The 59,717-nt window shown below is 39.4% G+C and overlaps 1 protein-coding gene across 1 annotated transcript; it reads right to left on the bottom strand.

Annotated features, from left to right (window-relative positions):
• Positions 1-14,619: 14,619 nt before the first annotated feature.
• USP12 (ubiquitin specific peptidase 12) lies at positions 14,620-50,575 on the bottom strand. Its single transcript, XM_072404708.1, has 9 exons — positions 50,376-50,575; positions 29,762-29,842; positions 28,312-28,525; positions 21,574-21,803; positions 18,742-18,818; positions 17,816-17,899; positions 16,916-17,113; positions 15,893-15,971; positions 14,620-15,616 (listed from the first exon to the last, which is right to left on the bottom strand). Exons 1-9 carry the CDS (start codon positions 50,421-50,423, stop codon positions 15,515-15,517), a joined length of 1,113 nt encoding a protein of 370 aa, XP_072260809.1. The 5' UTR covers positions 50,424-50,575; the 3' UTR covers positions 14,620-15,514.
• Positions 50,576-59,717: the final 9,142 nt, after the last annotated feature.

Raw genomic sequence — 59,717 nt, 5'->3', positions numbered from 1 at the left:
CCCCCCCAGTTTTGGGGAAGAAAAAGTGCGTCTTATACTGCAAAAAATACGGTATATAGATTATAGATTTATATATAGATTCAAGCTTCACCAATTCTGGTTTACATGAACGTGCTGCAAAATATTACTACCCTAGGAAGATCTCTGGGCCTTCTTCTACCATTCCCCAGACTTTTCAACCCAACATGGTTTGTGCACTCCCTGAAAGTAAAAAAGAGTAAAAGTAAAAGTGCTAAACATTGACCAATTCTTTTTTGATTTACATTACCTGAGGATTATTGAACTGTAAATAATAATGAGCACCATGCCTCTCGCCAGTCTCTGCTCCTCCCCCTCTGACTTGTTTCATCCCACTAGGAGCCAAGTCATGGATGTTTGTCTATTCTTTTATAGATGGGGAAGAATGTTGGAGAAGAGTAATCTTAGGAGTGTCATGTCAAGAAAATAAAAAAAAAGAATAAATTGAGTGCATTGAATGATTTACATTGGGAGTTTTATTTTTTTTAACTCTCCGCCCTATGACCAAATAATCTCTCCACTTGGCAGGACCATCATACTTTTATGGTAATAGTTTCATCTCTTGAGATATCGGAATGTTTTGCTCATCACTCTGGTTTCCACTGACCAGACGAAGCAAACAGAGACATTTCTAAACTATGATCAGATCTGGGAAAAGTTGAATAATGCCAAGCGCTGTGTTCATTTATGAGAAAGACACAAACCTGTCATTGGTTACTTGAGCATCCAGGAATAAAAAAGAAAATTACAGTTTCACCAAACACCTTTTATTATAATAAATCATTATGAGCTGTTAGTAGAACAAAGCCTGAGGACAAGAAGACTGACTGTCAGGATGAGAAGTTATTAAGAAGATTTAGGATGTGCCAAGTATTGTTATAGCACACACACATACCATAGCCAATCTTTACAATCTGTGTTTGCTTCTCACTTGCAATATTCTAGTATGACTAAACCCGTGTAGGTAAATTTATTAACAAAACCACAGGCAATAGAGTACTGAGGCTGCAGAGAGAATTCACAATATTGTGTAAGATAATTCCTACTCTTGTCTTGACTTCTAATCTACAGATTGGTGGTTTCAAAAGCATATATACAATCTTCAGAAGTACATTCTGGCTTTATTTTTCATAGTTAAAGCCATGCAATATAGTCAAATAAACAAACATTTAAAAAAACATATACAGATATCTAGGGCAGCATGTTCTCTTAAAGTGTATACAAACCCAATGATACAAATATAATATATTGCCTGGTCACACATTAATATTTCATTGGACTACATTTAGCTTTAACTATGGTTTGGTTTCAACAACTTTTTACAATGTCAAAACATTTATTTCCATCCAGAGTTGCATTCATTTTTTCCCCAAATCCTGTATTGATGATGGAAGAGTCAGATAGTGCTTAAAGTCTTCCCAATCCCAAGGATTCTCAATGAATTTGGGTCTGGCCTCTGATACATGTATAAAAATGATGTCTCATTCTTTCACTATTTTAGCCCAATGAATCCTGGCATTGTCATTTTGGAATATGGCTTCAACATCAGAAAAGAAAAAAAATCCAATGATGGAAAAACCGTTTTTTTCAGTATATTCAGATGGTCAGCTGATCTCACTTTTTGGGCGCATAATGTTGCTGAAGCATCCCTAGATCATCACTGATTTTGGCTAGGCAGAATATTTTACAGCTTACCTGACCTAGAAGTGGTCTCTGTTATTTTACTATTTCCAAGCTTTTTTACTTGTTTTGTACCTGGTGATCATGTCAGTAACACTTCCTGACAACACTCTTTGTACTGTATCTATGGAGGAGCAGTGTTGTCACATTGCAACAGAAAGTGTTAAAATAGGGGTCTAGCCTGAAATACAGCCTGATGGTAGGGCTTAGTAATAAAACATATAAATATATTTTAAGGATGAAGTTTAAAGACAATAAATAGGAAAAATATAAAAGGAAAAAAGTAAGAAAAAAGTGTCCTTCAAAATGCTAAATACTGGGTTGACTTCAACTTCAATATTTTGTTATAATAACCTGGGTGTACAATTCATATCAGAATTATCAGAATAAAGTCAGAACTAACTCTGCATACTTATTCCTGGCCAGAGATTTATGAAAGTTGTCAGTTATGAAACTGAATCAGTATGACAACAAAGGAACTACCGTATTCAGGAGAGATCAGCCATGGCAGTTGTCATACGTTCTCACTACTGGCAGCGACTCCATTATTAAATGTCTCGATATTAATGGAAAAGGGTCGAAATTATAGTATTTGCCTGACAATTCAGAGACAGCATTTCCATGGTACAATCAGGTTTCCTACATTTTGACTGCCAAAATAAAAATCATTTAGTTAGTTCAGAAGTTGTCTTTTCCCCGGTTAGTGTACCACAAAACGAAGTTCTGGATTATTTCTAGAACAGGGCAGGCATGAGTTGTGTTTATATATCTGTACACTATGACGAATCTAGTAAATGGCTTGGTGTGAATGATAATCCATATTCCCTGCTGTAACACATTATTGAGAATACATGCCAAGCTCCACATTCGGGAAGGTTAAATCATATTTCATGCAGAAGAAATGCGTCAAGGTCACAGAGTCCTTAAGTTTGATAAAATTGTTGGCCCATCTAATTAGGTGAATGCACAACATAAACTGCAGTAAAACAAATACATGTATGATAAAAAGAAGAATTTGGTTCCTTATGGAGGCAATAAAAGGGCTCTTGCGGTAAATAAATGTGACAAATTTTGCCCAAAGATCAAAATGTAAAGTTATAGGGATCGTTGGTGGAAGTCCCTGCTAGATTTGTGTTGTAGCAGGGACATAATGACAGGTAATAGATCCAATTTGGGTTGGTGAAGTTATTATTAGAGAGTATTTATAAAGCTCCAACATATTATGCAGCGCTGTGGATTAAATAGGGGCTGCAAATGACAAATACAAACAATGAAACAGGAAGATGTTGCTGTTGACCACTCACTGCTCCAGTCTGGCACAGCTGATGTCAGAAGTTCCTTCATATACTCCCTTTATATTTGTAATAGTCTGTCTGTTATCTTCTCATTTACATTAAAGTCAGCACTGCAGATTATTAAAAAAAAAATATTGAACATATACAGATATCTATGGCAGCGTGTTATCATAAAGTGTATCCAAACCTAATAATACAAATATAATATATTGCCTGGTCACACATTATTAAATTTCATTGGACCGTCTTTTGCTTTGATTACCATTATATTATATCATTGCTTATACTGTACTGTATTATCTGCCTCTGTTGATATATATGCTTCCATTTTCAAAATGCTATTATAACACTGATACACCTATATCATATGTGTTTGTCATTTCAGACCATATGCACTATTTGTGTAACACTTCGTGGATGCACCCACTACCCCTGAGGAAGCCAAATAGAGTGAAACGCGTTGGGTACAAAAAATCTTGACTACAAACCTATTGTATGGTTGTATGTATGTACATTATGCTAGATGATGACTGTATAGCCCCCTTCTGGGCCCAAATTACAATGTGTACTCCTCATAACAAGCTGTTATTGTGACCTATGTGAGGTAAACACTTTGTATTATTATGAGATTTATCATCTAATACGATAGGTCTATTTGCCAAAAAAAACCCTCCTTCTCTTTATTTTACCCCATACAATTACCCAGGGTTGGCATGGTAAGTCCTTCAGGACCTATTATCTTTATCACCAGAAACCCTATTTTGTACTACAGCAAATGGTTTTGTTTCATCCACCTTACACATTTATTTCCATCCAAACCTTGTATTGATGATGGAAGAGTAAGATGCTGCGCAAAGTTTTCCCAATCCCAAAGATTCTCAATGAGTTAGGGTCTGAACTCTAACCTGCAACTTACACTTCCCTCTCCTCCTGTGTAGTGTCCCATAGTTCTTTTTTATTTGCTTTGTATTGTATAGCTCTTCTTAGCTGAGGACATTACAGGGGCTGCAAAGGTGGAAGAATCTGAGGTCTCTGCCAATCTCTATAGCCTTGTATAGACGTCAGATGGACATCAGATGATTGTCAAGGGAAATAACCTTTCGTGATAGTTTCCAATGACAGACGAATGAACGAGGGGAGAATGAGCGGCATTCTCCTCCATAGAACCACTGAAAGTTTTACCCGAGGAGAGCAACACCATTCATCTTGGGTGACTTTTATCTGATGTGTGTACAAAGCTTTAGACAATGTTTGGGGCTCAAAGTTGTTATAATGTTTTACATGTTTGCTTTTCCTTAATTCTGTTTCACTCTTATGACAATCATCCATGCACCAGCTCATAGACCCCTGTACATAACTGCAATCATTGTTTCAGTAATCATTTCCAGTGGTAATAGAAGAACTGCAGTACAAATATCTTTGTTGTGTTCTATGAAGAGCTGGAAGGCTCCCTGCTGCGTCCTCCCCAAATGATTGCATACAATGTTTATAACACAGTCTTATATGAGTCAGAAAAAAAAATTAAAGCTTGCACAATTTTACCATTGATTGATGTGCCACCTGTCTACAAGCCTATAAAATATTTTGTAAGGGCTGAAAACTTTTGTTTCTGATATTTCAGTTAAGCAATCACATAGTTTTGAGAGAGCACAATATAAACATTCGCTCCTGGTTCCCTGTGTTAGCGCAGAGCTGGGGAAGCCTAGAGCCTTAATCCCGGATGTTTAGTCTCTTCAGCATTAACATTCCATATAAGATCATAACAATATTACTGACCCGGTTTAATTGCCTCTTTAGCTCACTGCTCATGACTTTGTTTTACGATTATCTCCTTTAAAGTGCGCAGAGCTCCTCATTGTTTCGCAGTGGATTATTATGGTGACTGCTCCCTGCTGGCACTGTGAGCTGTTATTCTTTCCATTTCCACCAAGATCATTTCATTAAAGGCAAATTCCAAGCTGTGAACATTCTTCCAAGAGATCACTTATTACTTTATCATGAGCTTTCTGATCTCATTGCTTAATAATGCCTCATATATCATTATTTCTCCATAGACAGCACCATTCTGTATAAAGTTTCCAAATTTCATTTTCATAGTATATATAAATGTGGCTGGAGCCTGGTTCAGCTCCCTGAAGTGTCACCAACTTCTACCCCTAAAGTTGCACTTTGAAAATTTATAATTAGGCAAGAAAAGAACAGGCGCTGTTCCTTCTGTAATACGTATTCTTGCCTGCTGATCACTGCCCATCTGTCAAAATTCACCTTCACAGCATCTGTTGCCAGGTATCCTGGCTTCCCTTGCGGGCACTGGGACTAAAAGAACTCCTAAATGGGGGATTACATTATCCAGGACCAGCCAATCCAGTTGACTAAAAATTGGGATGCAGAAAAAAAGAAAAGAAATGATGGTGGCCATGAAAGAATGGGGACAGGTGTGTATCCCCAGGGTTTGGTCCCGCTGTACTACAAGAACTTCTAACAACTTTTTTTAGTAGCTAAAATTTAAAAAGTAACCTTTGCTTTCCAAAAAAACATTTCTTTACAAATTTGGAACTAATACCCTATTTATCCCCTCCTAGAACTGCTGTAATATAAAAAACAAAAAAATGTTAAAATCCATTAATTACCTAAAATACTTTAAATCAAGTAGTACTAGTAAAACAAACACAAACTGATATCTACTCATTACATTCACAGTGCAGTTTCATACGCACTTTGGATGGACATTGGAAGATTTCACTGGAAATAATCCTTCATGATTCATCCCAGTGAGAGATGAATGGGCTGTGTATACAATGACATACTGTTTTAAATAAAAGGGGAGGGAGGACAGCGAATGGTCCCCACAGTGCTCTACTTTATAGAAATGCATACCAAATGGTCCCAATGGTCTACTCAATAATCTAGTGTGGCAGATTGATGAACACTGTATATCATATTTTCACCTGAGCACAGCCATTTGTATGGGGCCACTATTATCGTCAGAAGTTAGGGTTTTTTTTTCAAGATGGATTCAGTTAAACTGCATTTAGCCACCACCTAAACAACTAGAAATAAATGGTTATTGTACAGAGCACCCACCAGGCATCGATGACCCTTAAAGCTGAACTTCCGCCATACCTTCCATCTTGCCGTTGTTCAGACTTATGCTGATTTCACTGCAAACAGCAGCTTCTTACATTGTGCATCAGAACCTGCAGCAAGTCAGATAGCTCAAATAATTTCCTGGCTGATTGGCATCCAGCCTGGTCATTACTCTGCATACCTAGTCCTTTTTATTTATTGAATTGCAGCCCATTAGATCATTACAGCTCAGCATCATTTGTGGGCATTACCTAAAGCAGTCTGTACCAGGTAGGGTGAGGTGATGCTTTCACAGTCACGTACAACTTGTTGGCTTTGGTTCACTAAGACTAAAATACCTCACTTGTGTTGGAGCAAAGATGATCTAACGCATAGTCTAAAGTATATTTAGCCAAAACATTTCTTTTTTTGGTTGAGAAGGGAAAACCATTGCCAGTTTTATGCCATTATTTATTTCATTTTACTTCCTGTCCTGTAGACTCAAACAGAAGTGAGAGGATATTGATCGAATGTGAAATCTCAGGTGTCATAAGAGCAAGTGTCCTTACTGGAAAATTTCCCCTCCATTACGGCTGGATTAATATTTTGTCTTGGTGACATTGTGATTATCACAATAAAAGGGACACGGATCACAATAAAAACCTTACAGGGATATCAATTCTTCTCCACCCCACCCACATTTTTTTAAAAAAGTTTTGCATTTAGAAAAACTTGGTTGTGGGGTAAGGTTAGTCCTTCAAGTCATACTCCTAAACAGGCGAGATGTGAACGCTACCTTAAAATGGAGTTGGGGGGAGTTAAGTACCACAAACTGGTGCAATTTAGTACCAATGCAAAGTTGTTTTAACAATTGCTTTAGGCCAATAAAAATCAGTCATCTGAGTTTTCAATTGCATTGCTTGGAGTAGAGTAGGGAGATGATTGCTAAAGGAGTAAACATAATTGAAGGTTTGGGGTGATCACAAGAAATTGTTGAAGGGCAGCATGGTGGCTCAGAGGTAAGTGCTCTGGCCTTTGCAGCGCTGGGTCCCAGGATCGAATCTCAGCCAGGACACTATCTGCATGGAGTTTGCAGGTTCTCCCCATGTTTGCGTGGATTTGTCCGGGTACCTCCCACATCCCCAAAACATGCAGTTAGGTTAACTGGCTTCCCTCCAAAATTGACCATAGACTGTATCAAAGATATATGACTTTGTAGAGACATTAGATTGTGAGCCCCTTTGAGGGACAGCTAGTGACATGACTTTGTACAGCACTGTGTAATATGATGGTGCTATATAAATACTGTGTAATAATAAAAGTATTATAAACCTTGGAGCATTTACAGGTTGTAAATGGATGGTGTGGTTATAGAATTATGGGAATTTAATTTGAGTGGAACCAATCTCTCCAAATAGCTTTAAATGCATCAATCCACATCTATGTAGATACACTTAAGATGATTCTAAGAGATTGGAATGAATAGAAATGAGTTTATGTCCCTTTTATAAATAAGAGCTCAGTATATTGACCTTTTCCAGCTTCATCCAATTTTTCTCTCCATGCACTTGAATTAGAAACCATTTTTTCTGGAGCAGTTTCCTAATAGCAATACCCATGGATGACACTTGCAATGCGTTGGCACAGCCCATAGTCTTCACGAGAGGTGCATGTCTATATGGAGGTTGCACTTCCTCCTAAACCACCTGAAATGCTTAATCTGATGAATGGGTGAATCTTTCTTAATACCCAGCGTTTAGTGGAATATTTAACTTTTTGCTCCTTCTAATTTACTAAGCCAAGCCTTTTCATTTTAGATTGTGGGAATATTTTGTTTTTACCAGTAATCTTTTTGTTGCTAATTTACTACTGTGCCCTTACCTTTTTCATGTACTAACCCACCAACCATTCTTCATGTCTAACCCATTACCCTTGACTACTGACTTTAGCTAGATCCCAAACTACATTACCGCTCTAAGCCCGTTTACTGCCACAAATGTGCTTGCAGCGGCAGGCTTTGACCCCCAAAGCCTGTTCCTGGTTGTGACACTGGGCCTGATTTATTAAAGCTCTCCAAGGCTGGAGAGGAAACACTTTCAGCAGCAAAGCTGGGTGATCCATCAAATCTGGAATGGATTTCCGAAAAGAATGCTTTCAATCTTGTATCAGATTTATTCCAGGTTTGTTGGATCAGCCAGATTCACTGATGAAAGTATATCCTCTCCAGCCTTGGAGAGCTTTAATAAATCAGGCCCACTGTGTGAGGTTCCTCCTAAAAGTTGGTAGAAAGTTCCTGAAAAGTACTCTAATAGAAAGATCAGCAGACATAATTTTAATTAAAGATTTAGGTTGGTAAAGATTGAAAATTATTTCTGGAATCCTATTAACATGTCAGATCTTTACAAGAGTGGATTTACACGTTTATAGTGATCTACCATCTTTCTGTAGTATATTCTGTTGTGGGCATATTGATAAATTAATTGTTGCAGTAACTCTCAGACAAGACAGACAGAATACATCAATACAGATTACAGATATAACTCAAGAGAGACAGAATACAGTGTTGCTTACACTTTTATTTCTTTAGATCAGGAAATCATGACACATCAGGTTATTTCAAGCAAGCCCTTTAATACACCCGCCAAACATCTATAAATCTGTATCAAAAGTGCAACGTTTTATAATTTATAGGTTGTTTAATACATCTAGTATGTTAACAAATAACATACATTATTTAATAAAATTCTGGTTTCCAATATACAAAATAATGAACTGCTGTTCAAATCAACAATTATATAGTTACACGGCAATCAGTTTCACTATTTACAACTGACAAATTCCCCGTTTTGACTACCCCTAAAAAATATTTATATAATGCTTCATATGTTGGTCATTTTGGTTGGTTAATATAATTTATTAATTTTTTTTCTTTTTTTTTAATAAGTTGCTAAATTCTGACATTTCAAGAATTGTATTATTTTCAGCTGCACTAGAAGTAGAAATTATCTTATTCAGAACCATCACCTCATATTCATACTAAAAAAAATACACATTTAGGAAATGGGTTTAAATGTTAAGTAAAAAAAAAAAAAAAATCCTATGGACACTATTTCACACACTTAGCAAAAATAAATGTGTACTTTCACTGTTGACTATACACCATGTACAATAACAAACCTTGGCTTTTTCTTCTCCTAAAATGTTTTAAATAAAACTACACAACAAATAATGTCAGTTACCATGACAGAGAAGGGATAAGATGAACATAATTGGTTCACATTGCCATCGTAAGGCAACTGCATTGCATGATGGAACAGATGAGAAAACCTAGTATACAGAAATTGATTTTACGCATGAAAAAATGACTTTTACAAACTTTCTGCTGTGTGAAATGTTATGGAAATCTTTCTGTACATGATAGCAAAAAAATAGCACTGCACTTGGCAAAGTTCATGCTCTGCAGATTTTAAACTCAGCAGATTTTAAGCTCAGCAATGGGCATATCGGGCTTCTGCAGACATACCACCGCATACACTTAAAAATAAATGAATGTCCAAAGAAAACAACTGTCATAGGGAATTTTTTTTTTTTTATATTTATATAGCGCCGACATATTAAGCAGTGCTTTACAAAGTCATATCAATAACTGTCCCTCAAAGGGGCTTAATCTAAGGTCCCTACTATAGTCATATATCATTAACGTAGTCAAAGGACATTTTTTTTTTTAGGGAAAGCCAATTACCCTAACTGCATGTTTTTTTGGGATGTAGGAGGAAACTAGAGTACCAAGAGAAACCAGTGCACAGGAAGAACATACAAGCTCCATGCAGATAAGTGTCCTAGGATTCGATCCTGGGACCTAGCGCTGCAAAGGCCAAAGTGCTAACCGCTGAGCCACCATGCCTTTTAAGTGGCCCTTCTGACACCCACATTCCAGGCTTAGAACCTTCACTTTCAGTTGTATCCACATAAAAATATTTAAAGCTCCCATTTCCCACCTTTCCAAAGGAAGACCAACAAATCACAGACTTCTAATTACCAGAGTGCTGCTTAAAAATAAACATTTTGAGAACGCCAGCAGAAAAGCCAAGGTTATACAAACTTCCACACATGTATAGATTATATGACTACTTCTACTTGAAAGATTGTCTCAGCCTCAAAGGGGCTGCAAACCAGCAGGTCGATGCTGTATTGTTAAAGGGGGCCAAACACGACATAAAATCTATGTGAATTATTGGACCAGAAATCTAGAAGGCTTCTTCCTGAGCCAATAATGTAAGTGGTCAATGGTTATAAAGCATGAGATTAGCAGCAGTGATCTATACTTACTATTCAGTCAGAATAACTAAAGCAAACTGGCTTGACTGTATATTACAATAGGAAAGCTTACTTTAGTAAGTATGGCCTTTTAGTTTTCAACAGGCCAGATCAAAAAGTATTTACAAAACAATCATTAAAAGCTATGAGCGGAATAAGAACTGCAGTGAACGGTCTGAGTGGAAGGGTAAGATGTGATTTTGTAATATTCCTTCATCTTATATACATCTGAAATTGATGACCTCCCCGATAATACAAATTCCCTGGATGTTCAATTGGTTTAATGGACTTATTATAGAATATTTAGTCACTGCCTTAGAATGAGTCTGCAGATAAACTCTCTGACTCTGATCTGCATGCTTGTTCCAGGTCAGTGTCTAATTGTGAAACAGAAACATGCAAGAAACCAACATTATTAGAAGGTCAGCCTCTATATTTCTGTCCATTAGGTTTTATTATTTATTTGCCTTTGCTCTTTCCTTGTTTTGCTACATTTTAACATTATAGACTTATAAATGTCAAATGACTTCTGGGTGGATGCGGGTACATAGATCTCAGGGTTTTGGACCGGTAAGTGGTATACACCAGACTAAGAGCCTAGCAGTTGAACATTTTGCGATCAGGCAGGTTCATTATTGCAGAAGGAAAAAGCAATGTACCTTCTGCAATAAATCACACGTACCTGCCTTCTTTTAACAAAATGTTGAGCTGCACGTGATCAGGACCAGGAAAAAGGAAAAGGATGGCAGGCCACACTGTGGTGCAGGAACAGGTGAATGTATTAAAAGAATTGTGATCAGAGGCAGGTAAGGTTATTTTATTTCAGCATTGCAACAAACCGGTTCTTTGTTGGGAAAGGGACAAGCCAAAAAAAAGGGTTTAGTTTTTTGCTTTATTATTTACTTTATATAGTGAACATGACTTTCTAGCAGAATACACCACAGCCAGACATGACAGCCTGCTATTGGATACAAGGTACAGGTTGACAATCAAAAATCCAGCAACCTCTGGATCTGAGGACTGTCGGATTTTTTTTAAATTTGGGTAATTTTTTTTTTTTTTTTTTTACTTACCTCCACACACAGGCCAGCCGTCTTCTCGCATCACCACGGACATCTGGCACAGTTCCAGGGAGCAGGCAGCAGGGACGTCTCAACATGTATTTAGTGTAGCAAGCAAGAACTAACAGCTGTTTCTGCAGAACAGCGCCATCAAAACATCAGTGGCCAAACAGTGTACTACAGTCCCTGTATTGAAAATGCAATCCGAAATTCATGCCTGGAAACTGAAGGATCCGGATTATTGATGGCCAGATTTTCGATTGTCAACCTGTACCTCCACTGTTATTTGATTTCTTTTCCTAGTTTTGCTTCCAAGTATCAGACTGGCTGCACAAAATATGACTCTGGTCTCTAATAGGCCATAGAAATCCCCAGTACAGAAGACTTTGCAATGGAAAGGGCACATTAAAAAAATCTGACAATACCTGCATGCTGCACTGCAAAAAAAGTAAATAAATCAGCTTTGCTTGACAGCTTGCAGTGGCTGTTCACGGAGTTACATAATGTTGCTGTATTTAATGGATGGCAACATATATGAATTTTAGGATAAAATTCTCATGATAACAAGCAGTAACAACAAGACTGTTATCAAGCATGAGGTGAGTCCTTCATATCAACCAGTAGGGAACTATAGATAAAATACAGGATTAAAGATTTTTAAAAATTGAGATCTTTCTAAAATATTTAAATGTTCGCCTTGCATTGAAAAGTCTTTGAACTCAGAATGCTGCTGGAATCCAAACTCATAACACGCTGTAACAAAGAATAGGAATTAGTTTATCTGGGCATTGAGTGATTGAGGTTTTGATGATTGCAAATATTTGCTGATTGGAAGTAATTTTTTATTGATCTCTTCCAAAGTAAACCAACCACTGATCTGACAATGTCACCCAGCATGCAGAAGGCATGCCAATAAAATTCCGTAAATTAATTCTACGCTGTATTTTATTATTTATAGTATTTGTTAGAGCCAGCACACATCACAAGGGCAGTAGATATGTATTTCCCCTGTCCTTCTATCAGGTTTCCAGGGATTGGGGTGAGCTGGTGCACTACAACAGTCTCCAGATGTATCAATCGGGTAGGCTGTATACATCTCAAGGGTAAAGTTTCATTTCTGGCTGTAGTGTATCATTATCGTAAAAAAAAAAAAAAAAAAAGACAACCCTACAAACCTTCAAAATAAAGGCTGACAAATTTCTGAAGAGCATAACATGTATTCAAAAATAATGTACACCAGACTCACCTCTTCCCCTTCCACTTATACCCACTACCAGTTCTCTCTTAAAGTTTTATCACACTATGATTAACAAAAAAGGATCTAAGTGGTATATCAAAGCTCCATAGATGCCTATTCATCCACTTTTCAGGCAACTTACATTCAGACACAGCTAGACAATATACAGAGATTTAACAAATCGCTGATCCCCAAAAAGAAAAATACAATAAAACGTCAAAGTTCTGGATTCTACATTGTGCAGTCATTCTTATTACTATATTATTTCCTATTACCAAAGGAAAAAAAAGGAAAAAATCTGGACATTCTTTATAAGCTATTCTTTACAATTTAAGGAAATATTGGTAGGAAAATAACAGATAAAGGTGCCTGGCAGTCACAAACTTTAGATGATGTTTGCAGCATGCGTCAGACTTGTGTACACGGAGATAACAGGCAGGAGGTTCACACAATGCTGCAACACAACAACACCGCAAACACCCATCTTATCCTACCACCAGTGTCTGAAGATTGAGTACTCAGGATGTCATTAGTACAATTTTAAACTTTCTGCTATGCAGTGCACGTTTATCAGATAATAGTAATGGCCATCTGATATTTTAAAAACCTGTGCCAAGTCCAGCAGTAAATATTAGTACCCAAGTCACGTCTCTTTTGTGTTTGTTAAGTGCTGGAAGGGCAGTCAAGCAGGGAGTACCTGTCACAGGTTTTGCAGTAAGATAACAGTGGGAAGCAGGGTAACTGGGGAAAAAGAAGGACATGATCCAGATACTAATAATTCTTTCGCACTTGAGCCTTGGATTTTGTTAAATATTACTCCAAAAAGAATCTGTAATAATAACTGGGCATATGCCAAATTTAGATATTCAACTTTATATTTGGACAGGATTACGTTGTAATTCTTTTAGTGGTTAGGTGACGCAACCTGAGAATTGTCTGCATAGAAAATAAAGACAAAAAAAAAAAGAAAGCAAACCGCTGACATTTCTGAAACGGAATAAAACCAACCCATATGAATATGCACATGCTAATAATGCTTAAATCACGGTATATTATAAACTACAACATTTGTTTGGTATCCTAATTTTACTTACATATGAATAAAATCAGCATACGCATATTCAACTGGATAAGTCTGATTGGTCTGTACAAATTCAGATCTGACGAATCGGAAGTCAGATCTGCTCACTTCTAGCAAAGAACTCCGCTCATATGTACGGACATTCAGCATTTATGTAGAGAGGGGCCACATCTCCCATACTGGTCACAATTTTGTGTATGACCCTCTGTAGGAAAGTTCTTTTATCTTTCTGACATTCTATACAATATCCACACAAACTTCCATAATATATATATATATATATATATATATATATATATATATATATATATATATATATATATATATAGTGTAGCACTTGACAGTTCATTTTGTTGTCACAACGGCTGCCATTTTCTGACTAATAAATTAACAATACCAAAGTATATTTAAAGAACAACAGATATGTGCTAAAAGTAAATGGTAAGAGATCTAAAAACAGAAAGACCTTCAGTTTTGCAGACTGCAACACTATCACTACTATATATTCATATATGTCTTCTGCCTTAACCTACCCACCATTGCAATCTGCAGTTTAATCATATTGTAAGCAGTTATAAACTATTTGGGAAGCGTGCACATGGAACTGATTTACATAGACAGGAACAGAGGAAGCTAGGCCAAAAAAGAAGCACTGTGATTGTTGTATATCATAAGATTGTTTGGGGGCGGGTGGTCACCTCTGTGGCCTAGCGTTTAGAAATAGTTTTACTTTAGTCAAAATGCTGCAGATGGATTTTCAAGCATACAGTGTGGAAAAATAATACAAATCCTTTACAATCTCCATCACAGACCCCTGGCTAACTCAGCACCAGTCTTTGTAAATGTTTCCCTACCTGTATTACATTTTTACATGAAATGGTTTATCTCCATACCTAACGGACTGAATGAGAGATTCCATACCTCATAATTCTGCCGCAAAAAGGGTGCAACTACTTAAACTTTTTGAAGAATATTCCACACTTAAGCTGCCATCTCCCCAAAATAACAGGGGGCATAACAAACTTCATGCATTGTTCCCGATCTGGTCTCTGCAAATTTAAGCTTCTTCAGGCATCCAATTGATTGAAAGCTTCAAAAACGTCTTCCTTTTCACTCCAAGAAAGGCAATTGCGGTTGCTGGGCGCAAATATATATATATATATTTTTTTTTTTTTAATTTAGTATTTTTACAGCGACTTCGTTTTTTTTTTCTCCAAATTTTCCTTTTTAGGTCTGCTTGGCTGTGTAGGGTGGTCAGTGTGAAAAGATAACAGAACATGCTTCTGTCCTTAAATCTGATGCGTTTCAGGAGCGGCTTTAATAGCTAGCTAAACAACAATTAGAATGATATTAGTTACCAAAAAACATGATCCACCAATAAGAATGATCCTTTCTGGTCATAGTTAGCTGTGGTAGCAGTAGTGATGGGACTTGAGCAATGTTGAGCATGATACCTGAGAGCAAATAAATCAATTTTCATGATATGAGTATCTCTCTGCTCGATCCGTGTTCTTTGCTTCGGCGTGTGCAAACTGCGCTAATGCCCCCCTGAGCTCTCGCATCTTTTTTTTTTTCTTTTTTACTTATTTATTTTTCACCCTCTCTGTAGTTTTTTTTTATATTTATATCTATATATATAAGTATATATATATCCATATATTTAAAGGTATATATAGACATATGTATCAGTGCTTTCTCCTTGCGCCAATTGTCCAGAGAAGAATTGAGGCAGAATGTATGACTTTGTGACAGTTCTCGCTCAGTCTCGAGACTGGTAGAAGAGAATATACCCAGATTCAGAGTTCTTTGAGATGTCTGATGTTAACCCGTAGAATTCTTCTATAGCTTGTGCATCAATTTTCTACAACAAAAAAAGAAATAACATACATAAAGTGTGGGTAAATATAGGCGTGATCCATTACTCCTACTAGTAGCCAGCACCATCCCACTACACCTCATACAAGTTAGCACTAATCCATCATAACTTGTAGCAGCCATGTCAACCTATCACACCCAGTACCATTCAGCACATGCATTAGCTATGCTTCAAACCAAAAGCCACAGACCCACTGTGTCCTATTTTAGCTGCCACAGACCTACAGCATCTTTTACAAACCACATATAGTAAGTAACCCACCTCTACAATGTCATCATCAAACAGCAGCCAAAAATCATGGCTCTTCACTATTGCAATATAATGTCCTCTGTTTGGACCACTGTATGAAAAGGAAAACAAACATGTTACTATTAAAAGCAATATTAAAATATATTTTTTACAGGAAAGTTACATGACAAAATCGATTGTGAATGTTCAGCTCTAAAAAATACTTTGTGATGACTTGGGTATCTATTGCTTCTGTAAAGTATTGCCACAAAAACTGGTGCATGTGTATGTGAGCATGCAGTAATAGCTAAACTTTTAAGTTTATGTAGCTTTTAAGCTAGATATGACTGTGCTAAACTTTTAAGTTTAGCACAGTCATATCTAGGTCCTATTTGCCACAAAACATCAAAAATATGCATTCTAAATAAAAAAACAAAAACAAAGCAGTATTGCTTCAATGGGATGACATGAAGTTTAAGTCACCAGGCATTATTTTACTAAAGGCCACAGCTTCTTGTGTTTGCATCTTAAAAGGAAGTAAACCCAAAAAGACCAAAAACCAAAAAAATACACTTACCTTTAATCCCGCCATCTTTTCTCCGGGTTCTTCTTCCTACGTCACCCGACACAGCACAAGATCAATTGATGTAGATGGGGGGGGGAAACTTGCCGATCTCACTGCGCATGTGGAGATGGCTCGGGCATGCGCAGAAGGAGCAGCCATTCATTCTCATTCATTTAAAAAAAAGGGTGTTGCACTTAAAAAAACACAAACCAACAGAGTTTTTACTTTACATGGGTTATCTACCCTTTAATGTAAAGTGAAAATTCTGAGTTTAGGAACACTTTAACTACAGCTTACAGAAAATGTCATCCATGGGGTTAGGGCAAAGCAAGGAAAAGTCTCAGATGTAATTCATGTTACTGCCCTTTAGTGCAGTTAATTTTAAAAAATCTTTTTACTTGATTTTTGAATAAGAGGTGTGAACATGCTTTCAACTAAAAATAAAAAAAATGTTGGCTAATGAAGTTCTTAGGTCACTTTCATGTACCTACCTTCCACAGTGGACCACCACAGCTACCAAATCATACATTCTGTCTGGGTTGGTGGCATCTCCTGATGTGTTAAATAGCCGAAGCTCTAAAGGAAAGACTACTCTGTATGAGAGCTTTGTATATCGATGCAGCTGATCCATGTATTTAAACCTCTTTAGGTGAAGCGCTAAAATCATAGGCAACTTTTTTACTTTCATCCTGGTATTTAAAAAAAGAAAAAAAGGAAAATATGTAAAAGTTTTGATTACTTGGCAGTATTTTTTACTGGATATAAACTATTAATCAGAAAGACAGAAAAGATCCCTTCCCAAGCAGATTGAAGATCCTTGCATAAACTTTTAATCTGGCTGGAGCAAACCTTTAATTAATTTTACATACTGTGTTATTACAGACACATCTGATAACCAAACATAATGTTACTTATAATGAATGTTTGTTTATGAAACATTTTATAAATTAAATCTGAACATATTCCAAGCTCAGCAAAACAAAATGTCTTTTCAAAGCAGGAGTAGAAAAGCTTTTTCCTGCAAATGACTACAAAGTGGGGTACTTACTCTGCGATAGTGGCCTCATTGCAGAGGATTAATGTACCCCAAATAAGTTTGGCCAATAGCTCATGTAACCTACTAATTGGAAAGCTTTGGCTCTGACAGACTTGCGCAATGAGACCACTGCTTCCTAACAAAAGCAACCGTCCAAATCTGCAGCACAGCAACAAGACAAAGGCTTCCTACTCTGAGTGTTCCAGTTGATTTTTAAAGAAAAGACAAATACTTTGCACACTTTTTGTTTTGATAAACATACTTCGCTAAGGTAAATCAAAAGTTTATTTAGAGTTTAAGGAATAACTGAACATAAATACACTTTAAACTTTAAATGCACATGTTAATACATTACCGTTTGTGTGCTTCCTGTTTACTGCGACATTCTTCACAGTAATATTTGTATTCACTACAAAGGGTTTCCGTGTTGCTAAATCCCCTAAAATGATCAAAATTAAAAGTATGATTTCGGATACATATGTTGATGACTTTATAACATAACACTATAAAAAAAGAATTTTGAACAGATTCTGTACAAAAAGAGTAAAAATGGTTTGTGAAAAGGCATGAAAGATAAGCTGCCCTAAAGCGGAACTAAACGCAAAAAAAACAAAAAAAACCCCACACTTACATTTATTCCCGCAGATCCATCAGGAGGTTTCTTCGTTTGGGTCCTGCGTCGTCCTGGCATCAGTCTTCGGCCCAGTGCAGAGGAAGTGCCGGGTGCAAGACATCATTTTCTCTTTGCTTCCGGGTTCTTCTTCCTGTCTCACCTGATCTCACACTGTGCAGGCGTGAGATCAGGTAATGTGGATGGGGTGAAAAGGATTGCGGATCTCACTGCACATGCGTGAGAATGGCAGTTTTTTCTTCAAATTCATAAATGGGTTCCTTCTGTGAATGCCCGAGATCAGCACATGTGCAGAAGGAGCAGCCAAGAGTAGGTATCCTAGAAGGCTTTGCACTCTGATTATGTCTTGATCAAAAGAGGAGGTGCTGCGCCTTAAATAAAAGGGTTGTCCACCCTTTCATGTAAAGTAAAAGTTTGGTCCACTTTAAACAAGAGTATTCAGTAAAATCACATGACTGTCTCCTTTTGTGTGAAATGTAACTCAACTGATAGGCCATGCAAAACTGGCATCAGAATCACACATAATGTAATAACTTTTTTTTTTTTTTTTTTCAGTTTTCCATTGATCTCTTCTAAAAGGAGGGCAGGGCATTATAAGATGTAATGTGGAGAGTATATACGCAAGTCAAGTGAAAGGGTTGACCATTTACCTTAAACAATGAGTGATCGATGTATTTTGTTCTACATCAACAGAAAGGTCTAGAAAATCTTCATCTTTACTGCTTATCTGTAGAAAAACAGAAATGAACCAGAAATGAAAAATGTGTTAAATTTGTTTTGATATTGCTGAAGCCATAATAGTACAGTGCATAGCTACAGATCCGAGAAAATATAATTAAGATAAACTTAGTAGTTGGGGCTGTCTCACATTTTTATTATTTTAATTTTATAAGTGACATTTTTTCCATACTTGTTCTTCTACAGTATTATTATAATAAATGTAAACTTATGGCACAGTAAACTTACAATGGGTAAGGTGGAACTAAATCCCCACTGAGAATCTACGATCAGGTAGGTATTGGAGAAAGGGATATGCAATGTCCCTTCTGCAAAAACTCTTCCTACCTGACTAATAGCCACCCAGCTGTCAAATTTTGTTTACCTGCACATGTGTGACTCACTGTTAGCAATCCTAGCTTTCTTTGTTCATGTCTAGAATGAATAAACCCCCAAATGCCTGTCTAGGAGTTTGGTGACCGCTGCATGGCCAATCAAGATGGCTGAAGATTGTGTCCAAGAAGAAATAAGAAGATGGTAGCACCCAGCGATGGAACTGATAGGTGAGTATCGTGGGTTCAGTTCCACTTTAAAGCAGTAACTCTTTCTTTTTCCTTATAAAACATGGCCCCCATCATTTCCCTAATATCTGAAAAATCTGCTTGTTTGCATGCCAAGAATTATACAGATTAAGTTTATAGTGCCCAAAGTTGGGTCACATATAGATAAACCAGTAGAGGCAGATTTGCATTTTACCATAGTCACACAGCCTTCCTACTTAACTGTGAAGGCAAGATATGAGTAATTCAGGAATGTACATTATGCGAGAGCAATAAAGCACAGGCTGCCTATAGCCCACCCTATTTATATGCACATGTTGCCACAAAGGACATACATTATACCTGCCATGGTCATTTGTTGGCTCCCAGCACCAGGGACTATCTCCATGTACCAGTGCTGAGTCCTCAAAATCAGCCATACACCTGAAATTAGGATGCCAACCCGCACTGGATATCAGACACTATGCTACAGGTCTAATATGTTTCAGGTACCAGGCAAAGGGAAGAACTCACCAATAGGATTGTGATCATTCAAAGTGAAATGAGCAGAATAAGGTAAAAGAAATACAAGTATTAAATGTAGATTTTGGATAATTTGATGTTACCCTATAGCTATAGAGCACAGCACAGAGAATCTTAATATGTAAAACCTTTGGTTCAGGTGGTTTCTACCTTAGGTAGAATTTCTAAAATAAATTCCACAAAACTTCTGCATGAAAATGGAACAGAAAATTCCACTAGGAGATGACAGTGGCTGATGTGAATAAAGAGGCTACACGCAAAACTGAACACACCAAACTAATCCAAAAAGCTTAATGAGAAGGAACGTACATTGAAGCCAGCAACCGCATGTCGAATTTAGTTGTGGCTGCTAATATCATTGTATGGGACTGTGCTGGGAGTACAGAGAAGTGCTGACGCACAAAGCTCACTAGCCCTCGATTTCAACTTTTTTCAAGTACAAATTTATAGAAATACGAGTTTACAAAAGTCACATACAGAATGTGTTCTTGTTTGTTTATATATATGTCTTCAGACTAGGTCACATTCATATACTGTATAAATGTGACAGGCTGGGACAAAATAATATTTTGTTATTTAAAATGTGTACAATAGCTAAAAAAGTCCTTTATTTCTGTTTGTGGATAATTCAAAGTGTCATATTATATGAGGTATTGTACAAAATTATTAAAGAACAGTTCTTAAAATGTGCTTCCATGTACCCGTATTATTATTATTTTTTTTTTGCCCCATTGCACATCAACTAAATACATTTCAGGAGCATCAAAGCAAATGCTTTCAACGTATTACTGCTTGTTTTATTTTAAAAGTAGCCTCAGTCCAATTAGAAATGCCAGATCCCTGCCAGCATATAACAGAGTGGGACCTTTACTCAGAGTGCAAGTAGCACGATCAGCAATGCTTATCCTTCCCCCTGATCTGGCTCAGCATGGAGAGACCACTGCTTCCTCACAAAGAGCAAAGGGTTCCACTTTGCAGAAAATTGTCAAGGAAACTTTTTTTGATGATTTTAAAGAAAACAGACTGTGAGACTATGCACACCTTTTATTATGGCACATTTGGAATGTATTTAGCCAATAAAAATTAAATTGTTATTGGGCATGAAGTTCCTTCAGTTGTAGAATCAAGCAAGTATATATGGTGAATTCAATGTGAAGAAAGAGTAACAGTAAAGTTTCCAGTGAATGGTGCTTAAAAGTGTGCATATAAGCAAATGGTGATTTCAAATATGTGTTATGGTAGATCTAAACCTAAAACATTTTTGCTAAATTTGGATGCAGTAGGAAAGGGTAAAATCTTTTTCAAGGAGACCCAGATCTACCCTGTGTGTACATCTGGGACAGGAAGTGAATTGACCTATTCTTGATGAGACATGGGGCCTGATTTACTAAAGCGCTCAGGTCCACTGATGAAAGTGTACCCCTCTCCTGCCTTTAATAAATAGGGTCCGTGGTGTGACAATAGGAGGGTAATTCCCTTTTTAAACAAGTGTCTTTGGGACAACTGTCCTCATGGGAAGATTTCCCCCTTCTGGTACACTGACAGCTGTAAACTGTTAGATTTCCTATTACTTTCTGTCCCTAATGTTCATCAGTATAGAGGTTGGCTTTGAAAGCACAATAAAAATTCCATCATCATAGAAACTTAACATAGGCTAGCTGGAATAATATACTAAAATCTTACCGTCTCACAAGTGAGACACCTTGTTTCGTTAGTTAACGTTCCCTGAAAGATCTCGTGAACCCAGGTGGGGTCTGGTGTGCTGTTATTGTTCTCATTGTCGATGTTACCGTTTGGAATTCGGCCATTTTGTTTCTCTTGCTTTCGTTCCTCCTGCAAAATGTCAGCTATTGTGTTGAGCAGGTAGTTTAGGAATTCATGGGCATCCTGCTGCATGTAGTTATCGAAGAGTTCTGAAAGAAAATGAAAAATGTATTAGGAATCCCATAAACATTCTTTACTACAAATCTGTAGGGACAGAGAGTATAATACAGATATATTAAACAGATATATATATTAAAAGATCTGAACTTCTAATTTTGATTCCAAAGAACAGGCTAGGTTCTCTTTAAAGATAACAGATCCAAGCTAAAAAAAGAGAAGTTTTAACACCCCATGCTGAAAACTTAAAATCCAAAATAAATGAAAGTGGCAGATGGATTTTTAGACTATTAGGATCCAGTCATAAATTACTTCCCGTAACATGTTCTTTTCATCTGTTCTGGAGGAAGCGCCATTCAGGGTCTCTTTAGATGTGAACAGATGTGTGTAGCACTGAGGCACAGCAAGCTTTGATTACTGCAGTAATCACCATCTAGTTGCAGCTTCAGCCAAACAATAATACAAATTCCATGTTCGCAGCTTAGGGGTTATAAATATGCATCAGGCTAAACCTTAGAGTTTATGATTCTACATGAAAGCCTTTCTACAAATGAGCAGTACACCAAATCACAGGGTGACAAATAATGACACATAGAAAGGCTAAAATCATTACCGATATACTAAGATACATACGCAAGTTTTCTTACGCAAGAAAATGTCAACTTAAATCATTTGTGTAATTTTTATTTTAAAAACTCAACCAGCCCTATTAGAAGATCTAACTTATCTGATTTCAATAAACAGGAACTGTTTATTATGCAACCTGCCTGAGACTGATACCGTCATTCCTTCATCAGAGCTACAATTTGTAGAAAGAGCCCGGTTTGCTGGATCACCAAGCTTCACTGGTGGAAGTGTATTTTCTCCAGCTTTGGAGATCTTTAATAAATCTGACATATTGCGTTCAATCAAATACTCATAGCGAAGTCTGCTGCAATCAACAAGGACGACCGTGGCCCAGAAGCCTGGTGGTTGGGGACCCCTGCCATAGATAAACGCATAATAATAATTGCTCCTCTGCAATACCAATAAATCTTTGTTTATAAGTTACATCTCAAATCATTGTAGTCAACAACTTTCAAACATTGGTAAAATGTGCTATACCATGCAGCATTTATTCTGGAAGACTGCGATATTCACTACCGCTGTGCAAAGTCACAGGCTGAACTGAACACAGCTCTATGACAGCAGCCAGACCTCCTTTACACATATAACATGGCAAAAGGCATTTAAATGAAAGGTGCAGAAATATGCAGGGCTCTAATTGTGCTATCTGCCTGGCTCAGAACAAGTATGCAGATTTCACATTTCAGGGGCTGCATATTTATTAGGATAGATAGAAGAATCTGTGAAATATTGTTCACAGGGAGAAGCCTTAAAAGCTGCTTCTGTCATTTTATACTTTTTATCGTAATAAAAATCTCATAAATCACAAATCCTGCAACAACCTTGATGCTGGAAAGGGTAAAGAATAATCATCAAGATAATCAACTGAAATGACCATAAAAGCCAGCATTTAGAAAGCTGCTTCCACTGTACATGAGATGTGATCACATCATAAACTTGCATCATCTAATGATATAGAGGAGACATTATATGCCTACACAGCCTTGTCACTGGAGTAATAAAATGTAGGAGGTATCATCACTGGTGTCTGACATAAAGGACAATATGCTGGGTGGGCGGAATGCAGCTGAAACATCCAACCTAAACAAACGTCCGCACCACTCTGATCTCACTAACGTCCATGAATAATTGCAGATCTGATAATCGTTACAGTTGAAAAAAATATTAGATCAATATTAGATTTATTAAGCAGTTTTTCTACCTTTAGTTTTCCTCTGCACATTTTTTTCTGTAGCTAGATGTCCTTAGACGATTGGTCAGCATTATTCAACCAACAGGCCATCCTGGACCAGCCTCAGTCTATTACTGGACAGGGAAGGGAGAAGCACCTCATCCCTCGGTTTCCTCCTATCACTATTCTCCTTGCCAGCTCAAGTTGATCAGGTTTTTGCACTGTTGCTTTTTCTCATTCTTCAGCCCTGCTGAAAAGGGACTGCAGGAGGTTGCTGGTTAAATTAAGGTACTTAAAATGCTTGCATTTGGCTACAAAAAGTCAAGTCCTCTCTGTGATTGGATAAGGAGTGGCATAAAAAGATTTCATTGAGCAAGAAAAAAAACAAAGAGCTGAACTGTGGGCTCATGGTAGAATCCTGCAATGTCAGACTCTGATGCATTAATGAGCTCCTTTATTCAATACTACTGAGGTTACACTGAATACAATATAATGGCAATAGTTACTACTGAATAGATGAGCCATGTAACTATGACAATGTGGGAAAAGGACTGTGAGAATTTTCCCCAAGCCCATAGTCCAATAACAGACTGATTCATTCTTAGAATCATTCTTAGAGTCATTGAGGAACTGAAAGTGAAAATCCAGGGGGAGTGAAGTCCTGGTAATTATTCACACAAGAGAAAACAAGCAAGGAATCACACAGAAATAGGACACTATGGATCTAATAATGAATGGGCAGCATGGTGGCTCAGTGGTTAGCACTCTGGCCTTTGCAGCATTAGGTCTCAGGTTTGAATCTCAGCCAGGACACTATCTGCAGTTAGTTTTCTTTTATTAGGTCAGGTTTTTTTATCTACCACTTATAATAATGCGAATACTGTAGCGTGGATTTGTATAGGCTCTTCATTTACACGCAAGACAGTGTGGTCAGAGGTTGTGCGCTGCTCTACGTATTGAATAAGCGAAATTTATTTTTCTACTTACACACATTTTTTTTCTTTCAGATCATGCCTGGCTCTGCTATTTCTTGTCGTAAGTACCTTAACAACCCTGATTCATTTTGGTATATCTGTGGCAGCTTCACCATTCCCAGTCAAAGGGCGAACATCAGCACATTTGTAGAGCAAGCCCATTTGGCATATTTCAAAGGTAAACTTGGTGACCAAGATAAGTCTTGGGCCCCTCATAAGGTGTACAGTGTGTCGAGGGTTTACGGATGTGGACAAAGGGAACACGTGATAAGATGCCATTTGGTATACCTATGGTTTGGCAAGAGCCAGGAGATCATTTCAGTGACTGTTCCTTTTGTATAGTGAAAACAGAGTATCCTAGTCTACCATCGGCTATACGCCCAGTGGCTCATTCAGATGAAATCCCAGTGCCGGTTTTCATTACACTATCCTGTCTTGAAAAACAGGGTTATGGTGATGAACTAGATGACAACAATGATGAAGAGTTTGAAATTGAAGAGGACTCTGTTCATAAGGGATTTGATCAGCATGAGTTGAGTGATTTGGCACGTGATTTGGGACTATCGAAGAAGGTCTCAGAACTCCTAGCATCAAGAGTGCATGAGAAAAACTTACTTGAAAAAGGAACAAAGATATCATTCTTTAGCACCAGAGAAATTGCATTTCTGCACTACTTTAAAACTGACAGTGGCTTGGTGTATTGCATAACATACCTACCTGGTTTAATGGAGGAATTGGGAATTCCAATCTATAACTCAACTGAATGGCGACTATTCATTGATAGCTCAAGGCGGAGCCTAAAGTGTGTCCTCCTTCACAATGGCAATATATTTGGGTCAGTCCCAATCAGCCATTCAGTTTCTCTTTGTGAAGAATATGCAGACATAAAGAGAGTCATTGAGTTGTGGCAATATCACCAACACAATTGGGTCATCTGTGTTGACTTTAAAATGGTATGCTTCCTTCTTGGTCAGTACCACAGATACACCAAGTATCCCTGTTATCTGTGCATGTGGGACAGCAGAGCTCGCGAGAGGCATTGGGTGGAAAGAAATTGTCCCCCAAGATCTGTTCTAAAACCATGTGATCCAAAGATTCTACATGAGCCACTTGTTGATAGAAAGAATATTATATTCCTGCCTCTGCACATGAAACTGGGTCTGATGAATCCGTTCGTTAAAGCTTTGCCAACTGAAGGAGACTGTTTCAAGTACCTCATTTTGGCATTTCCTAGCCTGGCATTTGAAAATTAATCATTTTACCACTAAGTTGTACTTTCCAATAACCTTGTATGGGAGATGTCTGTTTTTTTCCCAAAATAAAAGATTTTTTAAGCTTTATTTTTTTTTTTTTTAATTCCGTACACAACAATGCTAAATAAGGGGCTGAAAACACAACATTTACCATAAGAATAAAAAAACATATTTATATGCAACACTCCTAAGCTACACTTCTACACACCATGTATTACATATATAAATCTTACATGTGTACTATATACTGCAAGGATAAACCTTCTGTGACTTACATATTTTAAAGTCGTGCATATGCAAAGTCTTTTTGCATAATTCTTTATTACAAAGTGTGCTAGCTTTTGCCTGTCCAGATTTATGTTGCATACTGCTGTGTTACATAGCAAGCTGTGTTTGACCTTGTACATTGCAGAGTCCGCCGTCAAAGCTCAGGTGTGTGGGAACTCTTAACTTGCGTCATAAAAAGAATTAACAGGAGACTGGAAATACTAACGAACGCTGGACATTGTGCAGTTTCCATCGCTGCTGATCACTATGACAACACAGGTACTTAATGAATGGGAAGCTGGGGAATGTCACTCTTTTGTTTGTCTAAGTAGAGAATGCACAAGGGACAGATAAAGAGAGATAAAGGAAACACAGAGGAAGAAGTAGGTGGAATGATACAGAGGTTGGGAGGAGGAATTATGAATTTAATAAATAAACCCATATTTGGGGTTTCACAGAACCCAGACAAATTAGGAGAAAGGTTTATATAATCTAAATACCACACTTTTACCAAATGGATAGGTTGACATGAGTTTACAGTATGAGAAAAAATAAAAACACACAAGAGGTAATACTGTGACACTGCCATCCATTCAGGAGGTAAGCACTTGCTGTTAGAAATATAATATTGATAGGTCAGAACATTAAAACCAATTGCCTAAGATTGGGTAAACCCATGCCCGCCTGGTACCACCAAACCCCTCTGATTAACCCCCCTAGCAGTAATCCTGAGTGTGACTTGGGGTGGCCTTTACATGAAAAAAGTGGTAATCCCGCTTTCAGCCCCCCTGATCTGATGGTCCCGCTGTAATGCCGGGGCGCCAGGGAGGGGGGATGGCGGGAAATTTAAAAAGCAGATTACAGAGTAATCTTCTTTTAAATACCACCCAGGTCCCAGCCACGCCGCTGCTCGCATCAGCAGTGAGATGGGAAGCACAATGCAGGACTTCTACATCGTGCTTCACATCTCCCCGCAGATGCGAGCAGCAATAGTAAATTCTGGGGGTAGAATTTGCTATTGCTGCTCGCATCTTGTGGAAGATGCGATGCACAATGCAGAAGGTCTGCATTGTGCTTTGCATCTCCCTGGAGATGCAGAGCAGCAGCGTCGGGGTGAGGCGGGCGGGACATCCCCTCTCGCATCACCCAGGAGGATGAGTCATCTTTCGGTTGATGTGAGTGATGATGTATTCGGGGGTGTGGCCGAGCAGGAAATTTAAAAGTAGATTACAATGTAATCTGCTTTTAAATGTTTTTTACAGTATAAAAACACCTCACAACATGAAATAAAAATAAAAGTACATTTTTAATTTTATATTTTATTTTAAGATTACATTGTTGTCTATTATTTCTTTATTTTTTAAAAGTATTATTTATAATTATGTATTATATTATAATTTATGATTATATTACAATAAATAAATATAATTATCATACCCGGGAGTTAATCCTAAGAATTACAAGCCCACAATATAAACAAACATTTCTATGCAAAAAAATTAGGATCACTTTTTGCATCAAAAAACTAGGGGGGTTAATCAAAGAAGTTTTTCCAAAACAGCGTTCCCCCAAAGGTTGCAAAGGGTTCCTTGAGCAATAAGCAGTTTGTGACTCTCAGGTCATTAAAATTGACACCAATGATCTTTTTGGCTATCTATATTCTTCCCTCTGGCCAGCAATGTAAGAGGCATTCTTCCCACTGATCACACTAATGTGCTGTGAGCTGTAGATATAAAAATCATGACTGGGGTTCCCTGAGGATCTGAAAGTTATTTCAAGGGGTTCCCACACGTTAAAAAGTTTGACAAACGGAATCATGGTATGGTTTTCAGCCTGCTTTAATCTTAGTTAGACTTTGTTGCAAGCGTTTACTCAACCCTAGCTTTCACCAGAAAAAATAAACCTATTCATTCCGGGTGTAATTCATGAAAACATGGCGTCTATGTCTTTACCGATCTGAGCTGTTTTTTGGTAGCATATAGTGGACTTGCACAATATTAGTCTGATGGTTTCATATCTATGGAATATTGAACTATAAATTTTTTCCTTCAGGAAAAAAAAATATAAGCTGTTCCCCCCAGGCCCTTTTAGCTGGGTGCACCACCCAGCATTTTTCAGTAACCACTGGGCTGTTTCAGGGTGGGTATAGAAGAGTTGGATCACGATACAGGGGCTGCCACCCCTCTACATATGCTACCCCCCCCCCCCCACTATAAAAAAAATTCTGCGTTGAGCACTGTATACTCACCATTTTCTTTGCGTAAGCGAGTAATGAACTTCTTTGGAGGGATGACTCCAACTTTCTTTTTCTGAGTGGCTATGCTGTGGAAGAGGTCAGCTAAGCACGTGAGAAGATTTTCCTTCTTTCTTGGTTGGCTTTTGTAGGCAAGGACTTTTTCCCGGAATGGGCGACAGAAATAAAGTGCTTGAAGGACTGAGTTGCAGTAGCAGGTGTTCCCAAACTACATGGGGGGAAAACAATAAAAAACTGTCAATACTATATGGGAAGCCTAAACCAAAATGTACTAATCACTATAAAGTAATAAAAGGATTATTTTATTCCTTTTACTATTGAGTGGGTATTTTATATAATATATTGCTGGGAACATGACAGAATTTGTTGTTAGCTATCTACACAGTTAATGGTTAATCGAATACAAACTGATTATTTATTTATAAGTGAATGTTGGTAGATTTTATTACTTGATGTATTCCTATATTTCTGAAAGTATGACTAAAGCCACTTTCTACAAAGTCCACAGAAAGTAAGAGAACACATTTCCAATAAGAGGTACACCTTATCTTGGTTAACACAAAAATGCGTGTCCCCATTGCAAGACTTTCATATATTCCTGTACCCAGAGCAAACAGTTAGATCGGGGGTAGGCAAAGTCCAGCCTTTAGGCCAGATACGGCCTAATGCCCCCCTGGTGGATCGGCCTAATCTCAGCTGGCAGGGGTCGGTAGGGGACATTCCCTCTTCTCCGTATGCATTGAAGAGGAGAGTGATTTCCCTTCAGGGGCGTTCCTGATGGGGGGTGGAGCCATCAGCGCGGGACTCGAGAGAGTTTCCGGCCTAGTGTGCCTTCTTGACCTCCTAAAATGGCCTAGTAGCCAAAAAAGTTTGCTGACCCCCGAGTTAGAAGTGATTATAGTGAGGGGACATCGCCTGTCCCTTTCTGCAATAATGATCTGCCTGATCATGGATTCTTATAAGTGGAATTTAAAGTCACAAGCTTCAATGGAGCATATGCACTTCACCATCCTGGCTTTATGGAAGGGGAGCAATAATGTTTTCAAATATAACAACATTTATATGCCCGGTGTCTCAGAGGTTAGCACTCTGCCTGTGCAGCACTAGGTCCAAGTTTGAATCTCAGCGAGGACAGTATCTGCATGGAGTTTGCAGGTTCTCCCTGTGTCTGTGTGGGTTTCCTCCGGGTACTCCAGGTTCCTCCCACATTCCAAAAACATGCAGTTAGAAAATTTGGCTTTCTCCCAAATTGACCTTAGACTGTGGTAATGACATGACTATGGTAGGGACATTAGATTGTGAGTCACTTTGAGGACAGCTAGTGACATGACTATGGACTTTGTACAGCGCTGCGTAATATGTCAGCGCTAAATAAATACTATGTAATAATAAATTATATACACGCAAATGTATTTATTTTTTTTTAAACTGCATATTCACTTACGTTTACCAAGCCAAAATAGTGCTCATTCACGGGAAACTGTTCCGGGCCAATCTCTTTCTCTAAAGCCGAGGCATTGGCGCCCTAGAAAAAAAAAAAAAGAATACATACACCATTAGAGAGGCAGGACACACACGATTGTATGCAGATTAAACTAATTCTTTTCAACTTCTGTAGAAGAACACGCTCCCCACATATCCACTGAATAACCCCTATCAAATCACATCACGCATTTGTTTCTGCAGACACATTTTGGGGATAAAACACTTAAGCAGCATGTACATCAGTCTAATCATCCATTTACTCCTGCGCACAGGGAGAGGCCGATTACAGCACAAGCACTAAGGCGTCATTTGATGGCTGTCCTGCTGTGAAAAGACTGTGCTCAAGGGCTCAAAAAGCTCTGGCTGTAACATTTTAAGAGCTCTTCTCCGGCATGAGATAAATTATTTCAGCACAGAAACGTGATGCGGTCACAAATCAGGATATCGGTCTGGAAGATTCTAATTTTTGTTAAGGTGTGCTGCTGAGTTGTCTAGACATAACCCATACACACAAATGCCCGAATTGCACTAAAGAATCAAGCACTTTATGATGGGTCCAAGAAAGGAAATTCATGCTTGTTCAGGGAACAGTGCTGTAGATCCACATCTAGAATAAAGTAACTTTTCTGGAGGTACAAACTTAGCTCTCCTGGTAATGGGTATGTCTTAGAAGCAGAGTTTTGGCCTATGGAAACAGCTGAGCCTTCTTAACTGGAAAGCTGTTCCCAAGTGCAGGACTGCAGCTGTGCACACATGCAGTTTGTACATACCACAAAGCAAACTGGATCACTGTAAAGATAATTTACTTCTATAGTGACTGCACATACTTGTATGTATCTTGGGTTTGTTTAACACAGGTTAAATTTCTATGTTGAACAAGCAATCATCATAGCGAAAAGTAAATTCTACAGCGACACAGCCTATACTGTGCTACTCTGCTAGGAACCATGTGAAAATCATGCAAGTCCAGTTTTTGCACTGCAGTTAAGGTTTGGGCAGCCCCTTCAAATAAATAAGTCGCCTTAACACAGTACACAGGAATGCACAATATAAATATGTAGATATGTACTGAATTAGGGCACATACATGAACAAAGTTATGAACCCTAATAGACTGAAGATCAGACCTGCACCATTGTGGTAATACAGTGCGTAACAGATTGTAGTGCATTGCTGTGTTCACATGCAGTTTTGCTTCCTGGTTGCTATTGAACTAAGAATAAAATGAATGAGCCAGCAAAGCAACGAGTATATGGTGTGTTTTAATTTATTAATATAGATGTAAATGGAAATCACTGAAATAAAAAAAATAAAAGTTTTTACATTCGTTATAATAAATTATGTGAAATACAGAGAACTATCTTCCTTTGAATACATTTTCACCCAGAATAAAAGGGTAATTCCCCCCCCCCCCAAAAAAAAAAAACAAAAAACCATGATTACAATTTACCATGTTACAAGTTACCATGATGCAATTTATCAGATATCACCTAAAATTAAAAGATCAAATTTGGGTGGCCTGACCTTTTAATGCTGAAGAGACTGTTGTATCACCAATTTTTAGCAGCCCATGCATGGCCACCATATAAATAGAAGCCAGCTTAACACTTTCAGATGGGTATTTTTCTTCTCTATGTTTGAAGTATGATACCCAAAATATAATACCCGACGCGTTTCTCCAATAGAACTCTTCAGGGGATGCGCTGAGACTGTTTAACAAATTGGTATTTCAAGAGTTTGCCTTGGATAGGTAATGCAAGGTTGCCATGATTTTGTAAGGTCCAAAGTGTTCAGATAATAATAGCCAATAGGGTTCCCCAGTTTGGATTGGTGTGGAACGTCATGTAAAGCAAACATTAAAAAAATAAAAAAAAAGCTTCGGTATATGACACAATCCTTTTGCTTTTTCTCGAATAGGGATTTTTTATCAAGTTTTTATCTAGTTAACTGGCCTTATCTTCCATGAAGCATTAAATGGGAAAAGCCAACAAAAAAAAAAAAACAATTTGATTGTATTCACAAATTATTGGTATTTGGTCATTTGTCACAATTATTGACCTAAAATATAACCTTTATTTGCCACAATAAAAAACCCAGCCATTCCTTTATTTTGATTTTTGTATCATACCTCAAACAATTTCTTACAAGGGGGATGGCTTCATGAAACATCTATCAGAGGTGGGATTAGAACCGTTTCCTATTTTTAAATTTTCCTTCTCTATATGTTAAAGGCTAATAAGTCTGGCTTTGATTTTAGCTTACAATGTCTGGCCATTGAGTATGAAAATCTAACAATATATTGGAGAATAAAATTGATGGTCAACAACTTTCATTCGTTGGAATTCCCTTTCAAAACCTTTTACTCGATATAGGTGAAAGAACAGAAGAATTCACCAACAAGCTTATTTCTCTTCTATACACTATAGCAAACCCACCTGGCTCCTTGTGCTGCTTCTTCCTTCCTCTGAACTCAGCTGTAATGATTAAACAGTAGACTGCAATAGGTTGATACCAAGCCAAATGCAGGTCCAGTACTTGCATTTGAAAAACACATTTAATAATGAATTAATGATTACAGAGCTGGACTAATTGGTGTTTGTTATATCTGCCCAGAATTCCACTTTAAATTAGCTTAATGGCACCATGAAAAAAAAAATTCCTGGGGAGTCCAAAACTTGCCATATTTTGTAAGTTATGAATTAGATATTTTAGAAATATCTGAAATAACTTTCTGCAATGCCAACAAGTTGTTTAGCACTTTCTCCTAATGGACTGGGAACTAATTGTATATAGTGAAAGCTGCAATATGAATTTCCATTGTATTGTTCTCCGGTTACCTCAGAGGGACAAGAGAATTAACGTAGCAGAGCATAAAGCACTTATTAAACTGATAAACCATTTTCTGGTTACTACATTCACGTGGCAAGGTAATGAGATCCCCATGGAAATATGGTTGTTACTAATGCGTCTGTTTACAACATGGATACAGCTGTACAAGATCGGACATTGCTCGGAATGACATGTACAGAAAAAAAGCCACAAACTCTTCCTTATATTTGGAATGAGCAGATAATCACAAACTAAACTAACACCTGCTGAAACCCCTTTATAAAAGGAGAATAAAACAAACAAAACTAATATGATCTTAGATGTTTAAATTGAAAATCATAAGGATTTTAGGAAATCTAGGGATTGGTTCACAAGATCTACAACAAATGGTATTCCATATTAATTGTAGTGCAAACATTCTGGGTTCTATGAAAATCATTTAGGGTTTGTGTTGTCATAAAAGTCTATTGAAATGTAAAATCTGTCCAAAGAGAAAATAAAGTTCCATTTTTAAAAATCCACAATCAGTCAGGTCAGGACAGGTGATGTCCTTCTGGAATAATCCCTTCGACCTGCATGAACGCTTTGGTTTCGAGCAAAAAGCTGAGCTGTACATAGGCGTCATTAGCTTTAGTTGCCAGGATCCCCGGCAATCCCAGCTTCATCTGCGTATGCCGGGAATGAACTCCATTATGCGTGCCCAGGAGTTAGATCAACCTGCAACGGCTAATCAAGATTGTTGAAGATGGAAAGGAGGAGATAGCAAAATGAGTAACACAGGATTAGGTCCACTTTAAAGAAGGTAAGTCAGATGAAGGTCAATTGTTGCTAAAATGCACCTGTGAAAGAATTCAGAACAATCCTAGAAGAATGTCAAACGAATACTCTCAATACAGGACAAAGGCCAGACACAATATTTCTAATCAAATGTTTTTCTACTTAGGTAAATAAAAGCAGATCCTATCAGACTGCTAACACTCTAATGCAGTTTATCTCAACCAGGGTTCCTCAGGAAGTTGCTAGGGGTTCTCTGAGCTATGGGAAATATGGACCGTTTGGGTCAGTTTAACTAAATCTTTTTGGCTATCTGTAAGGATGACATTCTTCCCACTGACCCCCACACTAATATACTGTGAGATGTGGATATAGTACATATAGCAGGGGTTCCCTGAAGAACTAAAAGTTATTTCAAGGGTTGCACCATGGCTCAACAAATCAAGAAATACTGGTCCAATGTAAACAACCAGCAGCTTTTGAAGTTTTTTTAATCTTAAACCTATAAAGAATGCAAAATTTAGAAATGACTGTGCTGTGATAAACTGCACCAAAAGTGAGACAACAGGTGCACCACAAAGCATTGTTTTCCAAGTTGAGTCAGCAGGGTGTCAACCTATTTTCTGGATTGTCTGGAGTTTTTTTTTTTGTTTTTGTTTAAGGGCCATTACCTTTTAGGTGTACAGGTTCTAAAATTATTTTTCAACTTCCTCCCTTAGGCCGCTAGTACACTTATTTCGGGTCAGAAAGCAACTCCTGCATGATCTGGTAAAATCTAGAGCTGGGAAACCCAAACCCGCACGCTAATGTCTCAGACTTCAATAGAATGTTGCTGCTGCAATGTCTACTTCCTATTGAAGTCTATAGGCACCAGGCTAGGATGTAAGGAGCTGTACAGGGGTGGGTCAGCGCAGCATATTTGGGGGTCAGGATTTAAAAAAAATCCTACATTTGTCCTTTAGGGAACACAGTTTCACTTTGAGAGTACTTTACATTTAATATGACATATTTGTATGCGTTTTATAACATACTAGTGTTTGCCCAGCCCCTTTTACACCCAGCATTTTTCAGTGACCACCCAACTGTTTTTAATGGGTACAGAATACAGATACAGGGGCTGCCACCTACATCTTCTTCCTATCCAGCCGAGAAAAAAAAAACTGGGGAAAACACTGGCTATTAGTTTTCCCCCCAGCCTCTTTTAGCTGGGTGCACCACACGGCATCTTACAAAAACCACCCTGGTTACTAAAGAGTTAGGTCACAATACATGAGCTGCCACCCGCCTACAATTTCTTCCCACCAAACATTACAATCATCCTCCCTTTTCTGTAGGACGGGAGTGGTGGTGTGTGTACAGCACTCATTCATCTGTCACTGGAAACGATCACAAAGGATTATTTCCAATGACAAATTCAAGGTGTGTACATTTTCAACATGGGGGAACCATTGTCATAATTTTCAGGTCTTAAGGAACACCTACTATAATTATCATATCTTCAGCTCACTGTATACTAGTGGGTGTTTAGTAGGAAGAATGTCTTACATTTCTGGCCAGAGGGAAAAATGTCACCCTTACAGATGGACAAAGATCATTGGTCTCACCTAAACTGACCTGAGAGGTGTACATTTTTCAAGAAACCCCTAGTGAGGTTGAGAAACCTGGTCTAGAAAAATGTAGCCATACCATCTATAGACAACATGCATTCCTAGGACAAGATGCTCAGAGATGACGCCATGTCAATCTGTGCAATTGTGAAGTTCTATGTTGTATTTACAAATGTCTGACACACATCAGCCACTACTGAAGCCTCACACCTTACAACTTTACAGTCTCATCACTGCTGAAATGAAGAAAAGCTTACATCTAAATATTGTGGACAGAAGACATCATCTCGGTCCAGGGAAAGTCACCTGCTTGGAGCTTTAGTATTGCTTTTTATAAAAGAAAGGGTACAGAATAAAAAAGAAAATGAATATGGTTTTTGTAAATTATGGCATGCCAGGTAAGTGATCATCAGTATTCTGCACTGAAATGTTTTTAAGCCAGGTGGTAAGAAATTGTAGGCGGGTGGCAGCCCTTGTATTGTGACCCAACACATCAGTAACCACCCAAAAACAGTCGGTAGTTACTTAAAAGTGACGGGTGGTGCGCCCGGATAAAAGGGGCTGGGCAAAACACTGGATCATGCAAACTTGCAAAGTTACACAATATTTGAGGAGTGAGTGGCACCATTCCAGAGCACAAAGCCATAGCAGCTCCTTCATTTCCCAGTATCAGCTGCCAATATCATGACACCCCACTGCATGCACTGCAAGATTTTGTTGTACGAGCTGCCTGAATGGTAAGCATTTATTACAAATGTGCAGAATGCATTCATCTAGACACATACTATAGCTATATTTACCACAAAACAAATACAAATAATCATAAATCCATTATCATGAAATAAATCACAATGTGTTTCTAAACATAAACCAATTTTGTATTGTGAGTTTAATGTGTAGTTTGCCCGCAATTTATACAAAACAAATTTTACGGTGATAGATTATTGATTCACCTCAGCATCAACCACATTATCATAAACACTGCAGAAATAAGCTTTCACAAGTGCCTTGCTGGTAAATACACCCACATCATAAGTATAACAAGATGGGTTGGTGCTGAACACTTGGAAATATTTTGCAGTAAAGAACTTAAAGAAAATGATGGCAGGTATTTACATAGAAAGTGCTAGGAAACTTCTTCAGGCAACTAGCAAAGTACACACAGTTTGCATTATATTTGCCAAATGATTTGTAATATTGTCAATTCAGTCTTCAGAGCAAAATGGATGACAGAAATAAAGGTCCATACAGATGTGCCCTACATTATTTCAAAATAAATAAAGCACTGTACAGACAAGCACATTAAATTCTATGAAGTGGGGAGAGTAAATTAAAGCTACCCCAAAACAGTGTTCAAGCCGGCCTTTTTTTTTAAGCCGGTTGAGTGGCAGCCCCTGTATTGTGACCCAACTCGTCAGTAACCACCCAAAAACAGCCGGGTGAATCAACAGGTTGAGCCCCTTTGATTGGGTAACCCGGACAGGAATTTTCTTGTAGTGTTTGTTGCACATTTTTAGGTTTTTATGTTAATGTTTTTTTTTGTTGGTACCTAATAAAGTTATGGTTTTGGATATTTAATTGTTAAAACTTCCATTTATTGGCCTTAATTGGCCCATTTTTGAGGGAACCCCTCAGACCTCCATTTTGTATTAAATTAGGGATGTGGCCTTGTAAAAATAAAACAGGGAGGCTAAATCCAATTGGTAGTAGCTCCTCTTTAACATAATTTTCCCCATAGAGCAGCAAAAACATTTCTAAAAGTTTATGTCCCACCAACAAAAAATGTTTCTTAGTAGATTAAGATGAAGTGGGGAAAGGTGAGAACCCCAGCCAAGCTGTCCATTTTACTAGAAGGAAAGCAAAGGGAACTCTACAACATATACTAAAGAAATACATTTGTTTCTCTCTGTAAGAAAGTTTCGGTTTCTGTCCCTGCTGAGGTATTCCTCTCACTTCCTTTCTTGCTAAACTTGTCAGTAGGACCAGAACTAAGTGTTCTTCTCTAACAAGAGCAAAAATGTGGCATGAATACTAATCATTGCCTACTCTACACAAAACTTAAAGTTGCACTTTTGGATCAGGCAGGCGATGTCCCTTCTGCATTTAGAATTCTCACCTGCCTGATCGCTCCATATAACGGGCAAAAATATTTTAGTTGCCAGGATTCCCTGGATGAACTCCTGCAGTCCTGCATGGTAGTTTCACCCCCCTGACCCAGCCAATTAACATAGCCAAAGATCACAACAAGATAAGAAAAAGGAAGAAGATGGCGGCGCCCTGCAACAGAACAGGGAGAGGCGACATTTCAGGAGACTCTGTGGATAGACTTTGTCTGTACAATATTTGCTTCTTCAGATTGAAGCAGGGCAGAAGGAGATATAATGTAGATCTAACACACCTGGTAATGAATTCTGAATGATCGCATCTGAATGAGCTGCATCTATCCACCAAAACAGCCTAAACCTCAGCAACATGGCCCATCAAACTATGAACAATTAACAAACTTCTCTCTTGTATATCCAGGCCTCTAAATCCAGCTCACCCTGTGCAATATATAAAATGTCTGCATTAATATTTGTTTTTGTGGTATACCAAACCAGTTTGTGACTAGGAAGAAAGGCAGACAATAACTTCAAAGCCCAGGGAGTGCCATTACAAAGACTTTCCTGCTTTGAACTAATTAGGTGAAAGTCCCAAGCCACTAATTAGGTAATGCTAAGGCAACCGTCAATAGAATGTCATCCCAGAAATGAACACGGTTAACATGATTTGCCAAGTAAGCAATACCACTAAGGAGAGCAAACAACACATTCCTGGTATATAAACCTTTTTATGGACCATTTTATCCTTGTGAGAAAAAAAATAAAAGTAAAAACCTTATAAATGACAATACCAGCAATGTAGCACATGCATTAGCTGCAAGGTATGCATGGAAACCCAATGCTTGTTTGCATCCTGCACTATTCTGGCTGCACTTCTGCATTTCATCCCATTGAACTTCAGGGGGCTGCTGGATGGATCAATCTATCAGCCCTGTAGAAGTCTATGGGACCGTAATTCACAGGCATAGCCAGGACAGTACGGCATGTGCAGAAACAGCAGAACCGTGCCTGCTGATCTGGCTAAGTAAAAAAGGGGAGGGTGGGTTAAATTAGTTTATGGGTGAAGCACCTATTACAATATTACAGCTAAAAAGATTTTACTTTCTGACTATAGATGGTATGATGGTATAGATGGTATGGCTACATTTTTCTGTAAACTACAGTGTCAGAGAGACTGAAAAAAGTCCTAGACCGCAAAAAAAAAAAAATTTAAATAGTTTTTGGACATATACATGGGCTCATGTTGATAGGCATTGTTTTCCGACATTTGATGTGCATTCCATGCAAACTCAGACAGGTAAATTCCCATTGGCTTTATTTCAGCAGTAACAATTCTTGATTTACCCTGAGCTGTGTGTTTTGTATGCAGTATATTCTATTAAGGTGAGTTTGACCTGCAGGCAAAATGGGTCAAATGCAGTCCTTTCATGTCCAGTTCTGCATTTGTCATTTAATTGCAGCATCTTCACTGGAACAGCAAAAGCAGCATGTGAAAAATTCTTGTTAACAAAACCCCAACCTACTAATCATTTTAAGTCTAATAATGCAGTTAAACCTGGCTCCCCGCTGCCCTGGACTGCAGGACACATGGTAAGTAGGATAAAAACTCTTTAACGAAAGTGGCAAATATTTTTTATGGCATCTGTATCTGAAAACCATCAAAGGCAATAAAATAGAATGCAGGAAAAAAGAAAGCATCCATATCACAGGTTCTGCTCACAGACAAGAGAAGAATTGAAGGGTTATGATATTGCTTATCCTAACAAGCAGAAGTCAGCTACAGAAGTGTTGATGGCTCCGAGTTACATACAAACTGACAGCTTTGATGTTTATGATTCAAATCAAGCTCATGGGATTAACAAGCAAAAAAGGGTTTTGTTTCCGTTTTTTAAATTTGGCAAGCATTTAATCTTGCCGAGACCCAGAAATGTCTATTAAGAGCTTGAAAAGAAAAAAAAAAGGGAACATGAATATTTGTATTCTTCTGCAGTGACATACAAGATGTAGATATAGCAGATAGCGGTATAATGATGACATACCTATATGATGATATGCTATCTATCCTTCTCTTTGTAGTTCAGGATACAAACTGCTATATTTTTAATCTGCAATTCAATTGAAGGGTTGTATTTAAAAGGTATGCATATCAGTGCAATATTAGAAGCTTTGTCCTATGAACATCTACTAATAACACCATTGACCTGTTAGGTCAGTTTTTGCACCTCCTGTCCTAGTGACAATGATCAGAGCAACACAGACACTTTTGTTTTTACCAGGGCAAACCTGGAACCTTTGCCATGTTTTTTTCCTGTGTTTCTGTTACAGATTTACCCTTACTTTCCATATGATATATTTTCAACCACAGGACGGCAATCTTCTAACATAACTCTGCCAGGGGGTCCAAAACTTTCTTATTCTATCCAAAAGTAAAGAAGAATTTCCGCTGCACATAATCTTAAAGAAGGGGAACTGAAAGCTTTTAAAATTGTTACAGGTGTAAAATATTGCATATGAACACCCCTGATAATGAAAACTGATATGAAAGCACCAGAGCACTGATCCGATTGATTGCTCATAGTCAGACCAAAATTATATGAATTGTGGCTGCTGTAGTCTCTGCCTAAATATTAAGGGACTGATTTATAAAACCACGATAAATACAGTAGTCATATATCAAAGTAAATCATATTATTATTATTGGACAGTATTTATATAGCCCCGACATAATATGCAACACTGTACAAAGTCCATAGTCATGTCACTAGCTGTCCTTCAAAGGGGCTCACAATCTAATGTCCCTTCCTCAGTCATATGCCTTTATTACAGTCTAAGGTCAATTTTGAGGGGAACCAAACTGCATGTTCTTGGAATGTGTGAGGAAACCCACGCAAGGACGAGTAGAACTTGCAAACTCCATGCAAATAGTGTCACTGCCGAGATTCGAACCTGGGACCTAGCGGTGCAAAGGCCTGAGTGCTAACCACTGAGCCACCATGCTGCCCGTTATATTATGACAAATGAAAGTACAACAGCAAACTGCAGTGCTATAGGAAGCCATTTATTCGCATTATTGAATGGTTTCCAGTGACAACAGAGTGGCGGTAACCCGGTGATAACAGCATGGTTACTGACAAGAAGAAGAATCGGGCAATGTCAATTGCATTGATAATGTGTTAATACTAATACAGGGCACTTCACTGAGACGTAATGGCAAAGTGGTAATTCAGGTGAAAATGAAGCACTGTGATAAAGGTGATAAAGCCATTTCATTTATTTGTCCCTGTAAAAGCAGACACTACCTCCTCTGAATAAATACAATAAAAACACAAAGGATAAAGGCGATAAAAAGCACAAAGTTAGAAAACAATTACTCAGATGGATAAGAAATACTCTAAGGTACAAATCTTTGCCTTTTGCACAGCTTAGAATCTGTCCGTCAATTCAAGACCATCAACTGTGTCCTACTTCAGTCACATCTGTGATTGCTGATCCCCATGTACAGCTATCTATTGCCTGTGACAGCTTGCCTTGCACAACGTCTGCTGAGGTTTGTTCACCAATACAATTATACAAAGTATTACTAAATCATTCAAGTCTATGCAAATATAGTAATACATGAAATCATTTGTCATGCAAAGTTTGCTAGAAGTGTAAAATAGTGAGCACCGATGTGCAGAGAGTTTATTGGAAATATAGGTGTATAATGTACTTCAACCAGAAATAAACATAGCAATTACATAAAAGCTCTTGTTGCTTGGCCTTTAATGAAAATTGCTGTCAAATAACTAGATTTACATATACATATATATATATATATATATATATATATATATATATATATATAAAAATGTGGTACGCTTTGTATGCAAATCCTGACTTGGCTTGCCCCCCCTCTCAAGCTCTTTTATCAGACAAGTCCATCCCAATTAGGGACCAACAGGGAGACCTGAGAGGAGCAGAGCCAAGTTTCAATAATATGTCAGTGTTCTCCCCGGGCTCTTTTAGCTGGGCTCACCACCTGGCACTTTTCAGTAAAGACTCTTGTACTTGTTTATCCTTTGTTACTTTTTTTTTTTTTTGTAACAAAAGATAAACAAGTACAAGAATCTTTTAGATTGTAAGCTCTTCTGGCAAGGGTCCTCTCGTCCATCTGTGTCACTGTCTGTATATGTCTGTCATTTGCAACCCCTATTTAATGTACAGTGCTGTATATTATGTTGGCGCTATATAAATACTGTCTAATAATAATATTAATAATATTACTAGTATGCTCACTAGAAATGTTTTGTCCTTTGCAGACCCCCTAATGCCAACCCAGTATAACCCACATAGGTAAATCTGGGTATCTGTACTGTGCAGCCCTGCTCAGATGGGAACAGACTTTGCTTAAAAATGTCACCACCGTTTTATTCAATCCCAGTAAGTTCCCTAGGCCCTTTTAGCTGGCCGCACCAGCCAGCACTTTTCAGTAACCTCCCGGCTGTTTTTGGGTGGTTACTAAGGAGTTGGGTCACAATACAGGGGCCGCCACCCACCTGTAGTTTCTTACCACCCAGCTTAAAAACATTTCTGTGTTGAACACTGCAATCCGATGTTTAATCCACACAAATTGCACCTTGTGTAGGGTGGAAATGGTGTAAAAACTCTATTAATGCAAATAAAATGCACCACATGGAAACTGCACAAGAGTAGGACATTAGGAACTCTAATAAAAGGTTAAAACAGAAAAGCACTAAGCTCAGCATCGGACTGTTCAGATCTCAGCAATCCATTTTAATTACGCTCATTAAAGCTTGGCTTCTTGCACCATTTACTGAACGTAATCCATCATAGACAGCACCAGTGAGTGATGTTCTAAATTTTTAACTTGGGTTTATCAAGTTGTTTGTGAAATGTATAAGGACACCAGATTCCTCAGGTAATCAGAGATTGGATTTACCAAGTTCTTTTAAGGTGCTTGTTACTGCACATGGAAAGTACCCTTTGTTAAGCAGAAATACCATCAAGACCACTGCAAGGCAGCCAGATATCTGCATGGCAAGGAAAGTATGTAGGTGAAACGTAATACAGGTCCGGAGGTTGCCGGATTTTTGAATGTCAACCAGTAATTAATAATTGAATTTTGAATGGAATACAGTAGAACCTTAGGTATCCGGCACCTGCGCAGAATTCCGGATAACAGTCCGATTCCGGATAACTGTAAGTTTCCTTTTCTCAGCCATTCAGCACTAGACTTGAATGGAGAGACTTGCCCCCATTCACCTCAAGTGCTAAATGCCTGGGAAAAGGGAAAACCCTGATGATGCTTAAGCACTTCCCCATCCAATCATGGAGCGGAGCAATCAGCGGAGCTCTGCTTTCTTGATTGCCGTAGGACCCCGGTTATCCAGAACTCAGATCTCCGCTGTCGGGTTCCGGTTATCTGAGTTTTCCAGTTCCAGATAACAGGGGTTCTACTGTATTTAAGTATTATTTGTACATAATGTTCACACGCTTTCATTAGCGCACCAGCCTCTTTTGCATTGTAATTAACAGATTACAAAACCATAAAAACAGCTGACCTCTGCACCTATGTTGGCTGCAATTGAAGATGAAAGCATTAGGCTGAAGGTCTGATACCAGGAACAGCTAGTTGCACCTTTACCTTTTGCTTTGTGCAAGAATTTTTTTTTTATGTGTTTCACATCTCACAGAGCCATAATAAATAATTCATTACAAAAATATCTGGGCAGCCATCTCCGATTTCTGGTTTTGCAGATATTGCAGTATTCTCTCCAGCCCCTTTTAGCTGAGCGCACCGCCCGGCACTTTTCAGTAACAACCTGGCTGTTTTTGGTAGTTACTGAAGAGTTGGGTTACAATACAGGAGCCACCACCCACCTAGTTTCCCACCCAGCTTAGAAAAAAAAAAATCTGGGTTGAACACCAAAGTGCAACAAAGTACAAGTTTCCTAGATTTTCTGAACCACTGTGGAGGAACAAACATGTAGATCAGGGGGTTTGAATCCGATCTAGTTTTATTTGCCATGTTTGTTTTACCTTGGTGAAAAAAAAAGTGTTGAAACATCGGCTACATCAGGGCAAAAAGCACATCTATAAGGAAATCCACAACGGCTGCCCATTTATTTCCCACAGTGCAAGTTGCCTTTAAATCCTATATTAAGGCTGCATACACACGTGAAATTTTTGTCAATGGAAACAATTTTTTGTGATCCTTTACAGCGACAGATGAAAAAACAAGTGCTATACACACATTACCCGTCCGGTTCTATGGAGCAGGGAGAGCGAGCAAGCAGCACCCCACTGTGCCCCATCAGTCATTCATGGAACTGTCTGGATGGATTCATAAATAACATCAGGAGACTAATATACACATCAGATTCTCGCACAAGATGTGCCTGACCATTCACATCAAACGAGAATCCTCTGACGTGTACATAGCCTACCTGTGAGTGTTCTGATCACAGAAAGTAACAGTATGGAAGGATACGTCATGAAATAAAAATAGAGAGAAAGTAGGGTCAATATCAGGGAGCAAAGAGTACGAAAGTGCAGTAATAAATTGGAAGACAGCAAATATAACTGTAATGCTACATAAACACGTAGACCACAGAGTTCAATGACACAGCTGAAGTACATAAATGTTTACAGTATATATTGCCAAATGATTTATATTATTGCACAATATCATGACTTACACAAAAGTCATATTATATACAAAGGAGAAAAGTATAAAATGCATCTATTCTTGAAATATGTTTGAAACACATAAAATGCTTTCAAAACGCTCTGAAATGTCCATGAATAAACACCAATATATAGTCATCATTAATACCTGCTGAGAAAACAACCAGCGTGGTAAATATTAGTAAGACAAACAAATCTGAAACAGGAAGTCTGGGAAGGCATCCTACCACACTTTGCCAAGGGTACAAATATTAACCAATGAACTTTCCAGAAAATCTAAGAAAAAAACCAACCCAATGTGCTTCACTTTTACAGACACAACAAATGTATACAAACCGCTATTACAATGCAGTCACAAATGGAATCTTCCAGTATTATTGTGGCTTCCTCTCCTTGGCAGCATTTCAAACCACCATATACAGTATATAGAAAGATCTTCCACAGTTACTAGATAATACTGTGCATATAAAAAGCATACAAGGTAACTCCAAATGACAAAGGTGATGGGGTTTCTGGGATTTACAAGAATCAAATTACTTTATCGGTGCCGAAACAAGCTTTGATTTTGGTTGGTAGTTTGCTGGACAACGCTATTAATTTTACAGAATGGGCAAATCTCAATAGATATAGAACACATTTCCTCATATATGAATAGTAATGAATAGTAATGAATATCAGTGTTCAAGCCAGAAGACAGGTGGTAGGAAATAATAGGTGGGTGGCTGCCCATGTAGGGTGACCTAACTCTTTAGTAACCACCAAAAAATACCCGGGTGGGCACTGAAAAGTGCTGGGTGGTGCACTCAGGGAAAAGGGGCCGGGGAGAACACTGTATTGTGTGCATTGCATATAGGCTAACCTGGACAACAGAATCCAAATAGGTTCCATCATAGGAAGAACATTTGATGGCCTCCTGGCTCCTGGATAAGGCTCCTGTGTTTGTGTGGGTTTCCTCCAACTTTCCAAAATATGCAGCTAGGTTAACTAGCTTCCCCCTAAAATTGACCTTAGACCGTGTGAATGACATATTACTATAGAAGGGACAGTAGATTGTGAGCTCCTTTGATGGACAGTTAGTGACATGACTATGGACCTGGACTATGTACAGCGCTGAATAATATGTTTGTGCTATATAAATAATGTGTAAAAAGTAATACCATGCATTGCATTACAGCACCCCTGTTTAATTTGGCTAGCAAAACACCAAACATCCAACACATACGTTACCATACATGAGCTGTGTACTGCAATTCATGTGCATTCCCTTAGAACAACATTTCACAAGCAGGGTTTTTGTGGAACCCCCTGGGTTCCTCCAGAAGATGCTAAGGGAACCTTAAGCAATGACCAGTTTGGACTTCCCAGGTCCGTTACCACTGACACCACTGATCTTTTTGGCTTTTTGTAAGGGTGGCAGCCTTCCCAATAAACTGTGAGCCATGGATATAGTAATTATAGAAAGGGCTTCCTGAAGACCTGAAAGTTATTTCAATTTTATTATCTTTAATATTTAGTTCTCCATGTAGAAAAGGTTGAGCCTTGGAGATTTAGGGTGACAATGAATGTCACTGCAACAACCTGACAAATAAAACTCCCTAAATTGTAGCGTGGTACAATACAACAGTGTCAAATGGCTGTTTAAGTCAACAAATGTAGAAAAAGAAATCCCTTTCGACCTCTGTACAGTTTTTCAAAGTGTTAAATAACTGGAGTAAAAACTGGAACTTCCAGTGCTAGAGCTGCTAAAATACCAAATTATTACACGGCCTCCGCCATTGTACCCTATGGGCTCTGCCGGTGAAATGTTTTGGCCTGTGCACAGTAAATATAAATGTATCAAATCTCCCGATCTGCTGTGTTCTCATGTAAACAAAGAAACAGCATAATCAAAAGACAACAATGGAAACATACCACAGCTAAAAGTTACATTTATGCTGCAGAAATCACACACAAGGTCACCTCTTGGCCTGTTTACACTTTCTGATGTCCTTCAAATCACAAATCTCCAACTTCTAATGAGTGGAAAATGACTTCTGACTTTCACTGTGAGAAGATTCTGATCAAAACTTTGGTCAGCAAAACAACTCACAAGATAAAAGAGGGAACCCACAAGTAAAATAACTAAAAGGTGAAAAGTTTAGTGACCATGTGGTAACCACAGAATCTCACGTTAACCAATTATATTTCCATCAAGTCAAATTAGCAGAGAGATTAACTATTCCTGTCGGTTACCGCAGTTTATAAAATTTCACTCCATAAACTCTACAGCTGACCCAGATGGTATGGTTCTTATGGTGGCCACAACCAGTGTTCTGAAATTCTTTTTTTTTTTTTCTTCTTTTTAATGCTGCAGTAAGGTTGGATTCACATCACATATGTAACATTTAGCTCAATTAATGAGAATTAGCACTTTTGTCGCTGTGCAACAAATTACTTAAGTGCAAGTTTTATTTTAACTCCAACACCAAGGCAATGAATTGCTGCAAACTGAGCCTATTGAAAACAATGGATTGTGTCCTACATGCGGACTGTGCTGAGCAATGCGTGTCAACATGCCCCAAAGTGTGTAGTGTGAATGGAATCTAAGTAAGTTGATGAGTTAGGGCAGAATGTGGACCAATAGAAAACCAGGATATTACATGCAACTAAAGATTTTATTTAATGAAAGGGAAACTAAACCCAGTGGATACTCACCTGCCCCCGTGGGAAAGACATGACAAATGAAGTGTTCCCAGTTGTACCTGCCAAAAGAATCTAGTAACCCCTATATTTCTGCCAGTTTTCTAAAGCACCCTATCCTTAGTTCCACCTTTCAAATGCCCACCCCTTTAGTATGTCCCATCATCTTTGTATTTTTCTCAAACTACCCAATGCCCCTGTAGTGCGACCCAACTTTTCAGTAACTACTCAAAAACAGCCCAGTGGCTACCAAAAAGTCCTGGGTAGTGCACCGGGCTAAAAGGGGCTGGAGAGAACACTGGACTACCTGACTATCTTTGGGTGGTTACTGAAAAGTTGGGCAACAATACAGGGGCACTGGAAAGTTTGGGCAAAATACAATGGAAAAATGGGGCAGGTGTTAGAAAGTTGAAACAATGTGGGGGGGAGATACGAAGCTGATAGAATTACAGGGATTTCTAAGGCAACAAAATTCTAGGGAGAATACTGTAACAGGGATACCACATGCTCTGCTGCAGTGCCATTCATTCCTAATGGCATCCCAATGTACCCCCTCCCCTGTACAGTGCAGGTACCGTTTTTCCACCACTGTGCAGCAATGGATGGGCTGCCCCATTACAGAGCATAGTACAACAAGAGATGATTGGCAATCACAGTCTTATTCATGCTTCAGGTAAATCCAAGCTAAACCTAACTTTTAAAACAACTGCAAGCAGGTAGGTGCTTTATTGCATGATGAACAAGCTATGTCTCTTGTACAACAAAACAAAGTAACCAGTCCAGTGTTCTCCCCGGCCTCATTTAGCTGGGCGCACCACCCGGCACTTTTCAGTAACCACCTCGCTGTTTTTAGAGCAATTACTGAAGAGTTGGGTCACAATACAGGGGCTGCCACCTGCCTTCAATTTCTTCCCATCCTGCTTAGGTGTTTAACACGGCACTTTTCTCTAGAATGCCTTACTGCCTGCTCACAATTTCCTCTTGAATGCACATTGCATACAGGCAGGTAAGTCTGTTTTATTGCAGAAGAGACATAGCCTGTCTCCTCTGCAGTAAAGAACCTGCCTGCATTGTAAGGTTTAGATCCCCTGTAAGACACCTTCTGACACCTGTGCCTGGGGCCAGAAAACAAAAACACACAAGGGACAGTAATTGTGCTAATAGTAACCTTTGTACCTGCAAGTTCCAGCTGCTGATCCTAACCTGCTCACACCTCTCATTCAATCCCAGAGGAGCTGACATAGCAAGGAAAAAAAGAAGTATCTGTCTCCTTCAACAGCCTCAAATATCATAGAGAAAATATGGAGAATTGCCAAGACATCAAATCAATTTATCATGGAATAGTTATTATTAATAAACTGTATTTATATAGCGTCAGCATATTATGCAGCGCTGTACAATAAACATGGGCTGCAAATGTTAGACAGACACAGACAGGAGAAGAGGATCCTGCCCAGAAGAGCTTACAATCTAAAATGTATCACCCATGGGGAAAAAGAATGCAAAACCCAAGCAATGGGAACATCCTGTAACTTCATTTGCCAAAACTCTGGCACCATCAGCGATTTCTGTGGTTTGTTCAGCCCGGGGACTGGCCAGTTACAGATCTACGTGTTGTCCATGAAGAACAATCTGAGTATAATTATCCTCGGGCTATTGTAATGCTAAACGCCGCTCATGTCATTCATAACATCCAATGACACATTACACAATCTGCTTTATCCCTCGCTATCTTTGTCCCAGAGACACATTTGGTCTTCGTACAAAACAGCCACAAAAATCCAGAAATCATTTTCTTCTGAAGGTCGTGAAAGAAAAATCGTTCTGTTTGCGCCGCTGACAACACTTTGCTGTTCTTTAGGACACAAAGTTTTGTTTCTTATGAGTAAGGAGCTAAGGTTTCATAATTATAAACACTGAAACCAAAAGTTTGATAAATGAAAAAAGATCCAGAGACAATGAAGTGCAGAACACGGCGCTGATATGAATAGAAGTATAAATCATGGGCACAGGTAGAGGGAACACAACCCAAACTGAGATATCAAACCATATCCGCCATGTCTATCCAGGGGACAGCACCTCATACCTGCACATGGTACAAGCAGAAGGTGGTGTGCAGGGTATATTTACATGGCTGGGGGAAAAATATGTGTATAATGGGGTACCTATGCCATCCAGCTGCAGCCATACCGTAAGCACACAGGACGGGATTATGTTATTCCACTTCACATGCCAAGGAAAATAAAAATACTTTTATATAAACACAGCTGGTTCACTCCATGCCAACGTACACAGCTGTGCTCTGCTTTTACAGTCTGATTGGGGCAGCCCTGCAGTCTGTGGGCATCTAAAGACCTGAGCCCTTCACATATACCTACCTACACACCTGTGTCCCCTCATATATACCTACCTTCACATCTGTGTCCACTCATATACCTACCTACACACCTGTGTCCCCCATAAACCTACCTACACACCTGTGTCCCCCATAAACCTACCCTGTTTCCCCGATGATAAGACACTGTCATGACGAGGCGCGGCACGCAGCCATGGAGGCAGACGGAGGAACCACACGGAGTCACCCACCGTACCACCCGATTCGGGTAAGCGAAGGTATCGGTGGGTGGCTTATTTGCGGGGGGGGGGGGCCTTATTTTACATTTTTCTCTAAAAAGGGGGGGCTGTCTTATTTGATGGCCCTGCCTTATCATCGGGGAAACACGGTACCTACACACCTGTGTCCACTCATATATACCTACCTTCACATCTGTGTCCACTCATAAACCTACCTACACACTTGAGGCCCTCCCATAAACCTACCTACACACCTGTGTCCACTCATATACCTACCTACACACCTGTGTCCACTCATATACCTACCTACACGGCTGTGTCCACTCATATACCTACCTACACACCTGAGCGTGCCCATATGTCTACCTACACACCTGAGCCCACAGAGATGCATCACCTGCAGCTGCATTGCCTCTTACCCATGTTTCTTTATGCAATTTACCACCCATACACACCTCGAAATGTATTCCTTCTCTCCTCTGATCAGTGTCCATCTGCAGCCTATTTCTCCCTCACACCACTGCCCATCTAAATAGCCTGCCACCTGTGCCACCTGCAACGTTATACCACCCCATACCTGGGTTCACATGGACCACATCTAGCTTCACTCCCCCACGTCTGTGTCCGCTTGCAACATCAAGCCATCCCATGCCTACTTCCATCCTTTCCCCTACCATACACATGCCCACCTACAATTATACCCATCCAGTGCAGATTTACGCCATCAAACTAGTGCCCACCTGCAGCCTTACCCCGCCTACCTATCTCTTTATACCACCTCTCATTTAATACATGCGTTGCTCCTTTCTTTTACCCACACAGGGCATTATAATCCTTCTTACCTGTGCCACCTGCACCAGCCCTCCCCCCACACACACACACACCTGTGCCCACCTGGAGCTTCAGCCCCCAACTCATACCAATCTGCAGCTTTATCCCCCTTACATGTGTGCCAGCCTGCAGATTTACCCCTCTCACATGTATGCCCAGCTCAAATTACCCCACCAGTGCCCACCTAGAGCTTTGCCCCTCCCCCACGTGTGCCCACTTACAGCTTTACCCCTCCCCCTGCACCTTGCGGTGCCCCCTGGGTGTCAGTGCCCGGTGCGGGGTGTGGAGGGAGTGGTAATGCAAACAATGCCGGGCCCTGCTCTTCCCATTCCACCTGACAGGGCAGCTGACATCCAGCCCTAGGCCGCAGCTCATCCCCGGCCTCTCGTACAGCTGCACACCGCAGAGCGGACTCTTTCCCTGCCGTCTCCCTACCCATGCCGTCCTTCCCCTGCAGCCCAGCCCCCGGCTTCTAGGCCTCCCACACCTACCATGGTACAGATAGAAGCGATCCTGGAAACTGTCATTAGGATTTCCATCCGCCCGGCGCCATCTTCACCCGATCACCGCCAGCAGACAGGCCGGAGCCGCGCGCTCCCGCCCATCGGACACTCCGTACTGAGTCAGTGCGCGCTCCCGCCTCCCGGGACCCCTCAGTGCGCGCTCACGCCGGAGAGAGGAGGAGGGGAGGGGGGTGATGCAAGTTCAGAGAGAGAAAGAGGGAGTGTGAGAGTCACGTGGGTACCCCGGGGTGACAACTCCCCCGCCCTCTCCCTGGGAATACGTCAATGTTATTTTGCATGTGTGTGAATATTATTCTCTCAAAATGTCCCTGAACTTCTAAACTGGATCCCTTAAAAGCCTTAATTTTTAATGTCTTGGTGGGGAGGGCTCCACCTCCAAGGTCCATGGTATGTTCACCTTCAAAGCTGGGCGATTTAATCACCAAAACATAGAGATCTGTCCAAGGTTTCCACCAGCGGAGGACAGAGCCAAATGTGGCCCCTGTGCAGAACTGGCCTAGGAGGGGGAGGTCCTGTGCAGGACTGGTCTGGGGCCCCTGTGTGGGACAGGCCTGGGAATGGGAGGTCCTGTGCAGGACTGGTCTGGGGCCCCTGTGTGGGTGTGGGACAGGCCTGGGAATGGGAGGTCCTGTGCAGGACTGGTCTGGGGCCCCTGTGTGGGACAGGCCTAGGAGGGGGAGGTCCTGTGTGGGACGGGCCTGGGGCTCCTGTGTGGGACAGGCCTGGGAATGGGAGGTCCTGTGTGGGACGGGCCTGGGGCTCCTGTGCGGGACTGGTCTGGAGCCCCTGTGTGGGACAGGCCTGGGAGAGTGAGGCCCTGTACAGAACTGGCCTGGGGCCCCTGTCGGCTGGGGAAGGTCCGAAGCTTTCAAGCGAAACTAAACTCAGAAGTCCCCCATAACAACAAAAACACACTTACCTTCAATCCCGCAGGGCAGTCCAATCCATCCGGAGGTCTCTTCCATCGGGTCCCAGTGTCTGTCATCAGGCCGGTGCTCCAGGCGCCGCCATCTTCTCTTCTTACGGGTTCTTCTTCCTACGTCACCCAACCCAGGCGCAAGATTGGGTGATGTAGATGAGAAAAAAACTTGCCGATCTTTCTGTGTGTGTGAGCTGTGCGTTTGACAAAAGGGCTTCTTCTGCGCATGGCTGAGATGGTCGGGTATAGGCAGAAGGAGCACCATAGAACCTCCTGGGATGCGTGACATAGGTATCCCGGGAGGCTCTGCGCTCCTAATTCTAGGCGATCAAGTAATTAGGGACCGGTGCTGCACCCTTTTTTTTTTTTTTTTTTTTTAAAAAGGGTGTTGCACTTCAAAAAACAAACAGAATTTTTACCTTACATAAAAGTGTTGTCTACCTATTTATGTAAAGTGGAAATTCTAAATTTAGGTACGCTTTCAAGCAGCAACACACTTTGCCCCCCCCCCCCCCTATGTCTGCCCCTGGTTTCCACCATTCCATACCGGCCTTACACTCCCCGGCCATTTCATTAGACATGTGTCAAGATGATCTGCTGGAAATTAAACTAAGTATCAGAATGTGGAAGAGAGGAGATTTAAAGTGTACCTAATCTCAGAAATTTCACTTCACATAAAAGGGTAGACAACTCTTTTATTTAAGGTAAAAATTCTGTTTGTTTTGCAGGGTGCAACACCCTTTTTTTTAAAAAAAAAAGGGTGCAGCACCACCCCCTAATGAATGGGAGCACAGAGCCTCCTGGGATACCTATGTCACTCATCCCAGGAGGCTGATGGGTGCTCAGAAAGAGCCTTTTCGTGAAAAGGGAAAAAAATTGCCAAGCTCACGCATGCGCAGTGCGATCAGCAAGTTTTTTTTCCAACCTACATCATCCGATCTCTCGCCTGGGTCAGGTGACATAGGAAGAAGAACCCAGAAGAGGTGAAGATGGCGGCATCTGGCACACTGGCTCAGGGACGAATGCCAGGACGACATACAACCCGATGGAAGACAGCTCTGGACCGATTGACTGCGCTGTGGGGTTGAAGGTAAGTGGATTTTTTTTTGTTTCCAGTGTTTTTCAGTTTCTTCCTCTTTAAAGCATACCTAAACTGAGAATTTTCACTTTACATAAAAGGGTAGACAACACTTTTATGTTAAGTAAAAAAACTGTTGGTTTTTTGTAAGTTCAACAACTTTTCTTACAAAAAAGCAGCACCACCCCCCCAATTCATACTTTGTTTTCTGTGGTTAATCATCAGCAGACACCAAGTTATGTTTCTTTATTAACTTCATGATTATTTTTGATATGCATGATTATGTATTCCTTTATTGTGTTGTAAATATTAATATCAATAGAAAATATTTTAAACTAAATTATTGCTATAAAGATATATATTAATTCAATTATTGCTAGTGGGCTATGCTGATTATACTGTATGTTATCACAGATCTGCTCTCTAAATCCCCCGAGGAAGCTCTTTTAGGGCGAAATGCGCTGGGAACTGAGACATTTTACTGCTAACATCAACTGAACACCCTGTGACATGATCAGTAGCCTATGACTGCATTATAGCATAGTAGTACTGTGTAAGCAGGGGTCCAGTGCAGTCTAGTTTTAGTGGAACAGAAGATATATAATAAATAAGAGTTTTCTTTAAACAAGTATATGTTTTGCCTACAAAAGCCTGTCTTTTCTCCTTCTTTGACCCTTTGTTTATGTACCGTATTTTTCGGCGTATAAGATGCTCCGGCATATAAGACGCACCCAATTTTAAAGGAGGAAAATCTAGAAAAAAAATTCTGAAAGATTATTCCCCTTCTGATCACGTGATCAGAAGAGGATAAATTCCCCACTCTGTGCCTATTTATCCCCTGCTGATCATCCCTTCCCACTTACCGGTCCGTTTCTCTCCGCCGGCTTGCTTCCGGGATCGCGGGGGCACGCTTGCTCTCCCAGCTTGCTTCCGGGATCACGTGAGCAGGCTTCTCCTCGTTGGGTCTGCTGGAAGGTCGGAGACACGCGCTGCAGTCAGGAGGAGAGGAGAGAAGACGAGAAGCACGCGGTATCGGGTAAGTATGTTACTGGTTTTAATTATTTTTTAAACCTGCATTCGCCGTATAGGACGCACCCACTTTTCCCCCCCAGTTTTGGGGAAGAAAAAGTGCGTCTTATACGCCGAAAAATACGGTACTTCCCAGGCTAGGCACACTGTATTCCCATCTAGACAGGTGGATTCTTCTTTTGGTGAACCCTTGTTCTATTGTGTACAGTAAATATCTGTATATATAAAATTGGCTACTGGCTTTCCTGGGGCTCTGTACTCTTTTCCTGCAGCCTGGAACAGACTCTGGCTCTCTCAGCCTGGAACACTCTGGCTCTCTCTCAGCTTGAAACCCTCTGGCTGCCTTCTTGCCTTCTCAGCCTGGAACCCTCTGGCTGCCTTCTCAGCACACTCCAGCCTCTGACTGATTACACTACAATCTGCAACACACTGGCTGTTCATTTCTTTCCCTTGCACCTGAGAGCAGGTGAGCATATTACCCAAATCAAGACTGGGTTGGGCCGAGAAACCCACCCTTCACTTCCCTTGGCCTGGCTCCAGGGCCCTAAAGAACCAGGTTTCTTTTCTAATACCTATACACACATAATTACCCTCTATTCCCTGGGGCCTTTATAAAACATTCCCTTACATTTTTGGGATACTCTGTCATGGTATGTATGTGCGTATGTATGTATGTATGTATGTTCCACCATCACTCGAAAATGCATGGAGACATTTTACCCAAACTTGCCATACATATGACTGAGACTCATGTGAGTGCACCTGTCATCTTTGTACAGTGCTGTGCTATATGTCAGAGCTACATTTGGATGAAATGCATGGAGACATTTCAACCAAACTTGCCAGACATATGACTGAGACTCATGTGAGTGCACTGGCTGATCTTTGTACAGCGCTGTGCTATATGTCATAGCTATATTTGGATGTATGGTTGTATGTATGTTCCAACATCACTCAAAAGTGCATTGAGACATTTAAACCAAACTTGCTATACATATGACAAATTTCTGGTCTGTACAAATGCCTTTGAGAAAACATAAGGCAATTGGTTGAGTGCCGAAAAAATGAAACAACACTGTAGACAAGAAAATCCCGAGGACAGGAATAGAAGACTTGCCACGCTGCGCAGGAGAGCTACTACATCTAGAGCTTTAGGGACAGTACAACATTGTGAGACCCAAATACAGGATTACAGAGATAGAGCTACTACATCTAGAGTTTCAGAGACAGTACAACAGCGTGAGACCTGACTACAGGAAACGAGAGAAAGAGGTACTACATCTAGAGCTTCAGAGACAGTACAACAACTTGGGACCTGACGCCAGAATAACAGAGATAGAGCTACTACATCTAGAACTTCAGAGACAGTACAACAGCGTGAGACCCGACTACAGGAATTGAGAGAAAGAGCTACTACATCTAGAGCTTCAGAGACGGTACAACAGCGTGACACCGAGTACAGGAAAGGAGATTAAGAGCTACTACATCTAGGGCTTCAGAGACAGTACAACAGCGTGAGGCCTGACTACAGGAAATGAGAGAAAGAGCTAATACATCTAGAGCTTCAGAGACAGTACAGCAGCGTGAGACCTGACTACAGGGAATGAGAGAAAGAGCTACTACATCTAGAGCTTCAGAGACAGTACAACAGCATGAGACCCGACTACAGGAAATGAGAGAAAGAGCTACTACATCTAGAGCTTCAGAGACAGTACAACAGCATGAGACCCAACTACAGGATAACAGAGATAGAGCTACTACATCTAGAGCTTCAGAAACCGTACAACAGCGTGAGTCCCGACTACAGGATAATAGAGATAGAGCTACTACATCTAGGGCTTCAGAGACAGTACAACAGCGTGAGGCCTGACTACAGAAAATGAGAGAAAGAGCTATTACATCTAGAGCTTCAGAGACAGTACAACAGCGTGAGACCCAAGTACAGGAAATGAGAGATAGAGCTACTACATCTAGAGCTTCAGAGACAGTACAACAGTGTGAGACCCGAGTACAGGAAATGAGAGATAGAGCTACTACACTTGGAGCTTCAGAAACAGTACAACAGCGTGAGACCCGAGTATAGGAAATGAGAGAAAGAGCCAGACGATCACGGATTCCACTATGATCCACATAAACACTACTTGCAGCAGGCAAGTGTCACCACTGGAAAAATCAAAAAGGTTTGTAGTTACTGACAAGCCAAGAAGTTTAAATCTCCTGGTATTTCCTGCCAAAAAGGGAAAGTCAAACTCTGCCAACTGGAAACACCACCACAAGAACTTTGAAAATACACATCAGCAAATACCTCAAATAGTCAAAGCATTTTCTTAATAACATCAGAAAGTACATGTTTCCAAATGACATAATTTGGCGCCACATCAGTTGTTTAACAGCCTGGATTTCCATCCACATTCACGGTGCAAGGGCAAGTTTGCCTTAAAGTGGGATCGTTGCTTCCGCTGCCAGATCCACCACCAAAATTTCTACAACTTTATTTTATTGAAAACAAACTAATTGAAACTGACCAGAAGTGCACTTAAATCTCAGGAACAAAATTTCAGATTGTCTTAAAGTTACAAAGGATGTTTCATAAGCACAATGTTCTTAATAAAACATTTAAAACAGCATTTTTAAAATATGCCATTTATTTAGGTTAATTAAATTGTATTTTATTTGTATATTGTACTTATACTTTTAAAACCCGTAAAAAAAAAAAAACATTTCTTTGATTTCACACTATATCTTTGTTTGATTCCTTTTCCTGTATAATAAACGTTTGCAAGAAATAAATACCCGGGCAACACTGAGTAATCAGCTAGTATATATAAATTAATGATTTACCACCCAATTGAACCCTTTAGCCTAAATGAGAATATATTCTAGGTGTTTTATGTCATAGGGTCCATTATCAGCAGTGTGCTGTGCAAACATTCATTATGTGTGCTGTCTTGCTATTCAGTCTGAAAGGCAACCCAATGCACCTTCCCAGCGCACCAATTTGCTTCACAGTACATGCCACCAACACCACTGTACATTGCACTGCCTAAAATGTTGCATGTTCTACCTTTCTCATTCATTGAGTGGACTGTCCTAATGCAATGCACACAATGCCAGTGTGAATGGATTCTTACAATTATTAAAGCAGCCACAGCCTAAATAGAAAAGTCTCTCCCCTGCCACCATGCTGAATGCTTACTCTATATGGGAAAGCAGTTGTCTCACTGTAGAGGTCTAACACACCCTCCAGCTAAGTCAGATCTTCTGCAATCAGCAAAGCTCATTTTCTCTGCAAAATAGCCTCTGCTCCAAAAAAGCCTCTGCTCCAACACACGGAGACATTTCAGGTTTCTACATATTGATCGCAGCTTCCACACAGAGGACAGGAATTCTTCTTTGCAGCATGTTGGCAGGGGACAGGCTATTCTACTCAAGCTGAGGCTGCTTTCCAATTAAAGCAATCTGCAAGATTTTGCACATATTTTGGTCAGTTGGGCTTTTATCTTAATTCACAAGGGGTGTAATGTAGAAGAGTACCTTATTCCTTGGTTCTGTGGCAGATGTTTATCTTTTTCTTTCCAGGTTCAGTGGTCCCTACTTATGTACAATGCAGGGCAAATGGGGTTCATTGGTCCTTATTGTAATTGATAATATCCTAAAGGGAGCAGCCACCTGTCAGGGAGTGCAAATAGGGGTTGTTGGTCTTCTGTAGTATGTGATGACATTGGGGAATGATCACATAACAGGGGACACACAAACAAGCAACACTATCCATTTACATAATCCGAACACTAACCCTTCCTTATGTAAACATTCCCACTTGACTTGATTATATTGGATGGCTGGCATAAACCCAAAGCTCACCTTGGATAAAACTGAACCAATAACATTCATATACTTTCAATATTTCTCACATCTGCTACTTCAACCTCTTGTAAGCAAGAGTTAGAATCTCTTTTATGCTTCTCTTGTCTTTCTGATGGAGTATTTACCCCATACTTCCTATGTAGTGACTGAGACAGAAAGTAGGGGAAATCCCTATCACAGGAACATGGTGAAAGGGGTCTAAGCCTTCCCCACACAATGCAAAAATTAAATTTTTAGTCCCTTTTCACTAACTTATTTTAACTAAGTCTTACCATCTGTTTTCTATGCTTGGGTTAAAAGTCTAACTTCTGCAGAATAAAAGTCTCAGTGGCCACTAAATTTCAGGAGCGGATAGCACCTCATTATCAGGTTTTCATCTTAGCCTAGAAAATTGCCTTTCAATCCCTGTCTTGAGAAAATTGATTTGCATGATTGTGAACTGATAAGAATCCAGGTTATTGGCTTTGCACTAAGATAAAAAGAAATGCGTGGCTTGGTGCCGATTGTGAAGCACATGGACATCATATTCATGTCATAATCAGCCATGTTGTGTCCTGTATAGAAATACTGCACACAGGCTGCCATGTCTTCTGCTGTGCAGTGGGTGCAGGTCGGATGGTGGAAGATTACACACGTACATACTCCCACCTGCTACATGTTTAGTCCCAGCAGCTGACAATAAAATATTATTAATATTAATAAACGGGATTTATATAGTGCCAACCTATTACGCAGCGTTGTACGTTGAATACCGGTTACAAATGACAGACATATACAGATAGTGACACAGGAGGAGGAGAGGACCCTGACCCGTTTCACATATTACATTTCATGTTGCAGTCCCAGGAACAATTTCCAAAGTTTGCTAAAAGATCCCGTTTTCTTTTAGAAAATAAGAAACCTGCAATAAAAATCCACATTGTTGTATTAGTCTCAAAAGCTAAACACAAAAATCCAAGGGTGGCCCTAATATAAATAAAGACGCCACATCTCAATAATACTAAGAATCCAAAAATAGCACAAACATGGGACTTTAAAAGGAATCAAAAGCAATACTCAAAATCTAACTACTTTATACAGACAGTGCAGTAATATGTATAAGATGTCTATGTATAACTTATACAAGATTTATATTTTGCTATTTCATGTAAAAATGTATTTCCCAATAAAAACTGCACTTATTTAGGAATAAACAGAGATGTATCTTAGCTCTATATGATCTGAAAATACATTGCTGTTTACAGTCAGCGTTCTAAATGTGGCACTTTTTGTATAAAACGATCTGTTTATATGAGAAAATGTTTCTTTTGAGAACAAATTTCTTAGCATCTCAGTATAGCAAAAGCTGCAGCTATTTAAATGTTTTTAGAAAACGTGTTGCTATTTTGGGCTTGCACATTATTTCAATATCTACTCTACAAAGAGCTGCGCTAAAATAGGAAAGAATAGAAACTGGGTCTAACAAAAAACATTGTTTTTACTGCTTCACATGAAAAGTCTTGCAGCTTATATTGCAAATTCTTAGTTGGGACATAATAGGGAAATTTTCCATTACTTTTCTTTCATTTGATCTCAAACCCATGCTCAATGTTATCCCCATTTACAAAATATTTAATTCACCAGTTTACATTATTTAGAAATATAGAAAACTATCGAATAGAAGCCATATAATTGCCTGTGCCAATCTAATTCTAACAAGACTTTTTGCCCACCCATACATTTTAATAAATTCTGTATTTAGCACTCCAATTTCATGTCTATGCTGAAAATGTATGCAAATATACAACAAATGCCCTGATTATGCAAATAGGACCCTATGGCAAACCAGGCAACCATAATATTTGCCAGTTTAGTGGAGTTCCCAGGGGAAGCCGGAGAGTTATGTTAAGTAGATGCTAACATTCTTGCCATCTCTAATAAAAGGTCTTTTAATCTTTTTTTTTTTTTTTATATAGAACACCGTTTAGTAGCTGAGGGAGGGGAGTATATAAAGAAGAATAAATAGGGGATACATGATTCCTTCCTACAATTTCCTTGTTTTCCTTGGAGCATTAAGATCAACTGAAAAGGACAGGATTTCCTAATTATTGTTCTAGAAGTGTAGGCTGGCATTGGCCATGAACAGCCAAATTAGTGACATTCATTTTCCCTGGTATATATGTAAAGAATATTATGCAAAAGAAAAGGGGATTTTACATCCTTTCTGAAAATGTGTCACACTAGTAAAAACTGGCAACCTTTTCTTAGCATTGTCATTTCTTTATGGAGAAAAGGATGAAACAATCAAGGTTAATGGAAGAAAAATTCTATTTATATAGATTCTGTGTTCACTTTTGGAAGCTCTTTTCTGAAAGTTCTACTTTGGAACACATCATAGTATTAGACTGAGGTTTACATTTTAACTAGCGGTGGTCAGATA

This window comes from Pyxicephalus adspersus, chromosome 1, assembly GCF_032062135.1.
Source record: "Pyxicephalus adspersus chromosome 1, UCB_Pads_2.0, whole genome shotgun sequence".
Classification (NCBI taxonomy): Eukaryota; Metazoa; Chordata; class Amphibia; order Anura; family Pyxicephalidae; genus Pyxicephalus; species Pyxicephalus adspersus.
Note: the sequence above shows the minus strand (reverse complement) of the source record. Positions and strands in the feature narration are given on the sequence as shown.

What these genes read in the sequence shown, in the direction of transcription:
- USP12 (XM_072404708.1), bottom strand. Translation starts at nt 50,423, where the DNA reads ATGGAAATCCTAATGACAGTTTCCAGGATCGCTTCTATCTGTACCATG. An exon ending in TCGCTTCTATCTGTACCATG is followed by an intron (nt 29,843 to 50,375) that starts GTAGGTGTGGGA and finishes TTTTTTTTCTAG; the next exon opens with GGCGCCAATGCCTCGGCTTT. An exon ending in GTGGTGGTCCACTGTGGAAG is followed by an intron (nt 15,972 to 16,915) that starts GTAGGTACATGA and finishes CTTTTCATACAG; the next exon opens with TGGTCCAAACAGAGGACATT.